The sequence below is a fragment of the Emydura macquarii genome, unplaced genomic scaffold (assembly GCF_026122565.2).
Source record: "Emydura macquarii macquarii isolate MOO-44397 ecotype Brisbane River unplaced genomic scaffold, CSIRO-AGI_Emac_v2 contig_3220, whole genome shotgun sequence".
Lineage (NCBI taxonomy): Eukaryota > Metazoa > Chordata > Testudines > Chelidae > Emydura > Emydura macquarii.
In genome coordinates, this window is record NW_027133357.1 from 4,056,929 (window position 1) to 4,124,201 (window position 67,273).

At 48.7% G+C, this 67,273-nt stretch overlaps 1 protein-coding gene across 1 annotated transcript; it reads left to right on the forward strand.

The window, feature by feature from the left end:
* Positions 1–28,459: 28,459 nt before the first annotated feature.
* Positions 28,460–53,550, forward strand: SLC6A17 (solute carrier family 6 member 17). The gene is made up of 11 exons (XM_067531502.1): positions 28,460–28,745; positions 37,842–37,999; positions 40,382–40,508; positions 41,212–41,393; positions 44,193–44,303; positions 46,371–46,612; positions 47,856–48,048; positions 48,420–48,612; positions 50,003–50,162; positions 51,082–51,244; positions 52,684–53,550. The coding sequence occupies exons 1-11, from the start codon at positions 28,460–28,462 to the stop codon at positions 53,050–53,052; spliced, it is 2,184 nt and encodes a 727-aa protein (XP_067387603.1). The 3' UTR covers positions 53,053–53,550.
* Positions 53,551–67,273: the final 13,723 nt, after the last annotated feature.

The following is a 67,273-nucleotide window of genomic DNA, read 5'->3' on the forward strand; positions in this document are numbered from 1 at the left end:
ACCTCCCTGCCATCCTGTTCCCTATCATGTCCTGGACTAGTCTGGGGAATGCCCTTAATAGAGCAAAATCTCCTTCCGAGTTCAAGTTTATTCCATCCTCCCTCCCTTCCAAATGCTTCATCTTGATGTGGAGGATTATTTACAGACTGAGAGCTGAGGTGTGCTCTACTAGCCACTTTGTCCTTTGAATGAACCCAGGATAACTTTAGTCAGGTGATCCTTGGATCCTCGGATCAGACCTGGAGCAGCTTTGGTATGAGAACTAGAGCCAAAGCTAGGATCCTCTGAACAAACTGGCAGTTGGGTGATGCTGAAAGGTGCTAACGGCTTACCCAGTATAAGATGATGTATAAATTTGGGCTGAGAAACTGCCCACAGAGAGAGCTAAAGTTGCCATTTAGAAATTGCACCCTGAGCCCTGACGGGTGGGTTAAACCTTTTTCCTTTGCCAGCCCTTTCTTAGCTGCCTTCGTGGTACAGAAGAGCTGCACAAAAGGAGAGCAGACATTGAGGATCACCCTCTCTAGGGCATTGTCAGCAGCTGGGATTACGGCTTTCCCATGCGTAAAACTCAGGGATTGGCCAGGAAGAGAGGACTGCTAATCAGCAACAGTGTGTGAGGCCCCAGGGAGAAGGTCTGGCTAGATGGGGTGTGATTGCCGCTGGAGCTGCCATACTTAAAATAGCTTTCATTCAGCTAGCCTGGTCCCAGAGCAGTGAAGCTGCAGCAGCATGGCTGTACAACCCTGTCTGGAGCCCTGGGCAATTACACGGGCAGGCCTAGAGCAGGCTGTGGCTTCAGCATCCAGGACCTGAGCTAGTCCAACCTGTGATGTACCTACCCAGAGACAGAGGTGCAAGACATCAGCTTTTGGGCACAGGGCAGCAGCGTCTGCAGGAAGGGAGTTGCTTGTGCTCTTTGTCTCTCCCTCGCTTCTCTCCCCCCGTTCAAGGAACCTGCACTTGTGTACCTCTTGTAAATAAACAAATCGCACTGGCCTCGATTTCTGCGCCAAACCGAAAATGACCTGGAAGGCCCCCAGATCTACCAACACTCAGCCACAGGGTGACACAGGGCAGACAGCAACCATGCCGTCAGAATTACAGCTTGAAATTGACCAGACACGTTGTCAGCTGGATAAAAGGGGCCTGTTATGGCCAGACATGATGCACTTTACAACAGCTCGGGGGGGTGTGTGTGTGTGTGTGTGTGTGTGTGTGTGTGTTGGGGGAAGAGACTAAGGAACTCTGCTACTGAGGCTTTCCCATTGAGGTTATGGCTAAACTGCAGAGCCAGGGCAGTAGATAGTAGATCGATACCATCTGATGGTGGTTGAGGGACCTGTGTGAAATGAATCTGAGGGGATGAGCCTCGCTAACAGGTTGTGTCTGTACACGCCTGCTACTTCTGCCCATGATGGGGATAAGTAGAGTGTTTTGGGCTCATTAGTTGTTAACCTGGCTCCTTTCCCTAAATTCACCATATAAAATAATCTCACTGCATCACTCTGCGGAGAGGAAGGATGGGCTTGGGGTGAAGGCATCAAATCATCAAACATGCAGAGTTTCCTAAGGACCCATTGCACCAGCCAGAGTCGCCATGGTTGATGGTGTCGCACCAGGCATTGGGTAGTGAAGTTTGTGCAAAGCGTCACAATATCACAAAGTCAGGCCCACCTTCAGTTGCTCATTTCATTAAAAAATGGTGTTGCATGCTCTTCCGTCATGTCGCCAGGATGGACAAAAATACAGCAGCACACCATGCTCTCAAACTCTCCAGCAACGCGCAATGGGATGCACCTCCTGACCCTACCTGGTGCTGCTTGTGGGGCTTCCCCAGAGATTTGTGGAGTTGCAGGATTGAGCCAGATTTGCGATTAAGGCACCTGACTGCAGTTCAGTAGTTCTGGAGTCAGACCGTGGCTCTACCACAGACCTCCTGTGTGACCATGAGCAAATCACTTAATCTCTCTGTGCCTCAATTCTTCATCTGTAAAATGGGGATAATAATCCTCACTTCTACCCCTTGTCTAATTAATCTGTACGCTTTTCAGAGTGGGAGCTGTCTCTTACTATGTGTAGGGACAGAGCATAGCACAAGGGGACTCTGATTCTCCTTTGGGGTGCTACCATAATACAAATAATAGTCCCCTGGTTCAGTAACCTAGTCTTAATTTTCCAGCCAACTCTTGTTCTACCAAAGGAGGATATTAAGTATCAACTCCCTGCTCTATTCAGCTGCTGAAACAGGAGGCTTTCTGTGCACTGGTTAAGGAGAATGGAGGGTCTGATCACCATGCCACAGGGCAAATGATACTGCAGGAGTGAGTGAGACACAAAGGATAAGTCTACACTGCAAAAAACAAACAATTCACCTGCAGTAGCGAGTCTCACAGCCCGGATCTGCAGACTCAGGCTCGTGCTACGATGCTAAAAATAGCTGTGTAGCTGTTCTGGTTGGGGCTCTGAACCCTGGTGAGGGGGATGGGTTTCAGAGCCCTAGCTCCAGCCCCAGGGGGAATCTCTACACTGCTATTTTTAATGCCATAGTCTGACCCTGAGTCTATTGAGCCTGCCTCTAAACGTCGCTGCTGCGGATGGGGATGTAGTTTTGTTTGTTTGTTTGTAGTGTAGACATACCCACAGACAGGGAAAGAAAAAGCCTTTCTGTGAACCCTGTTTCTTATGTTATTGCAAGGTTAGTAAGGGTCTTGCCAGCAGGAAAAAAGGACGGAGTTGAAAGTGAGACTCTGGCCCCTGTTCTCCTGGAAATATACAGAGCCAGAATCCCAGGGAGACGGAGAAGAAGGTGTGACGTCAAGACAAAGCTTAAAATATACCCTGGAAAAATCACATGACAGCTGTGCAATATGAGCAGTCCTTTTGAGCCATGCAGACAGCTTTGAGGAAGGGTGATAAACATCCATCGCCAAGGCTAGAGGCATTTTTTCCCCAAAACTCATTTTTGCAGCTTCCCAGCTCCTTTTCCCAAGATTCTGGCAGCACCTAACTAACCAGCAGTAAGCTGTTTCACTGTGCTTGCCTCTCTTAGTTGCACTGACTAGTTAGCCGGCTTCCATCAGCCCTTTGCTAACCATGCCAGCTGGTTAACGAGCCTCAGGCTGTGTCTGGTTGACATCTGTTAAAGTAGCTATGGCCCAGTGAGCAGCGGCAGGGTCATGTTTGACTGTTTTGGCTGGTTAGCAATTGAAACTCAGAGCCAAGTCTCTGTGTACAATTAGCTGGTTAACAACTGCCGCATAGGGATTGTGAGCTCAAGTTAACTGTAGCTGTCTCTATGGTTTGCTATTATCTCCAAGGGGATGGAGGGGAGGGTAAGGAAACTATTCATGGCCCCTTCCTAATGTCAGGAAGAACAAGAACTGATACAGACTTCAGTCTGAACTCAAGCTGGATTTTTTTATTTTTTTTTTGGAGGTTTGGAAAAATTCATATAAATTTCCTTTAAAGATAGTTTTTTTTTTTTCACCTGCATTCACCTGATGCAAAAGGCTGAATTCCCTTGAGATTGCCCGTTGCCATGACACTTCCAGCCAGAGCTGCCTGAAATCTCCTGGGGAAAAGACTCATCTCACAAAGCTTTCATCCCAGATGCCCCAGGAGGTTCAAAAGAGGGTGAAATTACATACAAAAGCATTGATTTATCAAACCAGTGTACTTCCGATCCTCTTATATGGATGAGAAACATGGATGCTGCTCAAACAATTAAACAGGAGGCATTCCCTGTGTGTGTTGCCAGCGGCAACCATAGAGCATAAGATGGTTTGATTTTTATCAGTAATAGGAATGTATTATTGAGATGGGGCCGTCAGAGGACTGAAGTCATCTCTGGTCATTGCTGTCTCGTGCTTTTTGGTCAGATAGCCCACCTCAGAGAGAGACATCATAGACTAAGACCTGAAGATCTGACTTGAGGTCAACAGGGATGTTGCCTGGCCACGAACTGGCAACAGCCATGTGATTGTCCACGATTAATCTGGCTGCACCAGCTCAGGAATAACCCCGAGGAGCTTTTATATGCCTGGAATAAAGCCACCAAAGGTGGCTCTGGAAGTTCGGAATTGGCGCTATGGACCCTTGCTGTCTAAGCATGTTGTTGTGGGTCAGATATTCCAATGAGGTTCCCATGAACGTTCAACATCCAACGCCTTGTCCAATGGTACCAAGTTTTTAGAGATTCTCTTGTCACTAGTTATCACTTAACACATCTGCGCAGTTGTGTTGCCTCACTGTAATGTAAGTCCCTTAACACCACACAGCCAAATTCTGCTCTCGGGTACGCTGGTAATGGCGAGGAGTGCAGAATAACTACCAGGACAGGGTTGAGGCACTAGAGGACAGGGAAGGCTTGTGCTGCCCTTACTTGTGTGAGACCTGTTTTGTGCATAGAGGATTTCAGCCCCTCCGGCTGTCAAGTCAGTGCCTTAAACCAGCACTCTGTTCACTCAGGACCAAATATTGAGGGGTTTGTTTATTCGTTCGTTCTTTCTTCTCCTTGTCTGTCTGTCTATTGTCATATTTAGGTGGTGCCTATCAACATGCTGCATCTTCAGCAACCTTTGTGAGTAGGAACCATCATTCCCTCCTCATGTGTTTCCTATCAAACCAGCTCTTTCTATTTTCCTCCCAAAGATCTGAAACTTGATCTTTTAAAATCAGTCATTGTTTTTGCCCCCTCTTCCCTATGACAGCTTGAAATTGCCATGAATGAATGGCTGATGGCCATGTGATGCCATCGCCATGGTGATAGATGGCAGCAGAAGATGCAGGGATCACATGAGAGCAGCTGTAAACTCGGCTAGTTATTTATAGGCTGCTGTTTGTGCATTTATGGAAATGCATCTATATTAGACTATTGTATTCAGTTTTTGCTGCACCCCCAGGGTACTGGTCTTTAAGGAGAGGCATTACTCACACTGAATCTCTGAATTAATTCAGAGGGTTTTTGGTGACGTACATTAGCTGACATTGAAAAGTATGAGGCTCACTGTAATTTTCTCTGGATCCGCCTGTCTTTAACCTATTCCAGCCAGACTGATCAAAGCCAAATTCCTTATAGTTGTTCTTTTACAAAAATGAAATGTTTACCATGTATCCACAGCCTTTTGCTTTCCCTCTGCTTCCCTCATTGGTATTGCTGTCTTCCTTATTGCTGTGTTCCTTTGGTCTTGCTAGTAGGCATCAGGCTAGGGGTTAGAACAGGTTACGGGAGGCAGAACTCCTGGTGTTAGACCTGACTCTGCAGGGGAAGTGTGTCCTACTGATTAGTGTAGAGGCTTCTAGCCCCAGCTCTACCTATCACTCAGTGTTTATTTGTGGGTAAATCACATAATCGCTCTGCTCCTCAGTTTACCTAGCTGTAATATGGATCCAGTCAGTTGCTAAAAGGGGAGTTAGTTAAATAATAATTCTGTGCTTTGAAATCCTCAAAGGAAGGAGGCTCTAGAAATGCAAAGCCACAGCTACTGTATTTATTTATTTCCCCCTAATTCTAATAAAGGGGCCGTCCTGTCTCTCCAGCTGTTTATATACTGATAATTTATAAGCATATACAATGTTCAATCCAAAATGGCCTAATGTCAATAATAATAAAATAACTCCCCACAATCCCTCCCTTTAAAATTGCAGGTCCCTTCCCCCTAAAACGCTTTGCTCAGCCAATCAGGAAAAGCCTGAGCAAAGACACAGACTCTGCAGTGTGTTCTGAAGGTCAATAAACTCCATCTCTAGCAGATCAAGGAGATGCAAACGGCACAGGCAAGGGGTGCCCGTGGCTGAAAAGACTCTGCCCTACCTAGCCCTAGTGTGAGGGGCCATCCACGGTCCAGAGAACATTCAAGTACAAGACAAGGGCTTTTCTCAAATCTGCCTCCCACCTGATCTCAGCTGTTGGGTGAATGCAGAAGCAGTGGAGGAGTCTCACACCCCTTCTTCATTTCTGAACTCTTGCAATTTTGGAGCTAAACATCTGGCCAGAATATAAACTGTCCTGACTCCTACTCAGATGAGGTGGGGTCAGAAAAAAGGCCAAGATGAATCTCCTCCGTGACCTGAGCATCCTCCGGACTTTCAACATGATGGGGCAAGATTCTGCGGGTGGAACATATGGCTGGAGTGGTGGCTGGTGGGAGGGTGTCTCAACAGTGCAAGCTCCCCACAAGTTGGGTTTCTCTGGGGGAACAGCCTGCCCATGGAGCACAAAAAGGGGCTGGGGCTTCTGGGGGACAAATCCTTTGATCCTATGTGTCTTTCAGGCAGAGGCTGCCAAGTGTGGTTCCTATGTTTAAACCTAGTGGAGTGTGTCAGAAGTCCTGGGGGTGGGGTCCCACATGGGTGCAGCTGCCCCATGAATACAAGGGATGCAGATTCCATCTCTTGCCCTTTGGCCCATTGCTGCTTTTTAGCTACATCACACAGCTACCACTATAGCTACCCACTGTCACCCTGGGTAGAGAGACCAAGTTAGAGATTCTGATTTCAGTGACACCATCTGCCCCCGTGCAATTCCACTGATTTTAACTGGGAGATCAGACCTTCAAGAGTTTAAGAACAGGCACGGAGGGGCCAGCTGGGCAGAGAGTCATTAGAAGTCAATGGTAGAAACACCATTGTTCTACCAGGGCAGAACAATTCAGTGCTGATGGCCTCACTTCAGCTTCCGGTGTCAAGTTCCTGTTGCAAAATGGAGGTTGACTGAACATTGAAGGCTATGGTCATAAATGCTATTCATATGGACTACTTTCTTACGGATCTGAGAGAGAGTGGAAGCCCATGGTAGGGTAACGTGGTAAGGCAGCTTGCCCTGTCATTGCCTGTGTGGTGGCTGCACAAAGGATTCAAGCTCCAAGTCTGGCAGCCCAACCCAATCCTCATCTGTGGGGTGGGCCTTTTGTCCCTTTGGTGGGCTGTGCCCACCCTATCAGGATATAAATAGGCTGGCAAATTTCACCCCTGGCCCCTGCAGAAAAAAACATTGAAATCACCCTGCAAAGGGATACAAATAAAATAAAGCAATTCTTGTCACGGTCACCTTGCTGGGTCTGACGGGACTTTGCACAGGGCTGCTGAATTTGAGCCGAGATCCCGCAATGGAGTTGAGATATTGCTGACTCTGACTTCGATTTAATTACACAGAAATAGAAATTCCTCGGTGCATTATCAGGCAGCCCAGCCTGAATCGTAATGCATCCTGGCCTCTCTCCCATGTGCTTTTTATAACTTCTGGGTCAGATTACAAACACTGATTGTACTACAGCCTGCCTGGACAGAAGAGCCAGAGCAAAAGATGTAATGGCGCCAACTCCATCTCTAGCAGAATTTTACTGATCTCAGTGAAGTTAAAGCAGGGACACATTTGAGCTGGGGTGTTACTGTCTCACTTCTAATTAGCACCCAACAATATCTGACTCAGTGTCTTGAAAGGCTAGTTCAGCTCAGAAAAAGCATTTGCTGCTATTGCTGGCCTGATCTAAAGCCAACCAAAGTCAATGGGTCTCTTTCCACTGCCTTCCATGTGTGTTGGAGTGGGCCCTGATTGAACTACTGTGCACGCTCAGATGGTGAACTATATCTGGCTATGATTATCTTGTCACATTGCTGGCTGAGTCCCCCTAATGGATGGTCACTCAGTCTGTTTATAGTTGTGGATCCCACAGGCATCCAAGCTGGCTGACATGGGGTGACTGGTCTTTAACGCTCACCTGTGACACAGCCAACTCTTCTCCCCAGGTGGGGAAAATGAAGGTCATGTGACCCCATCAGGCCTGTGGGGCAGATAAGGGAAGAGGCCTTGGGTGGGGTCCTTCTGGAAGAGAAGGAAGCACAAATCCCACACAACATTCTGATCAGTAAGCTGGAGAAATCTGGGCTTAGTGGAACTACCATGAGGTGGATACATAATTGGTTAAACCGCAAACGAAGAGTGATTATTAATGGACTGGCAGATTGGAGGGAGGTCTCATGGGGGTTCCACAGAGATTTGTTCTGGGTCTGCTGTTATTTAATATCTTTATTAAGGACCTGGATGTAGGTAAGAGAGCATACTGATAAAATTTGCAGATGACCCAAAGTGGGGGGAGGTTGCCAACATTTTGGAGGATAGAGCTAAGATTCAGAGGGCTCTTGATAAATTGGAGAATTGAGCATACAGAATATGAAATTCAACAAAGACAACTATAAGGTGCTACACTTAGGGAAGAAAAACCAAATGCACAAATGCAGAATGGGGGATAACTGGCTCGGCAGCAGCACTGCCGAGAAGGATCTGGGAGCTGGGGTGGGTCACAACCTCCACACGAGTCAGCAAATGCAATTTTAGGTTGCATTGACCGAGGCATAGCATGCAAGTCAAGGGAGGTGATAGTACCGCTTTACTCGGTGGTAGTTAGGCCTCAGCTGGAGTGCTGTGTCCAATTTTGGTCAACAATGAGGAGCCCTGAGAAAGGGAAATTGAGGCAGGGATGCTGCAGACACACCCCGACCGTGGGGGTGTTCTCTGGAAGTGAAGACTGCAAAGGTCCAATAATTCATGCACTTCCTGTGATGTCGTGCATAGAGAGAGGTGACCAGGTAGCCAGGATCCAAATCATTTAATGCTTTATGGGTCAAAATGCAAATCACCAGCCTGAATCCCCTCTGGAAAACAATCAGAAGCCAGTGCAGACTGCAGGGCATGAGTGTGATGTGCTCTCTGTATGAAGCAGCACCTTATATAATGCATGATGACTATAGGCTCAGAGTGGCGTGGGTATATGAGGGATCTGGACAGTTATATTCCACATATTAGCAGCTGGCGGGTTTCCTATGAACTTTTATTAGAGAAGCCGGTTGGTTTTGTGTTTAGGGCACTGGGCTGGGACTCAAGAGATCTGGGTCACTTCCCAGCTCTGCCACAGACTCTCTGTGTGACTTTGGACAAGTCACTTAACCTTGGTGTTTCAAAAATACACACTTAGACCAGGCCCATCCTTAGGTCCTGTGAGCCTCATTTCCCCATCTATAAAATGGGGATGGTAACACTTCTTTGCCTGTCTGTTTAGATTGTAAGTTCTTTGGGGGCAGGGACTCTGTCTTGCTATGTGTATGTACAGTGCCTAGCACAAGGGGGCCCTGATCTTTATAGTGTTATATAAATAATAATACTTGGATTGGAGCAGCAAAAGTAGCTGGGTGACAAATTAGTCCAACATGAGAAGCCAAACTCAGGGACTGCCTGCACTACAGAGCTGACATCAAATGTTCAACTGTGATTTCCCCCCCCCCCCCCCAAATAGACAGCTGGAGGTCTACTTATAACCCATCAATTCCTACCATGGGAATCAGAAGCTTCCAACAGAATAATTTACCTGGATAACTTTATGATCTGCATGGATATCTGTAGCTGAGGTAGAAGGTCCTTGTGATTAAACTGCAGACCCGAGAGTCGGGAAATGTGGTGTCAAATTCTGCTGTCAGTGGCACCACTGTAAATGCAGGGTTGGGTCTGGATTCAGCCCACTAGCTTTAGATCCAGGTCCTAACTTCATCAACTTTCTAGGGGAGACTCAAGATTTACACTGGGTATTGCTGAGAACAGATTTTGACCCCTGAGTTCTAGTCCGAGCTCACTTGGCCTGTTTGTGCCTCAGTTTCCCCATTTGGGAATGCTAATAATAGCTTGCCTTCCCTGGGTGGTGTTGGTGGCCTGTGATAGACAGGAGGTCACCCTAGCTAATCTGAGGCACCCTTCTGGCCTTAAACTCGATGACTCTCTCAGTTCAGTAAGATTCATAAAGCACTTGGTTATTTTCATATAACCAGAGAACTGCAAAATTATCCCCATCCTGATTAGGAAAAGATAGTGGCAATCTAATATCATGCTTCAGGGCAGAATCTGCTTGTTGCCCTAATGATCAGGAAGGAATCCGTGTACGAAGCTGCCTAGCTGGCGAGATGCATTAGGGGAAGGTTCTGCCTTTCTCTGAAGCATCAGGCATTGACCACAGCTGAAGGTAGGATACCCAGCCAAAGGTCTGGCATCGCAAATCTCATGTGCTGGTGCAACAGCCCGGCCAGCTCGTTCTACCCTCCGGGGCCTATCTATGAAAAAGCCACCGAGCTCCCGCCTGACCCCAGAAGGGGGGATTTCGCCCCCACGCACTAGTCTCTGCAGCTCCCTTCTCCACCGATCTTTGTCAGCGAGCCCAACGCTTCCCACTGACGTGCATCTCCCCGTGACTCAAGCCTGCGTCACCCCCGCCTAGCTAAAAAGACTGTCCCCCTTTCTTCGACAGGGAGCGGCGAGAACGCGGCGCTGACACCCACCCTGGGCTTGATCGCCCGGCTGGAGCAGACGCGGGGCGGGCAGCGCGGCCGGAGTTGGCTCTCCACCAAGCTGACCGGAGAGGGATGTGGCAGGGCTTGCCCAGGGACTGAGCATCAGTGGAGCGAAGGGGATGTGGCTGTGTGTCAAGAAGGGCTGAGCAGAGCGGGGAAGCTGCTCGCCTTTGAACAGAAACTGGAGAGGGACCCGGCAGCACTTCCAGCTGCACCAGCTTTCTGCAGCGGGGAGGGTCCCAGCGGTGCCAGTCCGCGAACCAGCTGCTAGAGGAGTGAAGCCAGGTCCCAGCGCAGCCCGGGGATCTGGGGAGTTCATCCGTGCGTCAGAACGCCCCGCGCTGCATGTCCATTTCCCAGGGCTGGGCGAGCGCGTGTGTATGTGTGTGCAAGGACGTCGGAAAGCTCCGCTAAGATCTTCCACTCTGCTCACCTTCTCATCCCTCCTTCCTGCATCCCGGAGGAGCTCTCTGCTCACACGCCAGCAGCTGTGTAGCCTCCGAGAGAAAGAGGTAAGACGCCCACCTTCCTTATCCTACAAGACCAGTAAGTGCAATGCTTTTTGTCTCTTACAATGTCCTGCATCACTGCAACTTCCCAGGGAGCATCTCTTCAGACAGGTGATCGCCTGTTTTATTCCACCATTTATAAATCCCCATCCCTCCACCCAAGATGCTAAGCTACGGTGCTGAAGGGGGGATCTAACCTCTTTGGGAAGAAGGAAATCGGAGAGGGACTGGTTTCAGGGGGTGGGGAGGGAGAGAAGGGAAATAAGGGTCACCTGGAATCTAAAAATATCAGGACAAGCCTAAGCAATTACATGAAGGACTGATTGGGAAAGACTGAGAGAGAGAGTGATGTAAAAGAGTAGTAAATGGTTTTTGCAGTAGTTAGGGCATCCTGGCTGGTACCTCTGGACTGAGTCTGAATAGAATCAACATCCTAGAATCAGGAAACCACTGTGCAAATTCCAAAATGCATCTGCTGAACCAAGCTTGCCAGTGTGACCTTGACTGTAACATTGAGAAGGGAGGCAGAAAGCACGCTACCATAATGAATATTTAATTTCCAGCCCCTGAGTTGTATTCAGTTATTTATTTGCATGCTGTGAATTCAGAGCAGTCTTATTTTGAGGGCAGAAAATTGACAGTAATATTTGTGTGTTCATCAGGATGCCAGGAGGTGCAGGGATGGCTTATTTCCCCTCCTGCATTTGTGCTTTTCAAAAATCACTGGGCACTCCCAAGGACACCGGTTCCTCTAGGTCTCATGTTCTGGGCCAGATCCTCAGCTGACATATATCAGCATGGCTTCATTGCCCTTGGTGAAGCCATGATGGTTTACCCCAGCTGAAGAACTAACCCCTCTTTAAAAGCTGAAATTGATCTGATTCTTGCCTCCACACCCTGGCAAACCCACCTGGGACCCGGATTGACAGTTTGGTGTGGATTTTAGCGAGACAAAGTGGGTGAGGTGATATCATTTTTGGACCAACTTCTGTTGGTGAAAGAGACAAGCTTTTGATTTTACACAGACATTAAGAACATAGTAATTCAAGAAGTAATGGGTGTAATCTGCAGCAAGGGAAATTTAGGCTAGATATTAGGAAAACCTTTCTGAATCTATGGACAGCTAAACTCTGGAATAGGCTTCCGTGAAAGGTTGTGGAATCCCCCCATCATTAGAGGTTTTTAAGAATAGGTTGGATATCACGGATGGTCTAGGTTTATTTGATCCTTCCTCAGTGCAGGGGGCTGGACTCGATACCCTCTCAAAATCCCTTCCAGCCTTAAATATCTATGAGTCTGTGATTAAAAAGATCACTTGGCCTAGATGTAGTTTTGAAAGCATCTCACCAAACATGCTGTGAATAGGTCAGGAAAATTGGACACTGCCACTCTGGTTTAACTGGGTCTGTTACAGGAGTGGGTGGGTGAGGTTTTATGGTCTGCAATGTGCAGAAGGTCAGATTTGATGATTGTGATGGTCCCTTCTGGCCTTAAAGTCTGTGAAAACTGTAATGTCATTGATCGAAAGGAGACCAAACTTCTGCATATGGTTCTGATCTCCCATGCTCCAGTGTAAATCAGGAGCAGCTAGGATGACCAGATGTCCCATTTTTGGATCTGTCTCTATAATATTCAGGGCTTTTTCTTATATAGGCACCTATTACCCACCATCCCCTGATTTTTCACACTTGCTATCTGGTCACCTTAGGAGCAGCTTCAATGAAGTCAATAGACCAAAGGCTGCTTTCACCTTTCCTGGTGTAAATCTGGAATACACCACTGACTCCAGGGTTATTCTAATCTAGACTTACAGCCGTCTGAGAGGAGAATTTGCTCCAGTGGGGTAACTTCAGTGTAAAACCATTGTAAGCTCAGAATCTGGCCTATTAGAATCAGGTAGACCTGTGTAAATCTGGAGTAATTCTACTGAGTTCAGTGGAGATACTCTGAATTGACTCAAGGGTGAGTTAGATCACAGTCTGGCCATCACTGTTTACACATGAAGAGGCTCCCTGTGTTACAATAGGTGAAGATGATCCGAAATGGGAAACTGTGATTTGAGATGCATCAGCTGTATTGGAACTCAGTTCCCATGCTGTTTTCCAGGAGGAGGTTGCTCTTGGAATAGGTCACTGATCTGAAGTGAGTGTTGTTGAGTGGGGAGGGAGCACTCCTCTGCTCCCACTGGAAAAATATCCTCTTGTGAGTGTAATAAAACTTTCAGTGTTCAAGGAATCATATGATCATTAGCTCTAACTGGCTTGGAGTTCAGCATCACATTATTGCAGCTGATGTATGTTTCCATCTTACCAAATGAGATATGAAAGGAGACCAGATCAGGGGATTAAACTTGTTCATACACTTCCTGAAGTGTCAAAATTCCCCTTCTCCCAGTGCTGTTATGGGATGACAAACACTGAGATGCTCCTTTATAATGACTCCATCTGCCCCTTCTCGGCTCTTGAGGGTTTTATTCAATAGACTTTTGCTAAATAGCTAAGAATATTATTTTACACGGTAGCACCTTGCGTCCCAAATTAGTACATATGCATAAAATGGCACTGAAATTCAGCCACCTCTGGGGTGGAGCAGGAACTCAAAGCATGTGGGAAGGTTTGGTTGGCCAAGCCTGAACTCTTAGTCAAAGTGCCACAGAATTATTGGTAACATCCACGCAGAGTAGGCAGTATTTCATTGTTTAAGTCTATTCAGGTATTTATAGACCTATCCGATATGAAGATCTGATAGCTCAGGGCAAAGTGAATGGAAGCTGCTATCCAATCAGAATGGTAACATTTTAAACCCACTCTGCCCTGGGGTAAGTGATTGTGCAAGAAAGAACCAAGCTCTGAGCACCTGATTCTTTGGAAAGCCCCCCCCCCCCCGCCAGGGTAAACTGCCCAGTATACACTTAATCTACCTGATGGTTTGTCCCTCTAGAGATTTGAGCCCACAGTTTCAGCCAAGCTGCCGAGGTGCACCTGGTGCTAGCTAAGCCGTCCCCTGCAGCTGTTAAAGCTAGCAAACCTGCCAGGAGGCCTGGCTTTCCATGTGAGTCAGTGTAAATTAACTAGCACATGCACCCCGCAATGGGGGACAGAGTGTGCTACCCATTTGTTTAGACTGAGTCACACTCGATGTCGGTGTGTCATTTGTGTTGCTGTGCGTGTTTGTTAAATGTAACTAATTAGCATCGATCATCTGGGAGTGGTGGGAGAAACCCTAATGAGCCCAGATGGCAAAAGGAAAGGGAGGAAGGAGATGAAATCTGGAGCCTGGAATCCTTGAGGGCAGCAGCTCTTCTCATTGTACGGTTTGACGCTGTGTCTTGGATGGTACGTTCGGTTGTTCTGCAAAGGAAGTCGAGAGAGAGGAGACCATGGTATGTGCAGTGGAAGCAGTGCCAGGAGATGATATGCTTCCACAATCAGGGCAAAATTCTCTTCTCAGGACTGCATGGTGCAGTTTGGATGCAACATTCCACTGTGTCTGTGTATGCAGAAGCCCCCCACCCTTCATTGTGAGTTCGGTGATTTAGGGCTAAATTATGTAGCTCTCATCCCCGCAGTATGTGGGCCCCTCTGAATCAGCAGTGGATTTTGTCCTCAGAACCCCCCAGTGAGGAAAGGAAGTCTTAGCTCCATTCCCTGGATGTGGCGCTGAAGCACTGAGTAGATGAAATGATTTGTCCAAAGTCACATGCTGAGTCTGTAGCACAGTCGAACCCTGGGCTCTTCAGTCCTAATCTTCTGACCTATCCTGTGAGCTTTGCTTTTTGAGAGGGAGACAGAGCTTGTGGTTAGCACAGAAAGGGGATTCAATTTGCTGCTCAGCCACAGGCCTCCTGTGTAACCTTGCATAAGTCACTTGCATAAGTCACCAGATCCTCAAAGATGTTTCGGCTCCCAGCTCCCTTGATTTAAATGCTTTACTTCAATTTCCCATTTGCAAAATTGGGCTCAATCACTCTTTGTCTATTAAGATCAGAAGCTCTTCTAGGCGGGTATGCTTTCTTACCGTGTGCCTGTCACAATGCAGCTCTGATCTCAGTTGAAGCCTCTGGGTGCTACTGTAACACAAATAACAAATAGGCAGAGTTGGGGTGGATAAGTGCGCAGAATGGTGCCCAGATCTACCACAAATAACCTGGGCCTTACCCACTGCGAACGCTCCCATGCCCCTCGTGTTCTGGGTCTTCCCTTCCCTGTCATCTTGATAAAGTGACTCTTGGTTTTCCATGGACTCACTAGTGAGTCAGGCATCTTCTGGCCTCTGGATCTGGCCTTGGTCCACGCCTTTGGAAAGCAGAACGTTGGAGCTGCTTCTGAGAGCAAAATGAACATGGTTTGGTGATTACAGCAGCTGGCTGGGAGGAATCAGGGCTTCTGGGTTCTCTTCCCTACCCTGTCACTGACTCACTATATGACCCCAAGCAAGTCATTACACTGCTCTGTGCCTCAGTTTCCCCTATGGAGAATGGAACCATTAGCAAGATGTATGTCAATGTTTCCTATCCCTTGACAATATTTTTGCAGGAAATGAAGGAAAAGGACTTTCATATTTCACTCCAATAGCACTACCCAACCCTTGGAAAGTGCTTTGAGATCCTCTGATGAAAGGTGCTAGAGGCAGTCAGTGTTACAATGGGAAATTTAGAAAAACAAAGGCTGTTTCTTAGTGCATCAAAATATTCGGGAGCCACAGACTCCACTGGTATAAATGAGCATATCTCCACTGCATTCACTTTATTTATGCTGGCTGAGAAGCCAGCCTCTGGGGTCACATGGAGAGGCATGGGACATCTCTGCAGGGTTAAGTGAGCGAGGATATATGTTGTAGCAATCAGTGCCCAGACATAATGGGGACATTTTTTAAAAGAGCTGAGGCCTGGCCTCTCTTTTTATGGGTGCAAAGTTCACTCACACGCATCCCTGCACCATAAATTGTGAGCTCAGGTATAAACATTTGCATCTCTGACCAACCTATCTTCATGCACAATCAGGTAGGGGTGCAGCTGCTCATATTTGAACTCAAAGTTCAGCCGTGAGGCAAAAATCTATCCTAGGGTTTTATATTGCTGCCCACCACCATAGCATCTGGGCACCTAAAATGCAGTTGCAAATTTTGGCAGATGCCAAAAGGGAGGCTGACGTTCTGTAAATTGCCCCTTGCATAAACGGTCTCTTTAAACCTCGATAAGCCCATTAAATGATCATTTAGGGCCCGATCTTGCACCCATGCAACTCAGTGGTAAAACACCCAAGGATCAGGCTCTATTGTCCTTATAAAAAAATCCCTTTTGCTGCTTTGATCAGTTTCCCTTCAGCCTAGCATGGTGCTGTCATTTTTTGGTAGTGCCTATCATCCACTGAGAGAGGTTGTTGGGAACATGTTCACATGCCGGCATGGGTCACAGCAGCAGGGACAGACTTAAACAGGCAGTGTCAAAGTGACATGGGACCCAAATGAAAATCTTCCTGAAAAAATCACGTCTCTCAATTCTTCCTGGCCTTGGCTCCCTTCCAGATAAGGTCAGTGACTGATTTTAGTTATGGGCACTCGCAATGGAATCAGGGTGGAGTGGAGCATGAAACTGAAGTGTGGAGCATCCATGCCAATGGGGCTGACTTTCCACTGATCCCCGGAATCGGTGCAGATCCCTGAGTATTGTGAGCAGGCCCTGCAGCCAGCTCTGCAGAGAGGGAACCCCTGACACAGCAACTGGGGGAGATGTCTGTGAGGATGATCTCACGGAGATTGGGATGAGGAAGACCTGGCTTCTAAGCACAGCTCTGCCACTGGTTCCCTGTATGACCTTGGGTGAGTCCCTTGGTATCTGTGTGCCTCACTTCCCCATTTGAGAATAAGAGACATGCCCTACCTCACAGGGGTTTTGGGAGGAGAAACACATTAAAGAGCGTGATGTGCTCAGATACTGTGGTACATCAGTACAGATGATAGGTGCTCAGAATAGTTCTTCTCATAATTTTGAATATCTTTTGCTCTGCGTTACACATGGCAGGCTGACCGGGAACACACCTTGTGTGTATTCAAATGATAGCGATTGCCAGCCCACAGCTGGTCAGAAGGCTTGTTTCTAAGAGCCTGCTGGCTAGGAGTGCACAGGTAGGTGGTGCATGCTGAATCTCTAGGCCTCATTAGCTAGACTGTTTGCCTGGCAGAGGCAGGATACAGCCCTCCTCCCCCCAGGGACAGCTCTCCTCTCACTGGTCATCTCCTGGGCATCTGGAATCTGGGAGGAATGAGGCTTTCACCAGGGCAAGGTTGGATGAGGAGAGGAGCTGTCATGGGGGAAGATGGTTCAGGTGGCAAGGTAGCAGCCTGGGAGTCACGTAGCTTAGCTGCTATTGCCAGCTCTGCCAGAAATTCACCGTGTGACCTTGGGCAAATCCTGTCCTTACTATGCATGCCTCAGTTTCCCCCTGTGTGGAATGGTGCCAGTGATACTTTCTTTTGCAAGAGATCTGCAGTGGATAGGGGCTCAGTCTTAGCAGTAGTATGCTGAAGCAGATCTGTCTGGAAAGTGTCTGGAGAAACCTGTTTTACTGCACCGCACCTGAACCAGGAGTTTGCCAGGCCCAAGGTTTTAATTTGTTTCCAATACCCGCCCCTGTGCGCAGGCTGCTGTAATCCGTGCTGCCTCACATTTCACTGGTGGGCCGCATTATCCAAAGCAGCCCATCAGGAACTGGTCCATCCCAACACGCTGCCGCTAACTGAAAGCTGAGCCAACATACATGTCAGCTTGTTATATAGCTCTCTGGCTACTACCCTGAGAAACCAAGGGAGGCAATGCGCAGTATAGCAGCTCCTCCTTTACTAAACAATTCATAACTGAGCAGGAAGTCTGGCTTAATGGGACTTGTTAAACTAGAACACACAGCATCAGCGAGCTCCTCTGGGAACCGGTCAAAGCCCTTAATGTTGGCGCAAAGAGCATATGGAGCCTTTCCCAGAAGCTTCTAGTCCTTGGGCTGCTATTTTGGGGAGCACATTCCACTGCAAACATTTACATTTCAGGCTGATGGAAGGCACTAGAGTGGGTCCCAAAGGGTGTGTCTATGCTGTAATTAAACACCCTTGGCTGGCCCATGGCAACTGACTCAGGGCTCTTTATTGCAGTGTAGATCAAGCCCCTATACTGCAATTTCTTGCGTTGAAGGTGGGATTTCAGTTTCTCAAAAGACAGTTCTGCTCTGAGCAGTGACTAGGAAAATATCTCCTGTTACTTAACTCTATATCAAACTGACTCACAGAAAGTGATATTCACCCCTGTTCGACGGGCCGGCATGATACCTATGTACCGCTTAAACTTTATGGCCTACATCCTCAAAGGTGTTTAGGCACCTAACTCCCACTGAACCTTGTTATTAGAAATAAAATAACTTTTCTAACTGCTTGGCCTTCAGAGTCCCAGCTGGGTCAAGCTGGGTTTTTTCCAGCTCCTATGTCATCACTAGCAGTGCAGATTCTGCAATCAGAGAATAGTTAACAATGGTGTTAACGGTGCATGAGCCGGAGTAGGCTGCTGCTCTCCTAGACCTGCGTTGGCTCTGCAGGGTTGGCAGGAGTGAAAAGCAATAGGGACTGGTATTTCTCACTTGAAGTCAGCAGATTTGACACTGGAGTGGATATTCTCAACCTGGGGGTCATGAACAGTTGCCAGTAGGTAGCAACCGCCCTGCCGTTCCCACATTGCTAAATGGAAGGAGGTCCTGGCTAGATCCCAGTTAGATGAAAGAGACTCCAGGAGGGGGCATGATACAGAAAAGGGGATCCTGACTGAGAACCATTATAACAGACTGAATCCCCAAAAGGAGCAGATCTTTTCAATAAGAAGGCGCCACGTTCTCAAAGTCACTTTTCTGACCCTAGCTGCACTTTTATGTTCTGAATGTCTTTGCTTGGAGGCTTAAATCAGATCTCAGACATTAGAGTTAGGAAGAAACATTGCCTGGGGTCAGAGGTTCCCCTCACTGCTTCTGCAGGGTTTCTTCCTCCTTCTTCTGAAGCATTTGGTATTGACCAGTGCTAGAGACAAGATCCTGGCCCCTGCTCTGATCTGGCATGATGGGATCATTCCAGTATTCCTATTTGAATATACATATATTGTGTGCTACATTATTTGCATAATTATGTTTTATTTACAGTTCTGGAGGGAAATTTTTTTGAAGGCACAAATGGGTGGTAGGTGCCCAATTCCTATTGTCTTCCTATGGGAGTTGGACTCTTGTCTGCCCTCTGTGTCTTTGAAAAGTGTCCCTTTTGAAGTGAGAATGCTAGATGGGGTATACAATATGTGTTACACATTGTTCCATTATCTATATTCCTGGATGGTAAGAGGAAAATGCATTTTCCAGCTCCAGCATCATGTACAGCTTATTGGAGTAAAACTATCAGCACAAAGGCAGCCACTACATATAACCAGGGTGCACATAATATTGAACAGTACATGTGTCTAACAATACTAGACAGCAAGTAACTTAGGAGACTTAAGGGGATAGTGCAGATCCAAGGGACAAAGCTAGGAAACACCAAATGTGGGCCCATATGGCACACGTTCAAATTCATCCCGGGCATAACTCCATTGACTTCAGTGGGGTTACACTACGGATGGATATGGCCCACCAATCTTTAATCATGTGGCATGGATACACACTGAGAACATGCTCTTTGATGCGTCCTTTAGGGGTTCCGCCTATGGCGCCAGAAACATATTTATCTGGCAAATTCTCTCAGTCTTGCTACTGGAAATTCTGCATTCCTGTTGTCTGTGAATAGGCACATGACAGAAAAACCAGCACAGCCTTTATATGTGGAATATTACGGCAAATAGATGGCAACCAGTGAGCAACTCAAGGAAGATTACTGCATCCTGAGAGCTAGAAATACCTTCATCTTCCTTCTAAAGAGAGAGAACATGCACATTTTAAGAAAATTAAGGCCACGAGGCCTGAGTAAACAAACTAAGTCCCCATCAGTCAGTAACATGGGCTTTCTATAGCAAATCAAAATAGAAAGGATCATGTTTGTCAGCTGATCAGACTTGTTTTTATCTGTTTGTTTGTTTTATTTTGGAAGATGAATTTTTGATTAAATCCCTTTTCAATCAACAATGGTGGAAATGCTGGAATTGAAATGCACTTTCAAATTAGGGGAGGCCTGGATGTTGAGTCTGGAGTCAATGAAAAGATTCTGGCTGGATCAGGCTCTTTTTGGATGCTGAGGATGCTTTGAAAGGGTGCTGGAAACTGCTGGGGTGCACATCAGGCCCGATTCTGATCTCACTTTGGTGTTTGGTCAAATTCTCCTCTCTGCTGCGGTCTTAGTGGGGTTGCACTAGTGTGGCTGAGAGGAGAATTTGGCCCATGGGACCCTGTTGATTTTAATACAGCTCTTTCTGATTTACACTGATGTGGGTGAAATCAGATCCAGGCCCCTGATTTACACACCTGTTTTTAAAATCAGAAAGCAGTGCCACCCAGAAGTGCCTCTAGTCTAATATGGTGAGATTGGAAGAGGAGAGCTAAGAGAGATGAAGAAATTCATATTAGAGAGAAGGATGGCCGCAATCTGTGCATGCTGGGTTCTGCCAACACGGCACTCAGCTGGGCAAAGTTTGGTGAGCGCTATATGAAAGGATCTCACTTCTCAAACTGCCTGACTATTCTGCAGCTAACACTGGAGCCCCTGGGTAAGTTTCAGCACCAAGGACAGCATCACCCCATTCCTTTAGCACTTACTGGGCAGTCCTTTCTACTTCACAGGCCTGATTCTCCTCTTGCTTACACCAGTGTAACGTGATTCATTTCAGTGGCGTTACTCCTGATTTATACTGGCGTGAGTGAGGGGGGAAGCAAGACCAATGGAGTCACTCCTGATTTGCACCAGGATGAGTGAGAGGAGAACCATGTCCTATATTGTAATAGGAAATCTTTACACAGTTTTCAGGTAAATGCCTCTTTATTCAGACAAACACCCACCGAAAAGGACACAGATTTTCCCTGAGTAAGGACTGAGCAAAGATCTCATCAGTTGACCCCTGATGACTTAGAAGCCAGGACCGAAGGTTAGGCAGTAGGTGAATTCCTCAACACATACCAACCAATTGTGGAAAGGGATTAAAAAGCAGCAGGCTGGGGAAACAGGTGCTTGTCAAGGAGCAATTTTCCGACTGTTTTGCTTCCTCACCTCATTATTCCCACCCTCCCCCCTTAAGAAAGCTCACAGTTCCCCAGCTCAGTTCCTGCGTCTATTAGAAAAGCTATTTTAAGCTGCACTCTGCATCCGTTGCTAGGCGACAGTGTCCGATCTCTGAGCTTTGGTGGATCAGGAGTCTCCTAAAATGATGCCGTGAAGGAGTTTAAATATTCTGTCAAGACTGATACAGTTTAATTGTATAATAACATGCCATTCATGCCAATAGCTCACAGCTCGATGGCGGTTACTACAGTAGAAAAGTTGCCTGCAAAAGGAACATCCCATGCTAGGATGAGCGCCATAAACTCTTAGGCTTCATGGCATGATTGACACAGGGTCAGGAAGAAACATTTTCTCTACCTTCGGCTCTGAAAGAATAGCTAGGAGGGGCCTGATCCAAAGCCCAGTGAAATCCTTGGGAGTCTTTCAGTGGGTTTTGGATCAGGTCCTAAAAGCATCTGTCTATGACTGAGCCAAAAATAGAACCTACTGCCTGAACCACAAACCCATCCTTCTGCAATAATGGGACACAGCGTTCTTTCTCTGAAGCCATTATGCAGGCAGGATGCCAGACCTGATGGGTTTCTACCACCACATTTTGAACAGCACACTTTAGGAAAGAGGTGGATAAATTGGAGAGAGTCCAGAGGAGAACAATAAAAATGAGAAAAGGCTTAGAAAACCTGCCCTGGGAGGAAATGTTTAAAAAAAACCAAAAAACCTGAGCATGTTTAAACTTAAAAAGACTGAGAGGGGACCTGATTAGCTTTAAAATATGTTAAGGGCTGTTATAAAGAGGATAATGATCAATTGTTCTCCATGTCCATTAAAGGTGGAACAAGAAGTAATGGTCTTAATTTGCAGCAAGGGAGATTTAGATTAGATATTAGGAAAAACTTTCTAACTGTAAGGATAGTTAAACTCCAGAATAAGCTTCCACAGGCCCAGGGAGAGGCAAGGGGGGCAATTGCCCAGGGACCCGGTGATTTAAAAGGGTCCGGGCAGATGGGAGGATAGATATGTATCTTCCTGTCTTCCACAGCCTCCCTTCCCCCAAGGTCCTTGCTGCTCACGCTCTCCACCCCTCCCCTGAGCCACGTTTATTTATTATGCACCATGCAGGTTCCTGGGAGGCTGAGGAGATGGTATCTGCTACTCAGCTTCCCGGGTTCATCCGTAATCTCCTTGGGAAGTCCAAGGGACCTGGGAAGCTGAGTAGCAGATACCACCTCCTCAGCCGCCTGAGGACCTGCACAGCACATAAGAAGTGAAAACGTTTGGCAGAAGCTCACTCAGACCTCAGCCATCCCTTTCTAGGGGGGCCAGTGACTGTTCTGCCCTGGAGCTTGGAATTGCTGTCCGTGGGCCTGGGCTTCCGAGAGGGGTCATGGAGTCCCCATTGCTGGAGTCCTTTGAGAAGAGGTTGCACACACACCTGTCAGGGATGGTCTAGGTTTACTTGGTCCTGCCTCAGCACAGGGGGCTGGCTCTGATGACTTTTTGAGGTCCCTTCCAGCTCTATGTTTTTATGATTTTATGAAAAGGCAGGATAATGGACCTGCTGCACCAATGGTCTGGTCCAAGGAGGGTCCATTCTATCTCAGAGTTCTTCAATTCATTCTCCCTCACCATCACAGCACGGCCAGATGTCAGCAGCCAATCTTAGAAACTGCCAGCTTTCCTGGCTGTCGAATGCAGGCAGCAAATGTCAGGGCTCCAGGACATGGTTCTGCTTGCAGGGCTGGTGGAAATTCTCGGAAACTCCTTCCATCTCCATATTGCTTATGAATGAAGCAGCAGGAAAGAGCAGGGGAAGGAAGAATCCAAGTAATGTCTGCCTTGAATTCCTAAAGAGGGAGAAACGCCATAGAAACGAGACAGCAGCAGGTTTATTGACATGACCATTGTTTGAAAGGAACCGGTGATTGCACAGTTTTGCAGGACTAATGTGATTGATTTATTGAGCGATCATTTAGCGCTTGTGAAAGGTGCCAGGTTAACAGCTCTGGAGAATCAAATCCCCCTGTTTATCTATAGAACATGGAGCCCCAGCAGTGGCCCTGCCAGTATGCCTTGGCCCTGGCCCAGCCTGGAAAGAGACATCCTCCAGAAGATAAGAGGAGAGGTCAGGAGCCATGGGCTGCTCAGTCTTTGGTCTCTTTGGTAAAGGTCCCAGTTGTGATGGTGTCTGTGAGGGGTCGACATCCAGCTGCTCCATAGCAACAGAAGTCAGACCAACAACTCCTTTCCCCTCAGTCACTGTTGTAAGAGTTGTGTTGTAAAATGGATGGGCTTGCGGTTAAGGCACTGAGCTGGGGCCCTGGACATCCAGGCTCCATGCCTGGCTTATGTGACCTCAAGCAAGTCACTTAGGCCAAGATTTTCCAAAGTGCCTGGTGATTTTGGGTGCTCAACTGGGGACACGTCAAAGGGGCCTGATTTCAGGAAAGTGCTGAGCATCCGCCCTCAGAAAACCAGGCCCCTTTCTGTGTCTCAGACTGACACCCCCAAGGTCACTTTGGAAAATCTTGGGCTAGGTCTCTCAGTGCCTCACTTTCCTCACCTGTAAAAGAGGGAGACTATTTCCCAACCTCCCGGGGGGATAAACTAATTCATGAGTGAGAAGTGCCGACGTACTACAGTGATGGAGGCCCTGGCCAAACAAGGGCACAGCTAGCCCATACCCATTCAACTCTAAGACTCTCTGCTGAGGTTGCCCAGTGTCCTGGTGGGTGTTATTTATAGTCTACCGGGAGCTATCCTGTCCCTCACTCCCAACAGCAGGGAAGTAAAGGTGCATCACCTTCTAATCTCACAGGCAGATATTTGTCATCCTATATTCACACACACAGCTAGCTGCATGTCCCGGGTTTATTATGAAGAGTATTACAATAGAAAAAGTTGAAGGCATTGAGAGAGGACGGGTCTGATTATTTTTTTTAAGGGATTTAGGCGCCTGAGTGTGTGAATTACTTTAATTTCATTCACTCCTTTCAGTGAGAATTAGGCACCTAAATACCTTTAAAACCTGGCCCGAAGTAACTTGCCCGACATCACGTGGTGAATCAGTGACAGAGCTAGGATAGGAACCCAGATATTTTGCTGCCCAATCGAGTGGCCTGTTTGCTAGACCTCTCTTAGTGGTTTTTACCATCTTATTTTTGAACTTGAGCAACCTTGGTAACTTGCGCTGTTCGTTTTGCCAGCCATTGTCCAGGCTTCTGAGAAATACTGCAGGCTGTGTGCCCTGGCTCCTGTCTGATTTTCCCCCAGTTGTTGGGTAATGAATTGTAAATCGGATCTAATGCATTGCTGATTGCTCTGATTGACTCTTTCTGTGGATTCAGTAGCATGGAGGTTGTTACAAGTCCCTGATTTCTCTAGTGATTAATATTCCATGAGCCAACGACCTTACTTCATGGCCCTTTTTAAAGGGACCTGCTCATTATACAGTGCAGGAAGAACAAGATCCACACACAAGGACTGACACTGAGGTTGGTTATGTGACCCAGGGGAAGGAGGCCCTGATTTTTAAATGTACTTGCCCAGTGGGGTAGGTGTCTCACCCTGTTATACTGACAGGGGAACTGGATAGCACAATGAGAAAGAACCAGTGGCTGGATGCTGAACCAGACAAAATCCAACTGGAAATAAAGCTCAAATTTTTAACAGAGGGGTGAGTAACCATTGGAACAAACTACCCAGGTGGAATCGCCATCTCTTGATGTCTCCAATTCAAGCTTGGATGTCTTCCTGGAAGAGATGTTTTAGCCAAACACAAGTACTGGGCTTAATACAGGGGTAAGTGGGGGAAATGGCCAGTTCTGTACAAGAGAAGAGATGATGATCGAATGGTCTCTTCTGGCTTTAAGATCTGTGAAAAAGCAACCAGGCAGGAAGAAGATTCCCAGGAGAAAGGGCGTGGGACAGGGAAGAATAAAGGGGAAGGCCACCGGAAAAGCAGTGCAGAGAATGTAAAGCCCAGAGGGTTATGCAGAAATGGTATCATGCTATCTAGTGATCTGTCAATGGATCAGGAGTGGACATGCGGGCAAATGGACCCGGGAGCGAACCCCACACACAGACTGTATCCCCTTCCTGAGTGAGTTGTCCCCACCTCTGACACATGCCTGAGGATGCTGTCTCGGTTTTATCCTTTGGAAATGCTTGCGCGCACACACACAAAAAGGGGGTAGTTTTTTCAGTGGAAGAAAAGGAGAGCCCCAGGGAAAGAGAATAAACAGGGTGAGGGGGGAGGCAGAATAAACAGAGAGGGGAGAGGAAAAAATGGTTATCGTTACTCATAAAACTCCACAGAGTAGGCATGTGCAGATCTGTGAAGAAACAAAGGGTTTGATTCCCAATTCCATGGGTCTCTTTCTCTTCTCTTCTTGACTGACTTACTCTACTTCTTACTTAGTTCTTGACTTACTTACACCTCGTTATTCCATGTGGAACACAGGGCCTTCACCCTGCCTTCCATCTTTGATGGTCTCTTGCTGCAGTCTTAGCTTCTTTCCATGTCATTGGGGCGACTTTCAGTTCTGCTCTTGTTGTGTTTCCCAGTGGTCCTTGGTCTACCTTGTTGCCTCTCACCCACAGATTCCAGTCCAGCACCTATCTTGTTATGTTGTTCAGGTCTTTCCTTCATTGTGTGTTCTAGCCACCTCCGTTTTCATTCAATTTCCTGGCCTATCAGTTTCTGTTTTGTCCTCCTTCAAAGTTCTTCATTTGTGATTTTTTTTCTGCCCACCTGTTGTTGAGGATTTGTCTAAGGTAGCTGTTAGATAGTAAGAAGTCTCCATGTTTCAGCACCATATAGTAAGACAGACTTAACAATAGTGTTAAATATTAAGGTTTAGTTGGAGGGCAATTTTTCTGTTTCTGCAGGTTGGCTTTGTTATGCTAGCTTTAATATCTTCATCTGTTCCACCTGATCACCTTATAATGCTGTCAAGATATGAGAAGTGTGTAAAAGTGGTGAAAGTGGGGAGGTCGAGCACCAGCTGCTTCAGGGGAAGATGCAAGGACCCTCTGCAATATTAAAAAGAATAGGGGCTCTTTGGAAAGTGTATTTTTTTCCAAGAAAATTTCTTGCTTGCTTTTAAGATAGAAACCAAAAGAGAGACCGAGAAAAAGTAAATAAAAGAAAAGATAAAGAAGAAAAATGCTTAAATATTCCCAGATACCAATATAGGACAGATCCAACTCTCATTGAAGCCAAATGGAGAAAACCCACTGACTTCAGTGGGAGCACGTGGGGGCCCATAGACTTTGAGCCAGTGTCATTTATGTTATGTGTGTATCTGTCTGGCAGACAGCCCATAGCTCTGCCTATATGGGGGGTGGGAGGTGAAGGTCAAAGGTTACGGCTGGTGAGACCAGGACCACATTTCTGTTTACCCTTGGGCATGTAACTGGGTTAACAGGGCAGGTGGCTTTGCAAATTGCACGTCACCACCCAGCACCTTCATTTCAAGCCCAGTAGAAGAGCAGCAAAATCCAGTGGATTTGTGTGGTTTGCTGCTCTCTGGCTAATCACTGGCTGGGCTGGAATGTCAAAGCCCTGGACTAGTCTCAATTCTGCACAGCTCGGCATCCCCTGATCCTGATGTGCAGGGTGTCTGGGGCGAGTTCTGTGACAGGAGACCTGGCAGAGCCCGCTGGCTGTCAGATTCTGGGAGCCCTGGATCAGTAGAACGAGCTCCCCCAGTGTCCTAAAGCGTTTAAGGACGGGTCACTGGATCAGAGCACAGATTTATTCCCATGATATCAGCTCTGAGTCTGACAGCCAGCTCCTGGCTGAGGATCCTTTTCACACAGCTATTAGCACGGTTGGAAGCGGTGGTGTCAAGTGAGCTCTGCTGGCTTCTTCCAGCAGAGGATCTGGCCCACGACACACAGGAGTTTGCACTGACCGTCTTCGAAAACACATGTGACACATTCATGGCAGGGGACGAGCTTGGACAGCTATTAAAGATAAGATGCTGCTCAGGTGCACACTGAACAGGACTTTCTTACACAATGAATCCTATTTATTGCGTTGGGGGCAAATCATGGAGGGAGGGCCTCCATGAATTGTATGGGGCTATGTCACTGTGCAATGCAGAATATGAGACCTGCTGAATACATGTTAGTTCAAAAGGCAGAGTTCCCAGTAATATTATAATTACATCGCAGAGTAATTACTGCCCTGGAAATACACTGGTGAAAACGCCTTTGAAAAACCTTTCCCCCTCATCATTTTAATTAGGAAGCACTTTCAAACGAAGTAGGTACCATAGATCTTTGAAACATTATGGGCCAGATTCTCAGCTGTTGTAGATCGGTGTAGCACCGTCAAAGTCAATGGGACTGTGCTGGCTTACATTAGCTGAGGATGTGGTCCTGTGGCAAGCAGCAGCAGCTTTGGAATGCAAAGGAGAAGGCACAATCGATGGCTCTGTACAGCGTGCCGATGATCTGTAGACATTATCTGTTGTAAAACTGCCTTGGAAGAATTAGCTACAGGCTTTCTGGCTATTTCAGTTGCCCTGATAATGTCAGCAGAGAGAGAGAACTCTGGCTGTTGTCGCTTTCATACAAACTCAGCTGATGCTTCTTCTTGTCTGGAACAATATTTTCAAGTGTTTCAGTGCCAGTCCTTGGATCTAACCCAGTAGGATGTGGCAGGTGCTGGCCAGGGACCAGCCATGTGAATGGGGACACTGGGGGAGGGCAGGGATCCTGCCACCCTTGGATATGCCCATCAGGCCTTGCAGGAGGCAGTCGGTGGCTGCAGACCAAATGCTGTGGAATCAGATGGAGCAGGAGGCTGTGGGGAGATAAATGGAGGCAGGGGTGGGTCAGATCATCTCAGTCCAACCTAGACTAGGTGCAGATCCCCACTAGCACTGAAGGCCCTAGCCGTCCCATCTGGACCAGGGCAAGGTCCCACCTGCATGGGAGCATGGAGGATCCACGTTTCATCTTCTGAACGAGGTGAATGACTCACCAAGGTACTTGAAGCCTCCAGCTCTCCCATCTGGACTAGATGAAGGTCCCCGATGCAGTGAAATGCCTGAGGCCTCTGGCTAGCCCATCTGGCCTTTGGCTATCACACCAGCACTGAGGCCTCCAGCTGACCCATCTAAACCAGGTGAAGCCTCCCTCTAAACTAGGTGATCCCGCCTCCCCCCAGCCACAGAGTAAAACATGAGTCTCCCGTCACAGCAGAGCCAAACACACCAGATCTTTTGCTTCAATTCCCCATTGGTATGTCTATTTTGCAGGTCCCATTGATGAACAGGAGCTGAGAGGGGCTGATCTGCAAAGCTAGCGCCTGCCTGCCCCTCCTGACACCCCCCCTCTCATCCCATCTTGACACTTGGAGCTGCAGCGCCAGGGAGTCCCCAATGCCGAAGAACAGCAAAGTGACACAGCGAGAACACAGCAGCGAGCATGTCACCGAGTCGGTGGCCGACCTGCTGGCCCACGAGGAGCCCGTGGACTACAAGCGCAGCGTCTTGAACGTGACGGGCGAGACCTGGGACAAGCAGAAGGATGTGGAGGAAGAGCTGGACTCTGAGAAGCGGCCAGCGTGGAACAGCAAACTGCAGTACATCCTGGCCCAGATCGGTTACTCGGTGGGGCTGGGGAACGTCTGGCGCTTTCCATACTTATGTCAAAAAAACGGAGGAGGTAAGAGCGCACGGGGGCAGGCACAGCAGGCTCAGTACAATGCAACGACACTGGGATATAGAAGAGGCCAATTCCTGCATGCATCCAGCTCCTGCTGAAATCTGTAGAAGCTGGGAATGCATGTCCAAGGGCAGGATTAGGCTGTGTGCACTACCTAGGCTCTTGGAAAGCATTAGGGGCACAGCTGCACTGCGATAAAAGACCCATGACACAGCTGCGGCTGGCCCTGGTCCGCTGTCTCAGGCTTGTGGGGCTATACAGTTGCAGTGTAAATGTTTGGGCTCCGAGACGAGGGAGAGTCTCACAGCCTGGGGTTCAGACTGAGCCTGCACACCTATGCCTCAGTTTTATTGACCCGCAGCCCAGGCCCTCCGAGCCTGAATCAGCTGACTTCGGCTCTCAGACTTGGTGCTGCAGATTTTTTATTGCAGTGTAGACGTACCTTAGTGCAGAGGTTCTTAGCCTATACCATTGTGGGCCACATGTGCAACTTTCTATATGTTATGTGGGTCCCATCCACACAATATAGAGACTACATGCATGGCCCTGAGGCTGTCACATGGGCTGCAGCTGAGTGCTGGTTGGACCATGGGTTAAAAACCCCTGCCTTAGTAGATAGACTCCCCATGACTATTAGGAGTTGAAGGCTGTGCCACTGTTTGTCTGAAACTGCTTTTCAGAAAAAAATGCAGATTCAGGGATACAGAAACTTTTAGCAAATTTGTGTCTGTTTTATTGACTTGTTTGTCGGAGAAAAAAAATCCCAAAACCAAAAAACATTTTGTTTTTTTTCAGTTTGGAACAATTTTTTCTTTCAAAATTGTCTTTAATTTTCTGATAAGAAACATTAAAATGAAGCAAAACCATTTGTTTGCCCTAAAATGAATTTTTTTTTTGACTGTTCTATTGGCTGAAAAGTTAGAAAATGTTTGGTTTTGGCCTGACATGAAATTAAATTGTTTTTTTCCCCCAATATTTCCAGAGAACCAAAAAATAAATTATTCACCCAGCTCTACACTCCATATTATAGGAAAGGAAATTGCACTAGATATTTGAACCAGGTCAACCTATGGAGTCAGATCCTCAAATGGTGTAAACCAGAATACAAATCAATACCAAGTGAATATCATCCATCCATCCATCCATCCAATCAGTGTCCATTAATGAGTATCAACAGTTACTCACAGTTATGAGCACATTATTGGGCCATTTTTCTTTGCAGGATAGAACAAGCCATCAGTGCAGTGACATCAGACCTCACAATGTAGGTGAATGCTGGCATTTTATTGGTGACTTCTGTACAAGGAAACAGGCACCTGAATTTTGTTTTTATGCAACTGGGAGAATTGATTTTCCTCTCGGGCTGGGTTTACACCAACATAACTGCATTTCCTTTGGTGGAGTTACTCCTGATTTGCACCAGTGCATGTGAAATCAGAATCCGGCTTACAGAATGTTGTCTAGTGAACTGAGCAGTGATGGGGAGACAGCATTCCTGGCTGCTATTCCCAACTCTGCCATTGCTGGCTGTGTGGCCTTGGGCAAGTCACCTAACCAATCTGTGCCTCAGTCTTCCCAGTTTGCTAAACAGGAATCATAATCGTGACCTATCTCAGAGGAGCCTGTGATGATGCTTGATTAGCTAATGTTTCTAAGGTGCTTTGAGCTCCTCTGCTGGCAATCGGGACAATTTTACACATGGACAGGCAAAATATATGCATGCTGTAGCTAAGCCTTGCCTCACCCTCCCCAGTCCATCCTCCTCCTTCCCAGCCCCTGCCCCTAATCATGCAGGCCAGATTCTGCTCTCAGATAACAACGCGCAATCCCTGCTGACGCCAAAGAGCAGGATCAACCCCACTGAGGGTCAAATTTGCTGCAGTGCTGAGGATCTATGGTACCTAATAAAGTAACAAGAGCTGAGATTGCACAGCACCTTTGAAGATCAGGTGTTCAGTGTCTCTCTACTGCAGTGCTAACCTTTCAGGGTGTGGAAGAAACTGCAAGCTGCAGCAGAACGGTGTTAACCCTTCTTAGAGCTCACATTCAGATCCTCCATCAGAACTAAATTCCCTGGTGTAGAATTCAGTCAGCAGGACCCAAACTCTGGATTTCTAGTCACAGTTTACCCACCCCCTTGCAGGTCACCAAGCTGGAGAGCCTATTCTGGCACTTTCCCTCCTCTCTGTTGTTCTTCTTCCCAGCACTGCATAATTCAGCATCTCCACCGACCCGCAGCTGCGAAGGCTGCAGTAATCTCAATAATTAAAATGCCTCTAGTGTCATCCTTCTGGCTGAACCTGTACAGTCAGCACTTCACACTCTGGGTCTGCTCAGGCGCCCCTCACCTTTTGATCCGGAATTGGATGGAGCACGCCTCAGCCAGCTCTTCCCCATCACCCGATTCCCCTTGTGATCAGACGTACATAGCTAACAGTTACCTAGTTTGGGTCAAAGAGAGGATAATCTAATAGACATGGATGGCTTGCATTGCATTGCATACGCACTGATATCTGTGCATGGGTTGCATTGCACACACTGATATGAATGGATTGCATATACAGTGATTTGCATTGAGTGGGTTTGTAATGCTAACAGGGAAGAAGTTGGATGCATTTATTGGCCAGATTCTCAATTCTAATTAAAAACAGCGAGAGTCCTGTAGCACTTTAAAGACTAACACATTTAATTTCTGCTGGCACAAGCTTTCATGGGCTGTAACCCACTCATCAGATGTAAGGAATAGAAATCAGATTGGATATATATATTTACATCTAAGGGTAGGAAACAACAATGGGGAAGATAGGTATAAACAAAGTCCATTCAGTTAGAGTAGTTGAGGCCTATTCACAACCATTGACTAGGAAGTGAGTGGGTTACAGCCCACGAAAGCTTGTGCCTGCAGAAATTAAATTTGTTAGTCTTTAAAGTGCTACAGAACTCTCGTTGTTTTGGCTGTATACAGACTAACACGGATACCCCTCTGGATCAATTCTCATTGATTCCAATGGAGCTATGCTGATCTATACCAGCTGAGGATCTGGCCCTGTGACTTCCATGGCCGACCTTTTGGTTTATACCAGTGTAAGGGAGATCAGAACCAGGCTCAGAGTTTGAGCCATGACTGGGGGCCAGGATTCCTGGTTGTATTTCAAGCACTGTCACTTCCTGGCTACGTCATCTAAAGCAAGTCACTTCACCACTCTGTGCCTCAGTTTCTTCACTGGCAAAATAGAAATAATAACATTGACCCATCTCAGAGCAGTCTGGGGAGATCTTAATGAATTAATGTTTCCTTAAATTTACACCAGCTGAGTATCTGATCCTCTGCCCATTCAGATTCCCTGTTCTCACCTTGTACCATCTTATCCCCACCTACCTTTTGCTGTCATATCTCCTTACTCCTATATTTATTATCTATGGTCCTACCAGTCATCTCAATTTTCCCTATCCCTCTAACTCCTCCCTTCACATATTTATTCATTCTGTCTCCTAAAGAGGAAGGATGGTCCAGTGGCCAGGGCACTAGTCAAGGCTTTGGAAGACCTGGATTCAAGTCCCTGCTCCTCTGTGGCCTTAGTATCTCTCTCTGCCTCAGCTCCCCATCTGCACAATGGGGATAATAGCCTCACAAGAGTGTCGTGAGGCTCAATGCATTGACGATTATGAGGCGCTCAGATACTATGATGATGGGGCCATATAAGTACCTAAGATAGGTATGTTTGTCTAAGCCCAGTCCTGTATGTGCTTCACTTTATGCACTGTGAGCAGTTCCATTTTAGTGCATGAAGTTAAGCACGTGTCTTTGCAGGGATGGGGCCCTAGATTGTAAGCTCTTCAGAGGGGGGGGAACATGCCTTGTTCTGCCTCTGCAATGCACTATCTTCATTTTCAGGGTCCTAAATACGTGGTTTTGATGAGGTTTCTGAATAATCATAATCCGTTAATAATATGGGGACGCGCTGAGCCCTGTGGTAGACTGTTGTTTTGGGGCCCCCAGGAGCTGTGTTTTTGCTCAAGTGAAACTTGGAACCAGCAGCCTCTCGGCAACAGTTTCATAGACACAAAAACCCACTGTGGCAGGACCAAAGACAGTCTGTACAGTAGCCCTGTAGGCCAGATCATGCCGTGTGCATCAGTACAATCGAGGAATACTGCACCTGTCTTCTGTCTGGGCTGGAAACCATTCTTGATGTAGACGGTGAGTGCCAGCATTGATCGAGAACCCTGCTTGATCTACACTCAGGATACCACCAGTGGTGGGGGCAATCCTCAGGAGGCTTAGCCTTTTCAAGTAATTTGTACGCCCAGTTTAGCCAAGAGATGGGGTGGTAACTTGTTACAAGTCAATGGTCTCTCTCAGGTTTTGGCAAGGCTGTTACTTGTACTTTATCCCAGATCTTGAGTATTTTATTCCCCTGGATGACTCTAGATAGAAAGATGGGCAGCCATTGCCTGCTAGCTTTCCCCAGGTTCTTTAGGAATTTGGGGGCACCGTCACAGGGCGATATTAGCAAGCCCATAGCTTTTGCCTGTTTTCAGTATTGGGAGATCACAACACTGTGATGAAAGGCTGGAAATCTTCCGTTTCAGGTACGCGCTGTGTGCATTGTCACCATTTCTTCTTCATCTCTCCTTCAAGCTGTTTGTCCTCTCTGCCTGATCAGGTGGGTAGCAATGCTATTGGGAAAAACTGGGTGATAGCCTTGTTTTGCAGGCTCCTGACCAGTTTTCTGATCAGTGCCCAGGCTTTCCAGCTGGATCTTTGAATGTTTGGTTCTGTGGCAGCTTGATCCAACTTTGCTCTTCTAGAGGTGTCTAACGGATGCGTGGCGGTTTGGAGGGCCACTTTCTTCACGTTGCTTGTGGAGTTCTGCACACTCCTCATCTAGGCAGGAGAGGTAGGTCTGATATCCTCTGGGGACTGAGTTGGTGGAAGCTCTGTAAGTGGCTTTTGTGAACTGTGTGTAAGCTTCTTCACTAGAGATGTTATGAGTGACGTAGTGGTTGGTGTATTGTGTAAAGCCAGGCCAGTTTGCGTTCCCATGGTTCCAGCGAGGCTCTGGTTATTCCAGCTGTGGCAAAGGTCAGATGATGTTGACTGTGTGAGAAGTTGTTTAGTACACTGGTTTATAACATGAAGTGGATGATTGCTTGTACTGGTGCTTCAGGTGAAGTCAGGGGAGTAGTTTTGCTTCCATCTGGTAGAATGAATTATTTTGGTCATGGATAAAGTGAAGGTCATGGGGTGAGGCCTGGTCCAAAAGTCCCACTCCATTTTTATCTGACTTGCTGTATCCCCAGCTGGTGGGGTGGCTATTAAAATCTCCACTATAAATGACAGGATGTGGGAGCTTATGAAGAATATTTGGGGTAGACCAGGATTGGTTAGGGGGCCAGTACAAATCTACCTCTCTGAAATAACCAGTTCTCACAGTCTGAGTTAGGTCTGAATTAGATGGGAGTGGGTAAGTGTCAGCAAAATCTGCTCTAATATAGGTAACACAGCCATGTTGGCTATGCAAAAGTGTGGCAAAAGATCATAACCTTTGAAGTTAAGATGGCTGGCCGATGGGGAATCCACTTATGTCTCCTGAAGGCAGAGTTCTTCCATGTTACGTTTGGAGGCTAGGGGCTGGAGAGTGGAACGTTTAGCAGCTGAGAGACCTTCAGTGTTTAACTGAAGGATTTTCAGGCATGGACCAATGTCCAAAGTTTCCTCATCATGGTTAAGATCACTGAGATTGCTTGAGAATCTAAAAGATTTGGCCTGCTAGTTGTAGCTTTGGTTGCCCTAGCTGAAGCAGGTACTTACAGGGTATAAGATGGGAATTCAACTGCATTGCATCACAATAAAAATGATTTATTCTCATCATATGCTTAATGTTAGACTTGTACTTAAGTTCCTGGCCGATTTGGGGCCAGGGTGCAGGTTAACTGTGTGTCACTGGGATCGTGTTCATCAGAGGATGATATGAGAGCAATGGATGCAGAGAGCTGTGTGTATTGTGGGTGTAGTCCTTCTTGGTGCAATGAGAGGGCATGTGTTGGAAACCTTGTGATGTGTGGGGGTGGCAAACTGCATTTTATCCTGGTAATGAAGTGGCATATGTTGGAGAGAACAGTTTTGTACTGGTAACAAAGTGATATTGGGCCAGATCTTCAGAACTCAGTGTGCTTGAAAGCACTCAACGGTGCAATTTGTTTGCCTGATTGGTATATGCAGTTGCCACAGTTATGATCATGATCAGAGCATTGTCACATGCAGATTAGACAGGTACACGTGTGCTTTTTGGTGCATGCACTTGCATGTGCAGACTTCTGAGAAAGCAGCCTATTATACTCATGGGTATATTGGGGGGAGGGGGGGATGCTGTGATGGACTGTGTGTTGAGGTGGGGGTGTTTTGAATGCAAGCAAGGGGTTCTGAGTAGCTAAAAGGGTGACAATGTGCAGTGAGCTGCTTTAGCTTTACTGCGGGGTGAGGTAATAGCAGCAGGGGGCAGAGACTAGATTTGCACTAGAAATAATAGACCCGCTCAACAGATAAGGTAAAAGGAGTTATGTCTATTTGCAACAGCTGAGGATCCGGCCCAATAAGGTTATAACCGATGTGCTAAACTGTGCTTAGCATGGATAATGAAATCCGGTCGCTCTGTGTAGGGTTGATTTTATAGTAAAGTTCACCCACCTTTGTAAAGTGCTTTCAGATCCTCGGATGAAAAGCACTATCTATGTAAGTAGAAAGCCTTAATATCATATTATTATTTGAATGATGTTAATATAATAATAATTAACTTAATATTAATTGCTGAGATGAAGTTACTATCCTGGGTGCGTGTAATGGAGTTGCTTTCTGTTAATGAGAACTGATTCTCTTTCGCTCTCCCTGTCAGCTCACAGTATGTTCTCTCTCTCTCTCTCTGCATTTCGAAAGTCTCTGTCTCTGTAGATCCCTGTAGTATCTGAGTGCTGTAAGTCCATTCATCATAGGAGCAGAGTGACATTGTCATTCGGCCACCGGTTGCAGTTGCCCTGTCGAGCACACGTGGCCATTTGTGCTGGCGATGAGGCAGGGCGTTGTGATGGGTGTCACTGGGCATCTGGGCTGTTGTGACGGTGAAGTTGTCTCAGGTGCAGTGGTTACTTTAGGACGTTCTGCAGCCAGTGGCAGAGCTAGCCTGTAGTGTGAGGTGCAGGCAGGCCCAGACTGAAGAATTTTGGGGCCCTGTGCCCTATGGAAATTGCCTCTCTTTCCTTTAAAGTGCCCACGCCCCATAGGTATTCCACTCCTTTTGGACCCCAGAATGTTCCCCAACCTTTCCCCACGTGTACCCCACCCTCCACAAACTCCCAAATGCTTCTCCCACTCCACACAGACCCCAGAATACCGCCCTCCCCCCCCCCGGACACATATACACACACAACCCACCCACACAGGCCCCGGAATGCCCCCCAATGCCACCCCACATAAACACCACACCAAATCAACTCCCAAATGCCCCTCACATATCCCACTCTCCATGCCCCGCACACATCCCGACAACTCTGACATACATGCCACTCACCTTGGCCCCACTGGCCACAGCTGCCAACAACCCCCACTCGGTCCCAACATCCCGGCCCCCTACATCCCCAACATCCCTCCCTCACCCCCAATCCCTCACCCCATAGCAACTCACCCCCACCCCTCAGCTGCCCACCTCAGGATCTTCCTGACCATTCACCAGCACCTGCCCAGCTCAGTGCTCCGCTCCCATCTTGGGCGAGGCTGGCTGCTTCTGATCCTGGCTGCCCAGATCTGTTCGCTCCCATGGCCTGCTCTGCACTGGCATGGCCCCGCACCACTCAGGTTTGGCCCAGCCGCCCCTCTGTCAGGATGGGGAGGGGTCGCCGAGCCAAATTTGAGTGAGTGACATTTCGACTGGTGCACAGGGTCGCAGCGCCGCTTGGGTTTGTGTTGGGTGTTTTCCCAGTGGGCGGCCCCCGCCCCGAGATGGGGGCCCCTGTGCGAATACACCGAGTGCACATCGTTTAATCCAGGCCTGTGCACAGGCCATAGGTCTATGGTGGATGACACACAGGGCTGCACTGGTAGCAGGGTGAGACTAACAGCAGGGTGGAGAAGCGATTGTGGATCAGCAGCGGGGTGGCTGGTGTGTTGGCTTCAGTGTGATGTGTTGTGGTCAGTGTACAGGAGTGAAGATGCACAACTTGCACAGTTGGTAGGTGTGTGCTAGTAACACACTGAGGCTCGTCTAGCTGCAGGAAGGTGCTCTGGGTTAGCAATTGACATGAGGCTGCTGTATATTTATTTCTAGCTGGTCCGTCCTGCCCACTAGGCACAAGTGTACTTGTTCAGTGTCCAAAACAACACCAGAAGTCTCCATCTAAATGTCCACAGCCTCCCAGGCAGTAAGAATCAGAAAAATGCCTGAAAAATTGCCTCTCTGCACTGAGCCTTCCAGAATGCCTGCCTAATTTATCTGCAGGTAGCTCCAGCCTGAGTCATTTTGTCATTTGTGGTCATCTGGTTATGATTCTTGAACTGTTAGTTTCTCTCCGGTCTCCCCAATTAGACCGGGATTAATGGGGTTTCTATTGAAAGCAGTTCCTCCATGGAGAGTTGCCATTTAGCCCTCTGAGGAGCGACTCACTGCAGTCAGGAAGCTAGCATTGTGCCAAGCAGAAGTGTGAAGGCAGCTGAATAAATCAAGTGTCTATAGGTGCCAGAATAGCGTGTGTACACACACTCCTGTGTACGTGTGTTAGTCAGTCCCATCATTCAGGTGGGTGGATGGGTGGGTGTGTATCCATGTAAGCATCTGTGTGTCTCTGTGTCTGTTTCCTCTGCACACACGAGTATCCTGTGTGCATGTCAATGTGGGGAAAAACAGGCACAGGGGTTGACTCTTATGGTTCTGGGTTATAATGAACAAGCAGCTGGTGAGACGACATGGTTGAGATTGTTCTCTCTCCTCCCTCCTTGTCCTCGTCCCTCCCCCCCTCCAAGGCTGTCCCACTGGTGGGAAGAACCCTTCCTCTCACTGTGCACTCACAGGTGGGATCTGTAATGGCCCTTGTTTCTCCTGCCAGGTGCCTACCTGGTCCCGTACCTGGTGCTGCTCATCATCATCGGGCTCCCTCTCTTCTTCCTGGAGCTGGCCGTGGGTCAGCGAATCCGCCGCGGCAGCATCGGAGTGTGGAATTACATCTGCCCCCGCCTGGGGGGTATTGGATACGCCAGCTGTCTCGTGAGTGCTCAGATGAGTTTCGCCCTGGGCCATATGTGGTGGTGTGGGGAGTGTTGGTTCCTTTCTCCAGTCACAGGGAGGGCACTGAAGGCTGCAAACAGCTGGTTTCCTAGCTACAGTGGGTGTAACCGGAGCAACAGTAAGGCAGATTTCCAGCTGCCATGGCAGGCATCTTTAGTCATCTTGGCATGGAGTCTGGGTACCTGTATGAGGATGGTGAGATGTAAAACCAGGGTTGTACCCACTTGTGGTCATCAAAATCCCACGGCACCTATTGCAAGAACCAGGGTGCTGTCCCCAGTGTAGATTCCAGTATGGGTCACTACATAGCTGATGGATATCGCATTCTTCACCTCTGAACTTAAACTGCTGGGCAGTGATAAGCACTGTTAAACAGCTGCCACGTTCCACCCCAGACGGGGCTGCCGTTTTGGTAGCAGGGGAGGTAATTCCTATGCCCAGAAATGTAAGTGCATTGTCATTTGCATAATTAGTCTAGTGAGTGAGTGGGTGCAACACTGTACCTCAAGGAAGAGTTCAGCACAAGTAGGGGCTGCGCATCTTCTGAGAGCTAGTGAATGCCCGCAACAGCACCTATGGATGCTAGGAGATGCTCAGCACCTCACAGAATCAGACCCTTGGATGGTCTCTGAATGGACAGAGATTCTCACCTTAGTTCCAGGGCATGAGGGAGTGGAGGATTCATCTTGGATTGCCCTAACAGAGATGGTCCCTTACAGGTAAGCTCCAAGCATTTGGCTGTGGTGGATTGCTGCAGGTGCAATTGTAAAGTGGTGCATAGGTAATAAACAGCTCCAATTCTAGCATCATTAACTCCTGGCTCCAAGTTTCCCCACAGCACTATCAGCACTAGCAATTTCCCAGCGGTTTTGCAGGAGTTTGAGATGTGATGTCCACTAATCTGCATTAATCTAGGCACGGCCTCAGACATTCAGCCCAGAGCTGTTGGCGTCTTCCTTAACTTTTCATCTCTTAGCTTTGGCTACTATGTGTCAAAAGCACCTTCACTGAAAAACGTGTGTGACAGCTGCCACCTTGGTCAACACCCGAGATTGCACCAGGGATCTCCGGAGCGGAAAACATGAGTCCCTACACCTTGAACTAAAAAGCCTGCCACTCAAATTAGGGTTGTAGCAGACTCATGTCCTCTATGGATCAGGCACAGAAGGCGGGGAGGGACACACAACACGTCCTGATCCGTGGGTTACACAGGCAATTCGGAATTCAGTTTGGAATGTAATTACAGCTGTGTGAATCATTTGTGGTGAAACGTTCATTCAGCCAATGTCACCTTTGCTTCCAGTTTGTGAGCAGACAGAAAAGTGATTAAACCGATTTAGACAAAATTCTCTGCAAATTTCTTCTCTGAATAAATCTCAGATTGAGGACAATGCAGGAGGAATTTTCACCCAGGATTGCTGTGTGTCTGTCAGTTACATGGGTCAAGGGTTTTGGGCCGGTTCCCTGCTTAGATCACATATTGTAGCATACAGGAATAAGGTAGTGTCCCTTTAAATGGTTTGTGAACCGTCTAGTGACACTCGCTGTGTTCTATGTCTTAAACATGCCAGGAACCAGCTGAATCAGCAGTATGTCTGTAACTAGGCCTGTCCAGTCTATGGATATAGTAAACACAATTATTTGGAACCCAGCTGTGCCTGTGTGGTTTCTCCACGTTGTTTTTGTTGGCTAAAGAGCAAAAGACGACAACACGTATTTAGTAAGCTTAGGCAGCATAAACTGCACACGCTCGGGGGAAGATGCCATTAATAGATTATACAGCCAGAAGGGACCACTGTAATCATGTAGTCTAACCTCCTGCATAGTATAGGCCATCAGACTTCCCTGAATGAATTCCTGTTTGAATTAGAGCAGATCTTTTAGAAAAAAACATCCAATCCTGATTTTAAAATTGCCAGCGATGGAGAATCCATCACAACCCTTGGTAAGTTGTTCCAGTGGTTAATTGCCCTCATTGTTAAAAAGATGCATCTTGTTTCTCATCTGAATTTATCTAGCTTCAGCTTCCAGTCATTGGATCTTGTTAGACCTTTGATTAAAGAATTAGATTGAAGAACTGGAATTCAAGCTTAAAATTTGCTTTTTCTGAGGGTTCATCATAATAAAACTCTTGGGCTCCAATGGTCATTGGAAATGAACATTCTAATGGCTCGATCCATTGGCCCATTGCAACCAATGGGAGGGTTCCCGTTCACATGACTAGACTTTGGACCAGGCCCTGATTACCAGGACCCATCACTCCAGCTGCCTTGTTGTCCCAGGGCTTCCTGCTTAAGATTGGGTCTGGGTGATGAATGCACCATGCGGCATCTAAACACCATGTCGTTTCCCCTTCCCTAGGTCTGCTTTTTCGTCGGTCTCTATTACAACGTGATCATCGGCTGGAGCATCTTTTACTTCTTTAAATCCTTCCAGTATCCGCTCCCCTGGAGCGAGTGTCCCATCGTTAAAAATGGCACAATGGGCGGTGAGTAACGTCTTTGTCTCTCCAGCTCGGCAGGTGCTGGGAGGCGGGACTAGGACGAGCTGTTAGGATGCAGGTGGTTCCAACTGCTGGGTTGTGGCATTGGATCTGGAAAATTGTTTCCTGGATTGTGGGTAGTTTCCACCGCTGAGAGTCGCCACTGGACGGCTCACGGCTAAGGGATGCTGGGATGTGGCAGCAGATGGGACACTTGCTGACTCTTGATGGGTATTTCCCCACTCTTGGGACATGGCATCCTATTAGGACACAAGTTTGCCAGGATTGCCTCGCTGCTCTAAGGTGATAGCCGCTGTGGCATGCTTGCTATCAGGATTGCAGATGGATTTGGCAGCTGGTAAGTGCTTTTGGGGCACTCATCTTGCTGGTTCCTGAGAGCCCAATACAGCGTGCGTTTAAGTTAATAGAGCATTTAATAGCATATGAACACCTCCCCGGTATATCTGTGAATATTTTTATGACAAGTGTAAATTGCACCATTTATTTAACAACTTTTATTTTCATTTGGCTGCTTCTTTATATTCCATATTTGCTATAAAAAATAAACCAAGATCCAATCCCCCAAGTGCCTTACAAACATTTTCAAGTCCTGGCTGGCTGCAATGGGATTTAGGCAGTTACCGTCAAGGGATGGTGGGTGCTTTCCAGCAAACCCAACCCAAACTGTCATGACCCTTGTTTATTTCAGTTGTGGAGGCAGAATGTGAGAAGAGCTCTGCTACCACCTACTTTTGGTATCGTGAGGCTCTGGACATTTCCAACTCCATCTCAGAAAGTGGAGGGCTCAATTGGAGAATGACCCTATGCTTGCTGACGGCCTGGAGTGTCGTGGGATTGGCCATGATCAAAGGAATCCAGTCCTCAGGGAAGGTGAGTGTCAGCAGACGCCAGACCCACAACTGTCTTGTTTCCTGCCCGTGGCTGAAGTGATGTTACACGCACCAAGGAAAGTAGGAGTAAATGCGACCACTTCTGGGGCGTGTCTGCAAAAGAGCAGCTGAGTAGCAGGGTAGCTGTGGAGTGTATGAGGAGAATGTCTGCAGCTGGTTGTGCCTGGAGATAGGAGGTTTCTACAGCTGGCGAGTTTATTCCTGCTAGGAATGCGACACTGCTGATGTAACCATGATGACTGGCCTCTGCAGATGCTCACCTGTGATCTGTGATAGGTTGGGAACCAGTGCCCTTTTTGGCTCGAGGGCCACAGATCATTTTTACAACCCTGAAGGGTCACCGGTCTTCGCCAGCAGCCGCCTCCCCCACTACCACTACTGCAGCCAGACAGAAGGAGTTCGGCAAGGAGGCTGCCTCCCTCCTCGCTGATCTTCCACCCCCCCTGGCTGCAGCAGGGAAACCACACCTATCTTATAGCCCTGTGCACGCCACCTGGGTCCCTAGGCAGTGGCTCTCTTCTGCAGCCAGGGGGACAGGAGATCAGTGCTCCCCTCCCTCTGGCTCCAGCAGGGAACCCATCGCCTACGGACCCAGGTGGAGCACTTTGCCTGGAGGAGGGTGCTGATCTGGCTGCAGCAGGGAAACTGCAGCATCCTGGAGCCCCGTGCGCTCCCCTGGGTCCCTTGGCAGTGGCTCCCTTCTGCAGTCAGGGGGACGGAAGATCAGTGCTCCGCTCCAGCAGGGACCCCAGCGCCTGGGGACACAGGCAGAGCGCTTTGCCCTGCTGACGTGCTCCCTTCTCCGGCCAGGGGGAGGGAAGTGCTAATCTCCTGTCCCCTTGGCTCCAGCAAAGCGCCTACACCGGTCTTTTAGCCCCACGGCAATGCTCCTCCTGGGTCCTTAGGCAGCAGCTTCCTATGCAACCAGCAGGAGGGAAGCGGCAGGCCACTTTGAAAGCCTCCGGGGGCCACTTTTAGCTCGTGGGCCACAGGTTGGGAAACACTGTGATAGGGAATTAACTTTTGCAACCATGTTGAGATCTCAGGCTGATAGAAGTGGGCTGATATCCTCAGGTACTGACCACCTCAGTTCCCCACTGATCAATGGATGCAGCTGTGAAAGAAGGCCAACCCGCTTTTTGGATGTACCAGGCAAGGTGTTTCCAGCTGAGATAGGGAAGTATTGTAGAAGGCACGGGTAAGACCCCTTCAATACTGTGCCTTACTCTCGTCACCCACGTTGAGTAAAGATGAATTCAGTCTGGGAAAGGCGCAGAGAAGGGCTGCGAGGACAAGCAGAGGAATGGAACGCAGGTCTCACGAGAGGCGCCGGAAAGAGCTTGACTTGTATAACTTTGCAAAAGAGGGCTGCGTGGGGCTCTGCCACATCAGGTGGACAAACACCAGGGAGGGAGAAGAGCTCTTTAAGCTACAGGACAGTGTTGGCCCAGGAACAAATGGGGATCAATAAATCTAGGCTGGCCGTTAGAAGAACTAGAACCATCAGAGGAGAGAGGTTTCGGAATAGGATTTCAATGGGAGGAATGGGGTGAACACCCTTGCTAGTTTTAAGATGGAGCTTGGTAAGTTTATGGCCGGGGTTGCCTACAGAAGCAGGAAACTGGATTCGATGACCCAGAAGTCCCTTCCTATGTCCCTATGACTTTAGAGGGGCTCGTGCGTGTTCTGAAGCTGTGCAAAGCAGGCCAGGCAGCTGGATATGGAACGTTGGGCAGTCACGTGGGACAGTTTTGGCCCAGAGGTGGAGCTAGGTTTGATCTTTTTGACCAGTTGCCCTTGGTTTTCCTGAGGAAACTCTGCTCTGAGGAAGCTGCCGCAGTGCCCAGCCCATCTCACTGGGCTGGCAGGCAGCAGCAACGGGAGTTGGCAGGTACCAGACACAAACCTGTGCGGGATAAGAGGATTAAGGAGAAGGCTGTAATTAACATTCAGAGGATGTCCACATTTGGAGCAATGAAAAGGCAGCGTACCATCGCTGCGCAGGGTGAGCTCTGAAGGGTAAAATCCCAGCTGAGCTGTCTGAACAGTGCATGTCTCTGCCACTCTGCTGTGGAGCATCTGGCACGTCGACAGGTGAGACAGGGCAGTGAGTCCCCAGGCTGCCATCCCAGCAATACAAAGGCACCAGATGCTCTGCAGCAAGTGGAAAACAAAAGCAGAGCATTAGCCGCCAAACTTCTCTGCTCAGACTAAGTATGACACCTGGACTCTGCTAATGCACTAGAAATAGGTCCAGGTTGCACAGATAGTCAGCGTTAGCCACATAGTGCCCCCTTGTGCCACTGTCGCACACTAGTAAAACAGCCTCCCTAGTGGCTGGATCATATGGCAGATAACAGCCTACTACTGCTACAACCAAATGGAGGCTGCTCCAGTAGTTCCAATGGCAAAGGTCAATGCTAAAGGTGGTAGGTTCAAGTCTTTTTGCGAGACTGTACAGGGGGGCTTGTCACACCCTGTTACAGTATAAAGGGAATATGTTCAGGCTATGGAGGGCAGCGCCCCCTAGTGCCATGCTGGGATAGGACTGGTGTTTGGGGATAGACGGGCAATATTTCCAACAGCACAACGCCCCTTAATGCTGCAAGATGTTTCATGCTGACTTATAGAACATTAATGCTCCTCTGTCAGAGGGGCATTCTCTCCCCCTCTTGCTCCTGTTCCGTCGGGGGGATTGCACGCGGAGGGGAATGGAGTGCCAGTGTGGAGACGGTAGCTGTACGCAGGTCTCTGTCATTTCGGGTCCTCTTTCTCCCAGGTGATGTACTTCAGCTCCCTCTTCCCCTATGTGGTGCTGCTTTGCTTCCTGGTGCGGGGGCTGCTCCTGAGGGGGGCGATAGACGGGATCCTGCACATGTTCACGCCTAAGGTAAGTGCCCAGCACTCGCTTTGCAACCCCTCTGCCTGATCAGAGAGGGACAGGGACATTTCCCATGGCCGCTTGCCCTGCTGATTTCATGCTGAGTTTGGATGGGAGGTAGGGGCAGAGGTCCATTTTCACAAAAGCTTTCAAACAGGCTCCTATTCCTTCTGGCTTGCTCCTTCATTTCCCTGGAAGAACCAGGCTGCTTCCTAAGTCAATCATAGGCAGGCACACAAACATCCACTGCACACTGACACAACACACACACACCCCTACATCTATGCACGTGCACTCACCCCTGTGCACACACCCAGTCAGATTTACACATATAGTTGGTTCACACTAGGAAACGGATTCACACACACAACCATACACACACACACATCAAATCACACACATACAGCCAAGTCACACTAATAAACAGATGTATATAATGCAGCTGCACACAGCCTCACACAACCTATATGCACATACTGTTGGTGCTACAGGAGATTGGGGTGCCTAAATCCAGGGCCACTTTTAAACTTGTCAAGAACCCCAAAACCACACCTAACTTATACAAGTGGGACAGATGGTATCTTTAATGTCGGGGTGCAGCTAGAGGAGACTACAGCTCCCAGCATGCAATGCTTTGGGGGCCAGGTCTCTTCCTTCAAGGTGGGACATTGCTGGTTAGCACCTGCAGTCTCTTGTGGACATGGGCTACATTTTACAACTCCATGGGGCTGCCCCCATGACAGATGCTGGCTGGCAGACAAACCTCCACAGTTACAAACCCAGGCAGCCATCAGTGTTATGTATCAATTCATTAACTAGCTAATTAATTAATGAAGCTGAGATGTAGATTAATCAGTTCAGCCCACAAAGCTGTAACAAGATATTAATTATGATTTCTTGATGAGAGATACTCAGACACATCAGTCCTGCAGCTCTGGCTTTTATTGTAAGGGGGATGCAGTGGTGGGGCTGTGGGAGGGAGGGAGAGAGGGAGGCAGGGAGAATTTAAACAAACTGATGGGCTAATTGCAGGCATTAGCTCTCAAATAATGCTAATGCTTAGGGCACTCCTAAGGTACTCAAGCACCACGGGGAGGTGTGTGCTCTAAACAGCTAGAGAGAGCTGGCTCTGTGCATCCTCCGGCTGCTTTGCATATATGAAGACACCATGATTCAGCACCCAGCTCCCTCTGCAGGCAGTGGGGTGACCTGCGGCATGCCAGGTCCCGTGACAGCAAACACCGCATAGTCCTCAAGGGACGAGTCAGCAGCCCTGGTGGGAAGATGGGAGCTCTCTGCAGAATGCAAGAAAAGTGGGTTTCTGGGTCTATCTATATAGTTGGGGGGGGGGAGACAGAGATGAGATAGTAAAGATGGGGAGCACGTGGGGAGGAGGGGCCAGTGAAAGTATAGTCTAGGGGATGGGGCATCTGAGTGAGCATCAGGAGACCTGGGTGCTCTTCCCAGCTCTTCTGACTCAGTGTGTGACCCTGGGCCAGTCACTTTCCCACCTCTGAAAGGAAACGAACCATCCTTGCTTTGAAGGGGCTTTGAACTCCATGAAAAGCACAATGATCTAGTGGTTGAAGCACAGACAGGCTTGGGCATCAAGCGAGCTGGGTTCTTATTCCCAGCTCGGTCACTGTGCGGAAATTCACCCTTCTCAGTTTCCCCATCTGTAAATTAGAGATGGTGACACCTAACTCTTTGAGAACTGCTGGTGGACCAGGCTATGTAAGCACGATGGGCTCATTACTCTCATTGGGCGGGGGGTTAATTGGGAGGGAATTGCATTCTTTGCTTCTCCAAGTCCACACAGATGTGTGAAAACCCTGTTCCAATGTAGTCCAAGGTGCAGTGTGCATGAGCCCCTGGCCCTGGCTAGCCCATGGAGCCCAAGGTACTACGTATAAAGCCACCACTCTCACATTACTGTAAAGGATGTCATGTCACTGGCTCAGTACCAGTGATGTGTGTGCTGTGTTTGCCTTCAAGAGTGGTGTGGATCCGCCAGGCTGAGTGAACAGAGAGACAGGGCAACTCACCAGGCTCCTCCCCTTTTCTGTCCCCTTCCAGCTTGACAAGATGCTGGACCCCCAGGTGTGGCGAGAGGCGGCCACTCAGGTCTTCTTCGCCCTGGGGCTGGGCTTTGGAGGAGTCATCGCTTTCTCCAGCTACAACAAGCAGGACAATAACTGCCACTTCGACGCCACGCTCGTCTCTTTCATCAACTTCTTCACCTCCGTGTTGGCCACCCTGGTGGTCTTCGCCGTGCTGGGGTTCAAGGCCAACATCATGAACGAGAAATGTGTAGTAGAGTACGTGTGCCGTTTCTCTAGCTGTCCAAGGCCCATCACCTGGCCTTGGTCTCAGCCCAGGGGATGAACTCACACAAATGGGATGCATTTTCAGTATCTTCTAGGCCCAGATCCTCAAAGGTAGTTAGGCGCCTGACTCCCATTGATTTCAGTGGGAGTTGGGTGCCTAACTGTTGTTGAGAATCTGGGCCCTATTCCTTTAGCGCATGCATCAAAGGCTCATGCATCCTCACTCATTACCCAACGGGCATGAAAAGGTTGCTACAGGGATAAATGAAACTGTAATGCCAGGTTGGTGCAGCTGTTCTCACCAGCTGTCTGGGGCCTGGTCAGTTCCTGAATGGAAGATCTCCATGTCTAGGGTGTTGCCGGTGACCCATTAGAGGATACTCTTTCTCTCTGAGTCATGACCTAAGTGCCCAACTCTACCATAAGAGTTGAGTGCCTAAATACCTTAGATCCCTTTGGAAATCCAAGCTTAAAGTTGAGGTCCTGACCATCCTTGCCTGACTGTCCTGGGGCAAATCCAACTTGGCTAATTACATTCTAATTTCCTCCTCCAGTTTCTGTTAGCGATGGGATTGTCTTCACTTCCTGTCCTCAACTGGGGCATAGCTATGCGATGTTAAAGAGCCACCGCGCTCTACCCCAGAAGTGGCTGCGTTTCAGCGCTGGGTGCAGTCATCTCTATACATCGTTTCTAAAATGTGCACAGCGCTTTTGGGTCTCTGGATGCATGCAGCTACATAAATGGAAGTTATAAAGCTGAGGCGCATGTGTCGGAGCAGTGCTGGGTGCTGGCATCTGGGGACGGCTGCACAATCTGGTTCTGACGCTAGTTGAACCCTGAGCTGGAGCCTTGGAGATGGGCAGAGAATGCACCCCCTCACGGGGTGGGGGAGGAGAGAGCACTTTCTAGAGTTCATAGCCAGGGCAGCTTTTCTCCTTGTACTCAGTGAGCCTAGCACCGGATGCAGGAGGAGAGGGAATGTACCTTCAGTGCAGACAGCTCCCTGCCAGGTGCATGCGATGGGAGGGTCGCATCCCATCGCGCCTACGTTGCAGGAGAATGTTATCGGGAATCACCCCTGTTGTGGATGATGCCCTGCCTTGCTCCCATGGTGCATCCTGCCTCCCCTCCACACATAATGCCCTGTCTGGCCCATGTGGGGTGATCACATCCCACCTCATCTCCATTACAGGGTGGGGGCTCCCTGAGTGACTCCAGCTTTGCTCCCCATAGGAACACTGAGAAGATCCTGGGCTACCTGAACACCCACGTCCTGAGCCACGACCTCATCCCGCCCCATGTGAACTTCTCCCATCTCACGGCCAAGGACTACAGCGAGATGTACAAAGTGATCATGACGGTGAAGGAGGATCACTTCAAGGAGCTGGGCTTGGATGCCTGCCTGCTAGAGGATGAGCTCAACAAGGTACCTGGGGACAGTCCTTTGCATTCGCTTCAGAGCCAGGAGTAGCTCAGGGGTGTGTGTGTGTGTGTGTGTGTGTGTGTGTGGCGGGAGGGAGGGCGTGTAAGCGAGCGTATTCGAGGCAGGGTGTACATGCGGTGTACTGTGAATGTCAGTGGAGGCATTCTGGGTGGAGTGAGGAGTGAGTTGACATGCAGAACTATATAGGGCTGATGGGTGTATGCCTGGGAGTGCTTGTGGGTACAAGTGTGGGGGGTTTCAGGTGTAAGTGTGGCTGTTGGGCTTGCAAATGCATGTCTGTTTTTAGGCCCCTGTCCCCGGTGTATTTCTGTCCCAAGTCTGACACGGCTGTCCCTCCTCTCCCCCATGTGCAGTCCGTGCAGGGAACCGGCCTGGCCTTCATCGCCTTCACTGAAGCCATGACCCACTTCCCCGCTTCTCCTTTCTGGTCCGTGATGTTCTTCCTGATGCTGATAAACCTGGGGCTGGGCAGCATGATTGGGACCATGGCGGGCATCACCACCCCAATCATTGACACCTTCAAGGTGCGGAAGGAGGTTTTCACAGGTGAGGTTCTTTTCTGCTGCGCTCCCGTTGCACCCCATGGGGCAGGCATGGTGACTCGAGAGGGTGGGCTAGAGACTGCAGCATCGGAGGCCCAGCCAGAGCTCACACGGGAGGGTCCACGCAGGTTCTCCACTAGCAGGACTGAACCTTAGGAGGTCCCACGAGCACATACAGACACCTCAGCTCTGTCTGCACCATAGAAAGGGCTGAAAGTTAGCAGGGACCAGGGGACTATAATAGATTTTGCTCCCAGAGGGAGCCTAAGTAAAATCTGGGTGAGGAGGGGGCTGAATTTGGGGGGAGGAGGAGGGGAGAAAGGAATTCTGGACCTAGTAGTGCCCAGGTGTATGTAGGCATGGATTCGCTGCAATGAAGGAAGCTCAGTTGCTGGGAGCTGGTTGGAAAGATGATGACTTTTGGAAGGTGGAAAGAACCTGCTTCCTTCTGCTTGTGGGAGTCCGAGGCTGTGGATTCATGACTGCAGATTCATGACTGCATGTAATAACTAGAGATAGGCCCGAACAGAAACTCCAGACCCAAAACTTTGGGGTGTTCCAAATCTAGATCTGAATCTGGATGTTTAGTGGACTCAGCATTTACGAGTATTCTGGACACACACTGTGCCTTCTTCCATGGTCATACACTTTCGTCCCGAGCTCTCCTCAGTGTATTTCATGATTTAATATTAACGCGGGATCTGCCATCCCCTGTAATCCCAAAGCAGAGGGAGATGACGTGGGGGGAGAGGGCACTAAACTGGGATTCAGGAGACCTGGGTTCTATTCCTGACTGCCACTGACTAGCTCTTCCCACTTGGGCAAGTCACGTTGCTGCTCTGTGCCTCAGTTTTACTTCCGCCCCTTGTCTTTTAGAAACTCTTCCGGCAGGGCTGTCTCTTGCAATATGTACATGCGGTGCCTTGCACAATGGGACCTTGATTGTGGCTGGGGCTCCTACGTGCTGCTGTAATGCAAATCATTATAATAATAAACTTCCTATATTTATCTGAGAACCACTAGACCATCCTTCTTCTTCTTGCAATTGATTGCAATATAACTAATCCCAGAGCCAAAAGATAAACATGTGCATAAGACTTTGCAGGATCAGGGCCCAAGTGCCAAACGAGACAAACAGCGGGATGACAAGGCAACAGTAGAGACAGGTGCATTAGCATAGGTTTGTGGCCACAGCTTTCACAGATGGTTGCCAGACTCTGATGCTCATTGGTGCTTGTTGTTATTTACTTATTATTCCATCAGCGGATTTAAGGATGCAATAATCTGGCCTTGGGGGAATTATTAGAACCCTGTTCTTCCCCCTAGCTGCCCCTCCTTGAGTTCTGTGTCCCCTTGAAGGAGCAATACTGACTGTGACCATGTGTTCTTTGCAGTTAGCTGTTGCATCTTCGCCTTCCTGATCGGCTTGATCTTTGTGCAGCGCTCGGGGAATTACTTCGTCACCATGTTTGACGATTACTCCGCCACGCTGCCGCTCACTGTCGTGGTGATCCTGGAGAACATTGCCGTGGCCTGGGTTTATGGCACCAAGAAGTAAGAACTCATGCAAAGGCAATAATGAAACCACCGCTCTATTAGCCTGGCAGGTTCCCAAGCTTTCTCCTTTAACTCCTTGCTCCAAATATGTAACAGTACAGAGGTTAGTGCAAAGCCATCTCCCTCTGTTCCAAGGTGACACCTCAAGATCAGGAGTCACGATAAGCAAAGCTTGAAGTGGGAATCAACATTTTCCCCCCCTCTCTAATCACTGGGCAAGGACCAGAGCTTGGGCCAGTCTTGAAAACATTTGTAGAGGTCCCACCAAGGAGTTCTAACTCTGGAGGGGCTCTCCAGATAGTCACAAGGGCATAGGGCCAGAGTCTCTCTTGTCCTGCAGTTTGTGGAGTCATCTTCACGCATGCAAAAGAAGTACAGATCAGAATGGTCGTGTATTACGCCCACTATGGTCTGGTATACAACACTACGTAAGGCACAGGGCAACTGCGAATCTGGCCCATAGGCCGGAAAGGAGCCATTATGATCATGGACTCTGACCTCCTGCATGTAACTCAAGCCATAGCATTTCACCCAGATATAAAGAGGGGATCTTGGTCTAAGTTTGCCGAGGGCTAAAGTAATGTTGAAAACATAACCCACTCATGAACCAAACCCTTCGGAAGGGTCTGAAATGTTTGGTTACACTTGTTTTCATGGCATGTCATTTCCCATGCTGCGGTAGTCACTCGTGGATTTTTCCCAGGCCAGATCTGCAGCCTCAAGAGGTCCAGAAAGCTAAGAGAAGCTCTTGGATACTTATCTGGACCTGAAATGACCTCTGGTCTTTTCTAGGGTCACCCAACACTTAGTTCACCGAGGAGGTTACTGGGTAGGAGTTTTCCACCTGAGATGGGGGAAAGGAGAAGGCAGGAGTCCTATGCTCCATCCATTTAGGTTTCCTTTCTTTTCTCTCCAGGTTCATGCAGGAACTGACAGAAATGCTGGGCTTCCGGCCATACATCTTCTACTTCTACACCTGGAAGTACATCTCTCCCCTCTGCATGGCTGTGCTAATGACAGCCAGCATCATCCAGCTGGGAGTCAACCCGCCGGGCTACAGCGCTTGGATCAGAGAGGAGGTGAGTACATGAATGCCAGATCTGGCCTCTTCTTGAGTCCTCTCCACCACAGACCAAACCCTGAGGTCCTTACGCAGCTTTCACTCGGTCCTTACCTTCCCCATGGGACATCTGCCTGCATAATGCCTGGGTAAACACTGAGTGAAGGACCTGAAGGTTTGGTTCAAGGTTAACAGTTGGGAGTTCCCTGGCTGGGAATTTTCAGCTTCCACTGTGATTGGAAATTGACTTCCTGGCGACATCCACCTCCATCCCTGGAGCTCTGAACATCCCTTTCCTTCTTGTGTAGAACGTACAGTTGGCAGGAGACGGTGGGCGAGGGACCACCAGACTCTGGGAAAGGTTTTTCCTTCGTGAATGCAACAAATAAGCAGAACTACAGTAGATGGATCTCTCTGTACCCTCTTCCCTCAGTCCCCTCTCCTCCCCCACTCGTCTGCAACAAAAATACATGCAATAGTAAATGGGGCCACTGTCACGATGAATACAAATAAAGATTAAATGTGGAAAGGGCAAATTACAACAATTGCTGAGAATTTATCCCTTATTTAGCCAGGAGGGTATACAGTACAACCACTATTGCAAATCCCTTTTCACACAAGAGGATGTAAATAATGGCACTGTGTGCTGCACGCGTTGTGTCCTTGCACTAATGCACTATCGTGTTGTTATACCTGCACATTGCAAATCCTCAAATTCACACACAGTTGTGTTGAATCCAGCTTCATATGCTGGGCCCTGGCTCTAATGCACCATTGCACAAGACAACTGCCCATGGGATCTGGTAGCATTAATTCTGACACACATTCCTTGGTTTGTGGAGCATTCTTACAGTTGGAGGCTAGAGGCCAGGTTCTGCTCTCAATCACATCAGTGTAAATCTGGAGTGAATCTACTGAATTTCAGTTCCTCCAGATTACACCAGCTCCATCAACTTCACTGGAGTTCCTCCAGACTGACACCAGTGTAACTGTGATCAGCCTCCAACCTTGGGATTTAAATATCTCCTTTGAATGCTGCTTTCCTTCCCTGCTGCTGGAATGCCATGTCTTAAGTGTTCACTATGGCAGGGCTCATCCCTGAAGGAGTGTGATACCCAACACCTCCCTCTTGGAAATAGAATCTCAGCTCCTCTCACTAGATATAGGGGGCTGGGGAGACGCTACTATGCCACTTAGATTGATTGCGATTGGTGTGGGAGCAGAGGGAGAACAGACACAGACATCAAGTGAACCAGCAGAGCCTGACAATGGCCTCCTGCCTCCCTTTATTAAGTTTCCCTATACAACGTGTCCTGGTCCTCTCTAGGACCTGGAGGACCAAGACCTCTATGAGCCAGACTTAACTCCACAGTGATAACCTCATGTCATCTGCTCATGTACCTCCATGGAGGTAGACGCTCACATACACAGTAGTGATGCTGCCCCTTTCTCTTCCAGGCTGCGGAGAAGTTCCTCTATTACCCAACGTGGGCTATGGCCATTCTCATCGCTCTCATCATCCTGGCCTGCCTCCCACTGCCTGTGGTCTTCATCCTCCGTCAGTTCCACCTGGTGTCGGATGGCTCCAATGCCCTTTCCGTCACCTACAAGAAGGGACGGATGATGAAGGACATCTCCAACCTGGAGGACAATGACGAGACTCGCTTCATCTTGAGCAAAGTGCCCAGCGAGACCCCATCCCCGATGCCCACGCACCGTTCCTACCTGGGCCCAGGAAATGCTTCCCCAATGGAGATGAGCAGTGCACCCAATGGACGCTATGGGAGCGGGTACCACTTGGCCAGCACCCCTGAATCTGAACTGTGATGGCCACCCATCAACCCTTGCCCCCAGCACCTAGGAGAGGAGGTGACTGGTGAATGGATCCTGCCCATTTGTGGAACAAGAAAGAAACCCTTCCTAGAGTGTTAACAAGCAACCAGCCATTTCCCGGGCAACGTTAAGAAGAAGGGATGATGGGAGGGGATGTGATTTCCCTCTCGGCAATCTCCAATCAAAAGGCAGGATCCTTGTCAGCTGCCCTTATGAAAAAACGAAACAAGCAACAAGACACTGCAATAAATTTTATTGGTGTGTTTCCATAGAGATAAAATTGGAGACGAAACCAAGAATCTCTTTATCTCTAAGCATCTGGAGTTTGGAAAAGGGACACAAAATGAGGTGACAGCCAAAGACATTTCTTCCTATAACCTGAGGTTCTTCCCCCTCCTCTTGTTTTCCCTTAGCTAGGAGAGGAGATGACCTTATTCCACTGAGCACATTTGACCATCCATGTTGATAGCACAATGGACAGCCATCTCCTGATGGGGTTTTAGTTGTGGTGGTGGTGGTGGTGGTGGCACCTCCTTTGGTTTTATAGCTCTGGGGACACACAAATATCTCAGCTTTAGTGGATATTTCTTACCCAGCTGGGCTGAGACCCATCTTGAGTGGACAATGCTTTACAGTGAGTGGTGGAGATTTGCTGACCCTTGGGTATCTGCTGCGTTATTGTGGATGTCGGTTCGACACACACGGGGATTGTGTCCATAAGTAATGTCAGGGTGGGGTGGGAAGTCATTCTAACCTGATCTTTAATTAGCACACCCATTTATTATACAGTGTTACTCCCTCAACAGTAGCACAGGATCTCAGGTGCAACCAGGAGTTCAGGTGTGTGAGCATGTGCCATGTCCATAGACCAGAATCTGAGCATGGTTACACTGGTGTAGATCAGGAGTGACCACTGGAGTGACTCCTGAGTCGCAACTGGGTAACTGTGAGTAAGCTCCAGTGCCAGGATTTTCATTTTCAATGTGAAAGAAACCCCCTGGAATGGTGAATGGTATCTCCTAGCCCGCCTAGATACAGAGATGAGTAGAGAGAAGCTGGGGTTATTGGATTCCTATAACAATCTTGGGTTAAATTTTGTAGGAAATAGATCCCCATGATCTAAATTCTGCCCTGATTTACACCCATCAGTGGAGTTATCTGGGTGTAGTGGAAGCTGACTGTGTGTGTTTCTTCATGTTCACTAGCCTCAAGCATCTACAGGCAAGGGTCCAAATTCTTCCCTGGTGGATCTCCATAGATGTCAGTGGCCTTATAGCCGGGGTGCGGGCAGCTGGCTCAGCGGTTCCATGCTGAGCTTGCAGCAGGTTGGAAATGTAGGTCGCAGCAGCTGAGCCATGCATTGTGTGTTATGGAGCTTCCTGTACGCTAGTGCCAGCTCTTGGCATTTCCGCTTGGCTCGTGTACCACGGTGGCAAGCCCCTGTCTGCCACATCCATCCGTGGGATTCAGGGCCCGCATGGGAGGCCAATAATTGTGGGTCTCACATCCATCTTAGGATCTATGTGGGGCCAAGGAGGGTCTCTCCTGGGGGCTGATGGGTGGGGTCGTCTTGGGGGCAGAGAGAGTCATTACCCACGTCCGTTTGTGGGTCTCTGTGGGGCAGTGAGTTTTACTGATCCTGCTTCCTGTGTCCCTTTGGGGCAGGGGAAGCTGCTGTCTCATCAGCTCACAAGCTGCTGCCCTCCACCCAGATCACGTTTTGATCACTGAGATCTTAAAGACCTTAGTAATTTTTTAACCTGTCCTCACTCCTCTTGTGCTTAGAGCCCACTTGATGGTATTTCATGCCAGCTCATAGGCCTGTCTGATCTTGCCTTGTCCTCGCAAGGGCTGTGAGACCTTCTCCCTCTCATCCTTTGCTTTCACCTCTGCTGAAGGTCCGTCCCTTCTTGAGTAAACATGGAAAGGCCGAAGGACTGGTGAAACTCCCCCGAGCTTTTTGCTGGTTCGTTCGTTTCCTGCCCATTAGCACCTTTCCTGCCCGTAAGTCCATCTCTTCTGAGGCTTTCCTCATGCAACGTGTGAACCTTTAAATAATAACTCTTTGCCCTTGTGTTGCACCCATCATCCAAGGGTCTGGAAGCACTTTAAGGACAATAACTGAGCCCTGTAGTCGCTGTTTTACAAGTGGGGAAACTGAGGCACAGACTGGGCCCCGGTTACAATGTGAAGCAGTAGTACTGTTGGGAATCGAACCTATGACACCTGATTCTCTATCCCCACTCTAAAAAATCAGGCCTTCTCCCCTAAGCCATCCTTGGGGCTTTTCCAAGATAAGGTCATGTGACTCAGCAACCACGGGTTAGGGGTGCATCTCCCTTGAAATCTTCTGGGTCAGATTCAATGTTGCCAACATTTTGTGTCCATGCACCAATATGGCATTCAGTGAGTGTGCAAAAACCAGTGTGACTTACACACCACAGGGCAGAACAGCATGTAGCTGGAGAGACCACTAGCGCAAGTGGGTGTACGATGAAGCAGAACATCCCTCGTCTTTATTTTACGTGCACAATCCTCTCCCCCTGCTCACAACAGAGCTGAATGACGCCCACACAGAATGCCAAACAGGCCTGATTCTGATCCCACGCTGCTGCCAAGGGAAACACTCCTGATCTACACTGGTACAGATGAGATCAGAATCGGGCCCAATGAGCCCAAATCCCTGCTGGTGTAAAGTAGTGCAGCTCCACTGACTTCATAGTTTTACTCGAGCTTACACCAGCTGAGGATCTGGCCCCAAGGGTGTAAGTTACACTGCCTTTGCATGCTCTCTGACTACCAAGTTGGTGAAAGTGTCACAGATTTGCCAAGCACAGCGTGGTTCTCCTCTCACTCACCCTGGAGTGATTGCACTAAACCTGGAGCCGTCTCCCCCTCCATCCGCCCCGTGCACCCCTCTCCCAACCAAGTCTCAGCAGCTTCCTTTGCTCTTCGTGCAGGGAACCCACCCTGCTCGCCTTCCTATCCCTCCACCCCAGTTCAAAACAACCTTCCGCTGCCTCTGGGGTAGGGTGTGAGCCTCTGAGGTGGGGGATGGCCGTTTATTCCTTGAGCTACCACAGGCTTCTTGTGGGACCTTGAGCAAGTCCTTCAGGCCCAGAGCCTCGAAGGCATTTGGGCACCTAACTCCCACTGAAATCAAGAGAAATAATTTTGAGGATCTGGGCCCTTGATCCCCTGTGCCTCAGTTCTCCAGCTGTGTCAGCACGGCTCTGCCTCCCAGGGGGTTGACAATATACACACTGAAAAAGATTGTGAGGTGCTCAGCTACTCCGCTAGTCGGGGCCATATCAACACCTCAGCTAGACAGTGTGAGAGGCAAGTCAGGCCCACACCCCCCATTTTACATCCGATGTATCCCATATAACGGGGGTGGCCAAACCGCGGCTCATGAGCCACATGCAGCTCAATTAAAGTGCAGTTTGTGGAGCCCCTCACAGCCCCCCTGCAGTCTCCACCTACCAGACTGGGGTGGGGGGTTTGGGGCATCTACCCTGCAGTGGGGTGGTGGGGCTAGAGGCTTCTGCCCAGCTGGGAGGGGGATCTCGGGGCTTCAGCCCCATGTGGCACACCTGCCGTGGCTCAGGGCTTCAGCCCTGCAAGGAGGGGGTCTCAGAGTGTCAGCAGGAGCGGGGCTAAAGCCCTGGCAGGCATGCTCCGTGGGGCAGAAGCCCCGAGGCCCGGCAGCCACACCCTGGATCTCGAACTACTGAAGATTGTTATACATGGCACAGAGGGTCAGTAAGTTTGGCCACCCCTGCCATATACCATTTCACCTCTGCTCAGCAGGACCCACTGAGCTCCCACAAGCTGCTAAGACTTGTCACTTCCTTTGCCTTTTGTACCGTGGGCCGTCTTTGTGAAGATCCTCTCTTCCTCTTCAGTTTGTCTTCCTGTGTGATGGGTCCCGCTACCATTAGGAGCAGAGTGAAAGTGACGAATGTCGCCTGTGCCGAGTTGAGTTCTTTGCCTCTGTGGCTGGTTTTGCCTAGATGGTGCGCTTGATTCAAGGTAGGGATGTAACAGCTGCAGGGTGGCCGTGGAAGGATCCAGTGGCCAGTGGCCATGAGCTGCTTGTTAGACCCCAGCATCCCTAACAAATTTCCACCTCAGATGAGAGAGAATTTAAACCCAAGAGGGAATCAGAAGGGCTAGGAATTGGCTCTTCCAAACTCTAGGGGAGAAACTCAGGGCCAGATCCCTGGCTGTGGAAATCTCATTTTGACTTCAGTGACTTGCATCAGCTGGGACTGGGACCCCCTTTTTTTCTGCTTTCCTTTACATTGGTGGCTCTTCTTGGACTCCCATAGCATTACCCCTGATTCGCACTGGGGTACGTGAGAGGAGAATCAGGCCTGGCAGTTGAATAGCTCAGCTGAAAAGTGCATCAGCTTTGAATTGCAAATCTGTCGTCTGACCCCACTCCCCAGGCAGGGAGAGGTTTTGTTAATGCCAGCAAAGGTGGGACAGCAGTGCAGGTCAGAGGCGGTTTGGGGCGAGCAGGATGTGGATGGCATCAGAGCCGAGTCCCTTCTGCTGGCAGCTCAGGGTGCCTGTCACCTGGGGAGCTTTGTAGAGAATTTCTGCTCGGAGGAGCTGGCCATGTGCAGTCAGAATCAAAGCCACTCCTCCCTCTCTCTTCTCCTCCATCTCTTTGGGTCTTTCTCTCTCTCCCTCTTCTTCCCGCAGTACATACACACAAAGGAATGAGCCCACCTCATCAGACCGGGGTCCACCTCCCACAGAGCCCAGCACCACCTGCTTTAGAGAAAGGTGCACGGAACCATCTAATGGTCAGTCATGGAACAATGTGTCCATTGGGGTCGGGTCCTTCCAGAATCCCTCTATTTCTCCCTCTGTTTTTTCCCCCCTCCAGGCCTTTCCCTGCCTCGCTCCCAGTGGGGCCCAGGATGGAGGTCCAGACCAGACAAGTGGGGGATTATCAAAGGAGCACAGTCATGATACCCAGTGTAGCCTTCCCAGTATGTGTCTGTGGAGCTGCTAGGTTAGACCACCAGCTGGTGCAAATCAGTGTCGCTTCATTGGAGTCAGTGGGGTCAGATTCCCAGCCTGTGTAAATCTGCCGTAGCTCCACGGGAGTCAATGGAGCTGGTGTACATCGGTATTGTTCCACTGGAGTTAAGGGCCAGAATCACAGCTGGATGTAAATCAACCTCATTCCATTGGAGTCAGTTTGGCCCCAAGCAATCCGCCACTGATGTAAATCAGCTGTCGTTCCAACGGGAGACAATGGAGCCAGATTTCCCAGCTGGTATAAAATCATGTCATGCCAGCTCCTTTGAGGAAGCAGTGCCGATTTATGCCAGCTGGAGATCTGACCCACCATCTCCCAAGTGACATTTACGAGCCAGCAACAAATCCACTCAGTTCTCCTCCCGCTTCCAGCGGCGTGGCGGCAATGGTGACAGAAAGGGGAAGAAAAGCTCTATGACTTATATACAGATATAAATAAAACTCTATAGATTCTATTTCTATTGTATATTTACTCTGTAAATGTCGGTGTAAATTCTGTTAAATGACGACCATATTCCAAAGTGACCCGTGGGCTATTTTCATTCTCAGTGCTGTACAGATCTATTTTCATTGTATATTTGATATATTTATAATTTCTTTTTTTAGTGTGTGGTTGGCAGCTGCCCCCTGCCGCGCTGCCCACAGGGGGTGCCACAAAGGGGAGCGGCCTTCAGTTTTTTTCCGTGGAAGTACAGTATTGCTTGTGGCATTTGCTAGATATTGGGTTTGGGGCAGGGTTTAAGTGTTAGGTGCTGTATGCAGTCACTCTGTGTGTGTGTGTGTGTATGTGTGTGTGTGAGTGTGTGTTATGATTAGTAGATGCTACATGTGTGTACGTGTGTGTTATGTTAAGACTTTTCTGTAATCCAGCCACTCTTCAGTTTGTATGAACAGCCAACTTAGTCTATTTATTGCAGAAAAAGTGGCCTAGGTTCCCAGAACTTGTTCTCTCCCTGGCAGGGAGAGGGTTAAAGCTGATCCACTGCAGGGTTTTATTGCTGATGATCCATTTCTATCGATCTCTCACAGACGTGAGGATGAGCCAATATTATCTATTTTTTTCTAATTACAAAAAATGGAGGTTGAAACCCTGTAGATTGTGGCTTAGGCTGGGGGTCATTGAGGATAGGGGAGCAATAAGGGATGTTCTCAGAAAATGTCCCCATCTATCCTCGAGGAGATACTTAGCTGGAACCATACCTGTCTGCTTAGGGGAGTCTGGTTCACACTAGCACAGGACACAAGCTCAAAAAGCACAACAGCCTGTAAGGAAGAGTTGGCATTCGGAGGCCCGGTGTACTTGCCTAGCCTACCTGGGCCCTGCAGTGTCTGTAACTCCACTCTCACCAGCTGGGTATTGTGCAGGGTCTCTGCCCAGCTAGGGAGTGAACCCCGGTGATGGGGAGTCCACTTTCCTGGCGTGTTTCACAGGTCCTGGGCCGTTGATCTGCCTTTGGGACTGCAAATCAAAAGGGCAGCCCGTCTGCACTGCCCCAATGCAACTGTGTCATGTTCAGGGATGGGCAAGGCTGCCCCAGCGGGGCAACAATGTTAGGGAACAGCATCAGCAAAGCCCAGGCTAGCCTGGCCGAATAGCGCAGGCTTGACTCAGCATCCTTGTGCACTAAAGCCAGCTTGGATGGTCATGCTCATTAGACATGGCTTATATCAACCTGGTGACCAGGCCAAGGGGTTATGGCAAGTTGGAGCTGCCGCCAGACAAACTCTCCACGGTTTTGGTGTTGCTTTTGCAGTGATGCTCTGGATGGGTCATGTACAGGGCTTGGCTCTGGCTTCAAAAGCATCCACCTCTGCTGATTGAGCTGAAGGGCCAGCCAGGGGTGTTGCTACCTGTGGCAGCCCATATAGAGATTTGAATTGTTGTGGTGTTTGACTAGAAATCTGAGTCTGGATCCCTGTACCAAATCTCAAGCTGGTGGAAAGCAGTGTAGCTCCACTGACGCCAATAGAGCTATGCTGATTTACACCCGCTGAGGATCTTCCCCCCCATCTTTGTAATGGGATGAAATAACACCCAGATCCAAACACTCCCAAGCTTGAGAAGGAGGGGAGGTCAACACCCACAATCTGCTTTTGCACATGCTCCAGTTCTTTACAATGGGCTGAACCAAAACTCTAGATCTGAACTCTGGAGCTGCTCAGAATCCAGACCTGGGATGTAGGGGGGCTTGCGCCTGACTCTGCTAAGCGTTCCCTGAACAGACACCAGCTTTTTCCTTTTGCTGCTAAACCATTGGCAGGACTGAGTTGCAGCCCAGCCCCTCTGAGAAATGATATTTCATTCTAGGCTAGGGTGACCAGATAACAAGGGTGAAAAATCAGGACGGGAGTAGGATGGGCACCTAGATAAGAAAAAGCTCTGACTATCAGGACTGTCCCTATAAAATCGGGACATCTGGTCACCCTAATCTAGGCAGCGACAAGTGTGTGTGTGGGGCGGGGGCGGCGGGGGGGCGGGAGTGGTGATAGTTTCCAGCAATACATTCTCAAGAACAATGCTTTTAGTAACATACTGTAGATAAACACCATCTTTGTCAGTACCTGTTAGTGGCTGTATAGGTGGTGAATTCTTCTGGGAACGATACAAACCAGATGCCATTTCTGCCACCATAAGAATGGGGAGAGCTACCCTCCACATCTCCCCTTACTAGCCTTGTGAAGTATTACTGGGTGGTGCCATCCCCCTGCTCTGTTAACCATAAAGGACCTGGTGACTCAGCATTGCACCCAGCTGATCACACAGTCTCTGCCTGCTCGTGTTTCGCTCAGGTCATTGATAGGGGAGCTAGATCTCACTATCTTGTGGCGTTTATATTTGTAGATGTTCTCTCTCTGCATCCCCTGCACCTCATTCTGCCTAGAGGGGGATCCTCCTCGTCAGGGGTGTCCTGGGGAGAAGGGTGAAGTGGGCAGCGCAGGCCAGAAAGGACCATTATGGTCATCTGATCTGAGCTCCTTTATAGCACAGGCCAGAGAACTGCCCCAAAATAAACCCCAGAGCAGACTTTTTAGAAAAACATCCCATCCTGAAGTAAAGACAGCCAGTGATGGAGAAACCAGCACAACCCTTGGTAAAGGGGGAGCCTTTAGGGCTGCCTACTTCACCCCCAGGCTAGTTCTGAACAGCTTCTCAGTTCCAGCTGCAGAACTTCAGTGCAGCTCCTGGTTCTGTTTAGTGACGCCCAGCGTGAACCTAGGGGAATGAGGTGCAGGGGGGGGCACCACTGCAAACCCAGCACCCACCGCGCCAGCTGCCTGACACAGCGTGTGGCTACCCTGCAAGCTTTCAGCTAGCCAGCATGGGTAACAATAGGAATAAAGACAGTGGACTGGGTTCAGTGAGGGCAAGCTGCCCATACACGAGCTCGCTGGGGAGAGTGGGTTACTCACGTGCGTTGTTAGCCCAGGCCATCGTGTCTGCGCGGCTATTGTGACCCACGTCGGCTAGACTACAGCTAGCAGAGGCATGCCTCCCAGTACTGCAAACACACCGTGGCTTGCAGCGGAGACGTACTCATGCAGCCGTGATCAAGGCTTTGGGAATCCGTGGGAATCTTTCCGTTGACTCCAGTGAGCTTTGGCTCAGTCCTAAGCATGGGCTCTTCCTGCCCTGAGCACAGCAGGCACCGTGGTACTGCAGAGTGGCAAACGCTGACATTTGAACAGTGCCCGATATACGTCCGGGGAATCCTTTGCATTCGGAAACCAGCTGGGTTCCAATGGAAAGACACCCATTGGCTTCCATGGGCTTTAGATCAGGCCCCAGAGGGGCAGAAACAAGGGGCAAGAGGTGGGAAGGGAGGTGGGGAAGAGGTAATCCCCATTTTTACCTAAGGGGCCAGTGCTTCAAGTGCTGAGCCTGAGTAGTAAGGCCTTTATGCCCCACGGTCCAATGGCACCAGCTGTAGCAGAGCAAGAGCCTTTAGAGTGGCTGCAGTGTGTTCTGTGAGCAGGGGTGGGGATTAAACTTTGGAAAGCACGTATCCGACGAAACCCTCCTGTACAGGGCAAAGCACAGAACTCGCTGTCTCATGTAGAACATAGCCGGTGTATTTACAAAGCACACCCTGTGCCGGCAGGAAAATTTGTAGTAGGAGAGAAATACTGTAACAACCATAACCGAGTCCCATTAAAAGTCTCTTCTTACCAAGCGCCGCCTCCTTGGCTTCCTTTCTTGTGATCCACGTCTGAGTAACTCAAAGCTTCGAGGGATGGGGGGGCAGGGGAGGGAGGGGTGACACAGGAAAAACAGGAGCAGTTGTGATATTATCTTGGGGTGGCCAGGACTGTGACCCACCGTGTTACCCCCCTGCTTCAGTGAGAGACAGGCTTGCTGGTGCTTGACTGATGTCAACTCCCTGATGGCACCCCCTAGTCTGTTAGCCATCCGAACCATCTCCTCAGCTCTGCCAGCCCTTGTGATTGGGTGCACCCCAATCCCTGAGCCCTGCTGAAAGTGTCCCCCTCTAGTATCCAGCCCCTGTCCCCAGAGACTCACCGTAATCATCAGGTTCACTGTTCACAAGGGAACAGTGTACACACAGCTTGATTGGTACAAATCAGGATCAGGTCCCTTATAACCACACAGCATGGAGATACACTGATGTCTGTTTCCCTATAAATGTATCATCCTGTCTTTTTGGCTCCCTCAGCAAGGGATAAAGTTGGGTTCTTTTGCCTTCCCCTTATACTCCCCCATAGTCCCCCCTTGTTCTCCCAGAGTCAGTAAACCCGCTAAGGTTTCTTCAATGGTGCCTGGTGGCGTCATGTTGACTTCACATCCTCACGTTGATGTTGTGTGCAAATGGGTTCTATTGTGTTGACTTATAATGCTTAATTTACCCATGATAGTGCACGACACATTTTATCTCCTGTCTGGAAGGGATCCGTTTGCCAGCTCTGCCTGTGACACAGGTTTTAAAGCATATATATATATATATATATATATGTATATATAGTACATATACACAACGCCTTAAATGTCATCCATACATGCAGCATGTCACAATTAGGAGGATCAGTGTGATCCTGGCTTTCATTTAAGATCTCACATGACACTCATTATAGACGAATACAATGAAAGCAAAGTGTTAGGCGTTGTGTGTTTTTTCAGGCCTGTCATGGGCTGCTGTTACAGACCAGCAATCCCTTTGCCAGTGGGTACTAAGGGGCCACAGCAGTGCTTACAATGGCAGTACAGATTCAGGCTGGAGATGGGGTCTGGCTGCAGTGATGGAAGAGGGAGATGTTAAATGGACACCATAAATATCTGTCCATCCATCCATCCTACACACCCTCTATCTAGGTCTGTCTATTACCATACGTGTCTGTCCGTCTGTGTGTGTGTCTGGGGAGGGACCATCTCTTTGTTATCTATTTGTACAGCAATTAGCACAGTGAGATCAAGGCCTTCAGGCATGACTACTTCTACTTAATGATCTCAGTCAGTGGCCATATGTTCTCCTATATCATCTCTCTCTGTCATATGTTTCTTCTCTCCAGTTAGCTATCACATATGTTCCCTTATATCATCTCTCTGTGTCACCATACATTCCCATCTAGCTATCGCTGGCTGTTCCCCTCTATTTGTCTCACTTGTTGCTATGGCGTCTGAGCCCAGCTTGGATACAGAGACGGAACAGGTGGGTAAGAACGGAACTATTCCAGATTCACGCTGGTTTCACTCTGATCAGGACCTGGTTTGGTCCCACCTGTAAGATGCCCTACGTACAGGGCTTGATTGTTCCAGCACCCCAAAGGGGAACAGTGGGGAAGCATCATCACAAATCTTTCTCTCCAGTGGCCCTCTTAAGAGCTTAGGGGAAGAGTAATTTGTGGTACCTTTTCTATGGGGTGCAGAATAATTTCCTCTATACATCCACTCAGCTCTGCTGGCCGGCCAGCAGGGGTGACATGGTATTTACCAGAGATGGTTTTTACCACTCTGGGGGAAACTAGTCCCAATTCAAGGTATTTTCTATGTTAAAACCAGTTTCATTAACACACAGCACATTACACTCCCCTTTAGTTCATATTCAAATTGTGCTTCCATAAGCCAGTAGCTTCGGAGATGAATTTAGGGTTGTACAGATAAAAGGAAAAAAAGCAGTAGGCGTCCTACTAATCTGTGCAATTACTACGGAACGTTGGCATGTCTACACACACTCTGGTTTGTTATTTTCTCAAGCAAGTTATACATGTCCTGACTCATATTTCAGTTTTCATTCTTATAGAAATATTACCAAATTGCTAAATATTTGTCAGTAATTGTCATTAGTATATTTTAATACTAAAGTTTTTCCCAGTTTAAGCTGGTATTTACCTGCCTTAAACTTGTTTTTCCCAGGAAATTGCCAACTCTGCTAGCCAGTGGGGGAGAGACAGTCATGACTCCATATACTCTCTATCCATTTGCTCCCAGGGTAGGACTTTCTCTGGCATAAGGGCAGGAGAGCATCCTTACTGCCCTGCAATAGGTTTAGTTACTGTATAGCCTGGGGTGGGGTGTGTTGCATGGGGTCACTGACCTGGAGGAAAAAAATAAAATCAAGCAGAGTCACTGCTCCCAGGTTATGATAGACCCCCCACTTTGGGCATTGATCTAGCCACAGTAAACTGCTCCATGTTCAGACGGCCTGCTTCAGAAGGATGGTGCACCGAGTCTGCGCTGCCAGGATTGGAACCTGGGGGAGGGGTGGCTGTGGTTGTTAAACCCATGGCTTAGACCCCTCCAGCCTGCACGGTGTCTCCTATGCCACAGCACTTTCACTGCAGCAGTTCGTGGACCTGACTGCCCTGGATCCCAACAATCCAGCAAAGAGGAAAAGAAACCATCGGCCTTTCTGCTCTCTCCTCTGTCATTTATGCCCAGATCATCCCAGCCTGCCTGCCCGCCCGTCCTCCCAGAGGGACTGAAAGTGACTGTTTAACATAGGATAACTCCAGAGCTGTGAGGAAACTCAGGGAGACTGGAGCCACAATATGGATCACATTTCACAAGGGCTAAATGAATCTCCAGGAGGGCACCGCCCACACAAATCTCCCTCCTCCAGCAGGTAAGCCAGGCCCTCCAGTACCCCTGCAGGGAATCCAGTGGATTGTTAGCACGGCTTGAGGCTGCGTTACTATGTGCCCTGCCCCTCCAACCCCCCCATGTGCCTGAAAAGGTGACTCTGGAGTCAGTCCCTTGGCTCAGGATTCCTGGTGGCTGCTCAGGGGAGAGAGGTGGGGAATCAGGGATTTTAGAGCTATGGGGCTTGCTCATAGGTATATCCCTTCCCGGGGGATGTTGGGGGTAGAACGATCCCATGAGGGGAGTCTCAGAGAGTTTTCCTCCAGCCCAGAGCTCTAGCAGGTGGGTGGTTACCACGGTTAAAGCACAGGTGGAATTGACATTTGTCTAAACCACTTCCAGCCACAAGGGGGCGCACTCTCCCTCCAAAAGAACATTAGGAGCCACTTCACTTTGCAAACGCAAGAGCTGTTAGGACCCAACTTCTCTTAAATGTGCAAATAACAGCTAGTCATTTTCCTTACTCACCCTTGCCGTTTTGTGTTTTCACATTAAAGAACACACACAAAATGCCTGGCCTTTGTGATAACATAAGAACCTGTTAATTCCTAGAGCTGTAGGTAGCCCTGTTCGTCTGCATAAGGCAAAAACAACGGCCTGTTGTACAGAGTCCTGTAGCACTTTAAAGACTAACACATTTAATGTCTGCAGGCATCAGCTTTCGTAGGCTGTAACCCACTTCACCACATGCAAGAAACAGAAATCAGGAGTATATACATCCAAGGGTCTATATATACATCCAACAATGGGGAAGTTAGGTATAAGCCGAGTCCATTCAGTTAGAGTAGTTGAGGCCTATACACAACCATTGATTAGGAGGTGAGAATATGTGAACAGTGACAATTACTTCTTGTAGTGAGATAACCATTCCAAGTCCCAATTCAGACCCAGTCTGATTGTGTCAAGTTTGCAGATCAGTTCCAGCTCTGCAGTTTCTCGCTGAAGTCTGTTTTCAAGTTTTTTGTAGAAGTATGGCAACTTTCAAGTCAGCTACAGAGTGTCCTGGGAGATTGAAGTGCTCTCCGACTGGTTTATGGATGTTACCATTTTTTATGTCTGATTTGTGTCTATTTATTCTTTTGCGTAGTGACAGTCCAGTTTGGCCAATGTACATAGCAGAGGGGCATTGCTGGCACGTGATGCCATATATTACATTAGTAGATGTGCAGGTGAATGAGCTCCTGATGGTGTGGCTGATGTGGTTAGGACCTGTGATGGTGTCACTAGAGTCGATGTGTGGGCAGAGCTGGTAACGGGGTTTGTTGCAGGGATAGGTTCCTGGGTTAGTGTTCTTGTTATATGTGTACGGTTGCTGGTGAGTATTTGCTTCAGGTTGCGGGGCTGTCTGCAATCAAGAATAGGTCTGCCTCCCATGGCTTGAGCGAGTAAGGGATCATCTGCTAGGATAGGTTGTAGATCCTTAACGATGTGTTGGAGAGATTTTAGCTGGGGGCTGTAGATGATGGCCAGTGGTGTTCTGTTGTTTTCTTTGTTGGGTCTGTCCCGTGGTAGGTGACTTCTGGGTACCCGCCTGGCTCTGTCAATTTGTTTCTTCACCTCTCCAGGTGGGTATTGTAGTTTTAAGAATGTTTTATGGAGATCCTGTAGGTGTTTGTCTCTGTCTGAGGATCGGAGCAAATCCGGTTGTATCTTAAGGCTTGGCTGTAGACAATAGATCGTGTAATGTGTCCAGGGTGGAAGCTGGAGGCATGAAGATATGTATTGCAGTCAGTTGGTTTTCAGTATAGGGTGGTATTAATGTGACCATCCTTTATTTGTATTGTAGTGTCCAGGAAGTGGATTTCTTGTGTGGACTGTTCCAGGCTGAGGTTGATGGTGGGGTGGAAATTATTGAAATCCCGGTGGAATTCTTCGAGAGACTCTTTCCCGTGGGTCCAGATGATGAAAATGTCATAAGTGTAGCGTAGGTAAAGGAGAGGTGCTTGGGGACGAGTTTTGAGGAAATGGTGCTCTAGGTCAGCCATAAAAATGTTGGCATACTGTGGGGCCATGCAGGGTCCCATAGCTGTGCCACTGACTTGAAGTATAGATTGCCTCCAAATCTGA

What these genes read in the sequence shown, in the direction of transcription:
- SLC6A17 (XM_067531502.1), top strand. Translation starts at nt 28,460, where the DNA reads ATGCCGAAGAACAGCAAAGTGACACAGCGAGAACACAGCAGCGAGCAT. An exon ending in TTGGATACGCCAGCTGTCTC is followed by an intron (nt 38,000 to 40,381) that starts GTGAGTGCTCAG and finishes CCCCTTCCCTAG; the next exon opens with GTCTGCTTTTTCGTCGGTCT. An exon ending in TGGGTTTATGGCACCAAGAA is followed by an intron (nt 50,163 to 51,081) that starts GTAAGAACTCAT and finishes TTTTCTCTCCAG; the next exon opens with GTTCATGCAGGAACTGACAG.